Below are 72,089 nucleotides of genomic sequence, written 5' to 3'. Positions count from 1 at the left end.
TCGGAAACAGAAGCGGAAAGCCGAGCCAGCCGCTCCTGGGGAGCCCTGGCCGTAACCCAGGGAAAATTTAAGGGAAAACCCAAAGGACCTTGGAACCCCAAGAAAGTTAAAGACCAAGATGGAAATGATGTTTTGGATCTACCGTGTCACATCCACACCAAGAAAGATGAAGAGGGTAAACTCATTTACCCAAAGCATACCACTCGACAGTGTCGGCTTCTGATCCAGCAGTTTCAGGGCAAGCAGTCCAAAGATAAGGAAAAGGAGTCGGACAAAGTTGAGGACAAGGAAGATAGTGACGATGGGCACCCCCAGGTCAATTCCACCCTGATGATTTTTGCTGATGTTGAGAGCAAAAGTCGACTGAAGGTTATTAACCGTGAGGTAAATATGGTTGCTCCGGCAACACCCAATTATCTGAAGTGGTCCCAGACTGCCATCACATTCGACCAGTCTGATCACCCTACGCACATTGCCACCCCTGGGAGGCAAGCTCTGGTGGTCGACCCAGTTGTCGAAGGCACTCGACTGACCAAAGTCCTGATGGATGGAGGCGGCGGTTTGAACATACTGTATGCAGAAACATTAAAAGGGATGGACATTCCGATGTCCAGGCTCAGCACCAGTAACATGAGTTTCCATGGAGTCATTCCTAGGAAGAAAGCCAAGTCACTCGGCCAAATTGCTCTTGGTGTGGTTTTCGGTGATTCCAAGAATTACCGCAAGGAAAAGTTGACATTCGAAGTTGTGGATTTCCAAAGTGCTTATCACGCTATTTTGGGCAGGCCAGCTTATGCACGCTTCATGGCTCGACCATGTTATGTGTATCTCAAATTGAAGATGCCTGGTCTCAAAGGTGTGATCACTGTTACAGGCAATCGGAAGAAAGCAGAAGAGTGTTTTCAGAAAGGCTCAAATATTGCTGACGCTCAGATGGCGGTGGTCAAGCTGCAAGAGTATCAGAAGACTGCAGATCCGAGTGAGTTGCTACGAGCTAAGAAGCCTGCTTCAGAATCAGCTTTTCAGTCGTCCGGTGAAACGAAGGCAATTCACATTCACCCGACCGATCCAAACGCTGCTCCGACTCACATCTCAACGACGGTCGACTCCAAATAGGAAGAAGCGCTCATCCAGTTTCTCCGTGAGAACTGGGACATCTTTGCATGGAAGCCTGCTGACATGCCTGGAGTTCCCAGGGGGCTGGCTGAGCACCGTCTACGAGTCGACCCAAAATTTAAACCTGTGAAAGAACATCTTCGACGGTCCGTCGTCCAGAAGAGGAAGGCCATTGGCGAGGAGGTGGCTCGGCTCTTAGCAGCGAAGTTCATCCGAGAAATTTACCACTCCGAGTGGCTCGCCAATGTTGTCATGGTCCCCAAGAAGGACAAGTCACTTCGCATGTGCATTGATTTCAAGCATATCAATCGGGCCTGCCCGAAAGATCATTTTCCTCTCCCCCGCATCGACCAGATAGTGGACTCGACTGCGGGATGTGAGCGTTTGTCTTTCCTAGACTCCTATTCCGGGTACCATCAGATCCGTCTGTACAGGCCCGACGAGATCAAAACAGCTTTCATCACTCCATTCGGGTGCTTCTGTTATGTCACCATGCCGTTCGGCCTCAAGAATGCCGGAGCCACGTTCATGAGGATGATTCAGAAGTGTTTGCTCACTCAAATCAGTCGGAATGTGGAGGCATACATGGATGATATTGTGGTCAAGTCACGGAAGGGTTCTGACATGCTGACTGACCTTGCTGAAACCTTTGCCAACCTTAGGAGGTATGATATCAAGCTCAATCCGTCAAAGTGCACGTTCGGAGTTCCAGGTGGGAAGTTACTCGGTTTTCTCGTTTCTGAACGGGGAATCGACGCCAATCCTGAAAAAATTGGTACTATACTCCGGATGAAACGTCCTGTGCATGTGCATGATGTCCAGAAGCTTACAGGATGCTTGGCCGCTTTAAGTCGATTCATCTCTCGCCTCGGTGAAAAGGCATTGCCTCTTTACCGACTGATGATGAAGTCCGACAAGTTCGAGTGGACTCCAGAAGCTGATGCAGTTTCACACATGTGCTTGTGGCAGTCGACAAGTTTACCAAATGGATTGAAGCTAAGCCTATCAAGAATCTTGATGCTTGCACTGCTATCAGTTTCGTCAGAGAGTTAACATTCAGATATGGAGTCCCACATAGCATCATCACCGACAATGGGTCAAACTTTGATTCAGACAAGTTCAGAGCTTTTTGCGCCTCTCAAGGCACACGAGTCGACTACGCATCGGTCGCCCACCCCGAGTCGAATGGACAAGCAGAAAGGGCAAATGGTCTGATTCTCAAAGGACTAAAGCCTCGGCTGATGCGTGATCTCAAGCACGCAGCAGGCGCTTGGGTCGACGAGCTTCCGTCAGTTCTGTGGGGATTGAGGACCACCCTGAATCGGTCGAATGGAAGAACTCCATTCTTTCTGGTTTACGGAGCGGAAGCAGTCCTGCCGAGTGGTCTACTTCACAATGCACCCCGAGTCGAGCTTTATACCGAAGATGAAGCAGAACAAGCCCGGCAAGATGCAGTCGACCTCCTGGAAGAACAAAGAGAAATGGCTATGATCCGATCGACCATTTATCAGCAAGACTTGCGTCGATTCCATGCCAGAAATGTGAAGAGTCGAGCCTTCCAAGAAGGAGATTTGGTCCTCCGAGTGGATCAACAGAAACCACACAAGCTTGCTCCTACTTGGGAAGGTCCCTTCATCGTCACCAGAGTCCTCCACAATGGAGCGTATCACCTTTACAATGTCGATCGCCAGATCGATGAGCCATGAGCTTGGAATGCAGAACTGCTCCGCCCCTTTCACACGTGAATTCTCACTCGGATGAGATGTAATAAGAAAAACTTCTGTAGTCTATTTATCAAAGATAAGAGTGCTACAAATTTTCCTATAATTGTTGTTGCTTTTGTTTGTGTGTGAAATCCCCCAGTGGGTGGCTTAGCTGCGAATCCGTTTCGCCTAAGTTTGTAAAAAAAATCCTACCGAGTGGTGAGCCAGACTCCCACTCGGAGGCTTAGCTGCAGCTCAGTGCTCGCCTAAGTGTTTAAAAATCCTACCGAGTGGCGAGCCAGACTCCCACTCGGAGGCTTAGCTGCAGCCCAGTGCTCGCCTAAGTGTTTAAAAATCCTATCGAGCGGTGAGCCAGACTCCCACTCGGAGGCTTAGCTGCAGCCCAGTGCTCGCCTAAGTGTTTAAAAATCCTACCGAGTGGAGAGCAAACCTCCCACTCGGAGGCTTAGCTGCAGCCTAGTGCTCGCCTAAGTGTTTAAAAATCCTACCGAGTGGAGAGCAAACCTCCCACTCGGAGGCTTAGCTGCAGCCCAGTGCTCGCCTAAGTGTTTAAAAATCCTACCGAGTGGTGAGCCAGACTCCCACTCGGAGGCTTAGCTGCAGCCCAGTGCTCCCCTAAGTGTTCAAAAATCCTACCGAGTGGTGAGCCAGACTCCCACTCGAAGGCTTAGCTGCAGCCCAGTGCTCGCCTAAGTGTTTAAAAATCCTACCGAGTGGTGAGCCAGACTCCCACTCGGAGGCTTAGCTGCAGCCCAGTGCTCGCCTAAGTATTTAAAAATCCTACCGAGTGGTGAGAAGACCTCCCACTTGGGGGGCTTAGCTGCAGTCCAGTACTCACCTAAGTTTGAAAAAATCCTACCGAGTGAAGAGCAGACCTCCCACTCGGGGGCTTAGCTGCAGTCCAGTACTCGCCTAAGTTTGAAAAAATCCTACCGAGTGGAGAGCAGACCTCCCACTCGGGGGCTTAGCTGCAGTCCAGTGCTCGCCTAAGTATTTAAAAATCCTACCGAGTGGTGAGCAGACCTCCCACTCGGGGGGCTTAGCTGCAGTCCAGTACTCGCCTAAGTTTGAAAAAATCCTACCGAGTGGAGAGCAGACCTCCCACTCGGGGGCTTAGCTGCAGTCCAGTACTCGCCTAAGTTTGAAAAAATCCTACCGAGTGGAGAGCAGACCTCCCACTCGAGGGCTTAGCTGCAGTCCAGTACTCGCCTAAGTTTGAAAAAATCCTACCGAGTGGAGAGCATACCTCCCACTCGGGGGCTTAGCTGCAGTCCAGTACTCGCCTAAGTTTTTAAAATCCTACCGAGTGCAGAGCAGACCTTCCACTCGGAGGCTTAGCTGCAGCCCAGTGCTCGCCTAAGTATGGAACACATCCCAATCCGCAAGGACGACGAGGTGCAAATCGACTGCTACCTTCTCCTTCAGAGTTGCACCACAAATACAAAGTTATTTCGAGTGAAGAACAAGTTCCACTCGACAGATAATTCATGAAGATATTCAACAATAAATCAAGTTCAGATAAGATCCAAAGGTTCTAGACCGCGGATCAAAGTACTCGAGCCTCCAGCTCGACAAAGTTTAACGGTTACAAAATCCACTCGGCATTCCGAGGCAAATTTAAAGTGAAGCATAAAAGTTTTTATTCCTCATGTGGAGGACTGGAAGGGGCGACGAACTCGTCCAAGTCGATCCCGTCTGCAATGCGAGTGGCAGCAGCAATGAAAGTCTCCATGAAGTCTTGAAAGTTGTGCTTCCTGGTATTGGCAACTTGGATGGTGGCCAACTTTTCTTCTCGCGCCTCCTTGCAGTGGACGCGGACCAGAGACAGAGCGACGTCAGCGCCACATCTAGCAGAAGATTTCTTCCATTCCGCCACTCGACCTGGGACTTCATTCAGTCGAGTCATCAGGGACTCGAGGTCATTCTGAAGCCTCGTCCTAGGCCAGAGCGACGTGTCGATCCGTGACATCGCAACCTTCAACCGAGCAAGATAGTCAACAACGCCGGCAACACGAGATTCCAGTCGGAGCACGTTCATAGCAGCCTCGTCCTTCACTGGAGAATTGATGGGGTCCAAGTCTGTCTCCACTCGACTGGTCTCCTCTTCGAAGTTCTGACAGAATTCTGTAAACACAATTCAAGGATAAGTCAGTGGCTCTACGCAGATTTGGTAACTGCAAGTCAGTCGGGCCGGAGTAATTACCCTCGAGCATGACGAACAGCTTCTTGGCGAGTCCACCGAGATAAGCCTCTAGATCGTTCCTCTTCCCCGCCAGTTCACTTGCCTTGTCATTTAGAGCTATATTGCCATTCTTCAGACGGCTAACCTCTCGATTAGCCGCGTCGAGAGCAGTTTTCAGTCTGGAGTTTTCCTTTTCAAGAGTACCGACTGAAGCCAGTTTTTCTTCAGCAAGCTTCGTTTTGTTCAGGGCCTCCTTCTGCGCTTCGGCAAGGTCTTGATCCTTCTTCTTCAGAGCCTCCTCCATTTTGTCTGCGAAACAGCAAGTGAGATCAACATCAAGGATGGCCAGAAAGAAAGGACAGTCGACAAAAGCTCACCAGCCATACCTTTTGATTCGTCCCTCGCCTTCTGCAAGTTCTCCTGAGCAAGCTTCAAGTCAAGGTTCAGCTGGATCTGTTTGTTCTCCAACCTAGTGTAGCGACCCACAAGTTCGCAGGATTTCTGCAAAAAATCAGTCGACAGACATCCAAGATAAGTTGCTTCCGAGTAACCAAGAGACAATGATGGCGTTTCTAAGACTACAGCCGAATCAAAAACATTCGACAGTAGTCTCGGGGACTACACCCAGTGGGTGCACTCAGCGTGCCCCCACTGGTTCGACCCAAAAAAAAATCAAGGCCTGACCAGACCGAGTGAAGAAGTTCAGCTAAAGCAACACAATATAAAGACTACAGTCGACTGCCAGCAGTCCACCGTAGTCTCGGGGACTACACCCAGTGGGTGCACTTAGCGTGCCCCCACTCATCAAAAAGATTAATAGACACACCCAGTGGGCGTACAGATATAAAGATCTTCGGAAAAGAGATTCTTCAGATAGCATATCCTAACAGAACAAGCGGTGAATCGACTGACCTGGACGTTGCTCTGAAGAGCTGAGTTCGCGTCATAAGCTGCTTGGCTGGCTTCCCGAACCACCTTCACTTGCTCCATCATGATCCCCGCCTGGCGTATAGCCTCTTTAGCGGCACCCACTTGGTCCTCAGGGATGTGGTGTGTGGCAAAAAGCGAAGGCGGATTTGCAGTCGATGTCGAAGGCCGGACACTCGTCAGAGGTTCAGCGAAGGTCACAGAAACCCGAGTGGTATCACCACCCTCCCGGACTACGGCCTCAGGCGCCAGAGTAGTTTGTGGGGTCTTGCCAGCCGGCACCCTCCTATTCCTTCCCGCCCTCAGCGGCACTTCGTCGTCATCATCAGGGAGGTCAATGACATGAGGAGGAGCTACAAGAAAAATCCAATCGACCGGAATTATAAGAAATCGTCAGTCGACTAAAAGCAGAGCATCAGTAATCGTACCGGGGTTGGAGGTAACAGCGTCTTCCATCTCTTGATCATCGTCCTTGGCGGAGATCTCCGAGGTGGCAGCACTGCAAATTTCGAAAGTCAGTCAGCTTATTCAATGAGTCGACCAAGAGTCCGTCATGTTCGACAAAGGAAAACAAATTCTACTATTACCCAGAAATGGTGGGGACAGTCATCTTCATCTTGGGCAGAGCCTTGGGCGGCTTGGACGGCGTCGCGCGTGGGTGCTTGGGAGCTTTTTCTGTCGGCGCTGGAGATGAGGTCCGAGGGCGCTTCGACGACTGCCCAACAGGGACAGTCGCCTTACCACGTTCCCGCGCAGGGTCGTGTGTAAGCTTGGATCGCCGTTCCGAGCGGGGAGGTTCGACTTCTTCCTCCTCCTCTTCACTGGAGTCGTCGTCGTCATCCCCCTCTCCTTCGCCGTCAGATTCCCACTCTTCTCCCTCGTCTCCACTTTCGCCTCCGCTCGCCTCTCCTTCCTCGGCCTGCTCCTGTGCTCCATTGGGTGTCGAGTACATCTCAGTAGTGGCCTAGAGGACAACAAACGAGACAAAAGTCAATCGACTGATCCAAAAAGAACAAATAAAGAAAGCAAGATCACAGTCGGAAACGCAAGGTCAGACCTTGTCCACTTCGTATGTTTGGTCGAGTGGAGGAATCCTCCTGGCTCCTCGGGGGTTGTCCTTGTTCCCTGTGATACTCGACAGCCACCCTTCCAACATCTCGTCAGTGACCTCCTCTGGGTGAATCCGAGTGGTGTCTTCGAGACCCGAGTACAGCCACATCGGGTGGTCACGAGCCTGAAGCGGTTGGATGCGCCTCCGAAGGAAGACTTCCAACAAGTCCATGCCAGTCACACCCTCGCGGACAAGCTGAACCACTCGACCGACCAGCACCTTGACTTGCGCCTTTTCCTCCGGCGTCACTTTCAGAGAGGCAGGTTTTTGTGCTCGATTCAGAGAAAAAGGGGGAAGCCCAGTCGACTGTCCTGGGGTCACCTGGTCTTTACAGTAAAACCAAGTCGACTGCCACCCACGGACTGACTCGGGAAAAGTGATAGACGGAAAGGAACTTTTTCCCCTCATCTGGATCGCCAGCCCCCCGCACAGCTGGATCACCTGCGTCCGTTCGTCACTCAACTTGGCCTTCTTGACCGACTGAGAGCGGCAAGTGAAGATGTGCTTGAAGGGTCCCCAATGGGGGCGGCAACCCAAGAAGTTTTCACACAAGGAAACGAAAGCAGCAAGATACACAATAGAATTGGGAGTAAAGTGATGGAGCTACGCTCCGAAGAAGTTCAAGAAGCCCCGGAAAAAAGGATGAGGAGGCAGAGAGAATCCACGATCGATATGGGTGGCGAGGAGGACGCACTCACCATTAAGAGGCTGGGGTTCGACTTCTTTCCCCGGGAGGTGTGCAGATTCGTGGGGAATGAATCCCCCCTCGACCAGATCATCGAGATCATCCTACCGAATCACCGACGGCGTCCAGTCGCCCTGGATCCAATCCTTGGGCAGAGCAGTCCTCGAGGAAGATCCGCCCCGAGCGGACTTCTTCCCCTTCCCCTGCACCGCCGCCTTCTTTGCGCGCTCCAGAGCCGACGTCTTCTCCTTCACCATCGTCGTCGGGAAGCTCGAACAGACCTACAGCGCCAAGGTGGGAGCGGAGGTGGCGGAGGATCTTGTGAAGGAAGGGGGGAAAGTGAAGGCGCACTGTTCGGGGGTCCCGAGCCGGCAGCTTATAAGAGGTCGCTTCCGAGTGGTTGACTGGTAGGCCCAGGCGATCCCGTCAAATCCCGCAATAGGCGCACGCGAGGTACGTGGTGAAAAAGGTGGCACAGGGATCTAGGAGCTTCTGTCCTATCCCATCCGATTACTGCGGCCGCCCCCGTCCCGCGCGCTTCCCGAAATTCAAATCCCGTAAAATCCGCGGGCCGCAGAACAACTCGTCAAACAGAAGATCCCTTTCACACCGTCACTCGGAACTTCACAAGTAAAGAAATTCACTCGACAAGAGGCCAAGAATAGATCAAGGCGACTGAAAGAAGTTGACGACGTCATCCGTGACAATTGATCCAAAACAAGACGTTCATATAACATGAAGAACCAGTCGGAAAGATCCCCAACTCCTTCCCCACTCGAACCTCTATCCATTCGGGGGCTAATGATGAAGCTATGTACCTAGGATAGGGGCATGTACCTGTCCTAAGTACCCTACCCAAGGACATCCCTAGAAGAAGTCACCTTTCAATCGACTTGGAGGTATCCCACTCGACAGATTCAAGACACTCGACCATGAAGCAATCACTCGACCAAATTCCAACCACTCGACTGCCAGGAGATCTAAAGTCACCCTGCACGCAAACGGTCGGTCATTAAGTAGATTTTATGGTCATCATAGCACTTTATTAGGGGCGTTACCAGTAACCCCCAATCTTAATGTATTTTAAACCTTGCATTACGGAGGGCTGGAGGGGCCTGGCGAACTCTATATAAGCCACCCCCCTCCTCAGTATCAAGGGTTGGCACCCCTGTTATTCATACACACATAATTCAGTCGACCGCCTCTGGGCACCGAGACGTAAGGCTGTTACTTCCTCCGAGAAGGGCCTGAACTCGTAATCCTCGTGTGCTTACAACTCCTCCATAGCTAAGATCTAGCCTCTCCATACATACCCCCCTACATCACTGTCAGAGTTAGAACCACGACAGGTGGCAAGAGCTTACAATAAGAAAGTCAAGTTGAAGAATTTTCAAGTTGGTGATCTCGTCTGGAAAGTGATTCTACCGATTGGTTCAAGAGATAGAAAATTCGGGAAGTGGTCTCCAAGTTGGGAAGGTCCTTTTAGGATTGCAAGAGTTGTTCCTGGAAATTCATATTTGGTGGAATCAATACAAGGGGCATTGTTACCTCGAGCTCTTAATGGCAAATATTTGAAGAAATACCACCCGAGTGTGTGGCAAGAAGCCTAAGTAGGCAATGGCCGATATACGATTATCGCCCTTAGCACAAACATGGCCGATACGTAATTATCGCCCTGAGAAAAATAAATGGCCGATGGAGTATTGACATCGTCCTTAGAACGAACACCATGCATATTATTTTTCGGCGTGCAAGCTTTGCCGAAAAACAGGGGGCATGTGTTGACACCTGATTTTGGCAAGATACAGAGTGAAAGGGTTTTCAGCATGAGAAAGTTTCACGTCGTCAAGTGGAACAACTTTGATGTTGAGGCTATCGCCCTTCGACCTCATCTCAGTGGCCGAAGTTGTACTCGGAGTGACAAAATTTAGTGTTCTAAGTGCTTTTCGGCCGATTACGCCCTCAATATGACCTCAGATGAAGGAGTTCTCTAAAGGGATTGTCTTCGTCTCGTCGAGACGATCGATTTTCATATATAAATCAACTTAATCCGAGTTTATATGCAAAAGTTATAGTCAATACGGTCTGGACAGGCCAGAGACCAAAATATTACGCTTGACACCAGACACATGTTGATGAGTGTCTGATACAATGCGTGAGGAATTCGGCCCTCAAGATGGCCTTGAATTGAAAAACCTTCAACACGGAAAAGTTTCCTCTCGTCCAGTCGATCGATTTTCATATATAATTCGTCTCAATCCAAGGTCGTATGAGGCCTGGAGCGACAAATCAAGATCAGGCTATGTTTTCAGTCGGAAAATCCGAGTGAAAAGTTTACCATCTGAATGAAAGTTTATGGTCGAGTGAAAATTTACCGGTCGAGTGAAAGTTTGCTGACCGGATGAACTTATTATTATCCAAGTGTAAATATAGTCATCCGAGTGGAAATATGGTCATCCGAGTGAAATTGTCCTCCAGGTAAAAATATTCCGAGTGAAAAGATTGTCGGGACGAAAACTTGCCGGTCGAATAAAATAATGCCTTCCGAGTGGAAATATAGTCATCCGAGTGAAAATATTGCCTTCCGAGTGAAAATATGGTCATCCGAGTGAAAATTGTCCGAGTGAAAGATTCTAAACATCCGAGTGAAAAAGTCCAGTCGGACGATCCAAGTGAATGACTCTAATCCGAGTGGATGAGCTCGAATCCGAGTGAAACTGAACATATACCTGAAAGTTTATCAAGATGACCTCGGATGAAGAAGTGTTCAATACAGAAGTTGTGCGTATCATCAAGACAGTAAGCTTTGATTTTTGAGTCATCGTCATTAGAGATAGTATATAGCCTACAAATTCACTACGAGACTCGTATAATCCAGTCTACTGCAAGACTGAGTCCGACTGGAAGATAAAGATGACCTCGAAAAGTATTCAAGATGGCCTTATTTGAAAACGTGATCAACATGAGAGTTGTTCGTATCGTCGAGGCGCACAAGTTTGATATTTGGGCCGTCTTGATCGGAGATCCTATGCAAGCCCGGCGGCCCGCGCAAGAAGGAAGACAGAGTTTGGGCCAGATTCAGACTAAATCCGAGTTGGAATAGAATTAGGATTCTAGGACGTGAATTGATGTAATTTTTCTTGTAAGGAAAGCCTAGATGAATCCTTTACTTGTACGGGAAGTCCAGCCGCCTCTTATATATGTTGGGGGTGACGGCCGATTGAACAACACACAATCGAACAAATCAATATACTACTGTTTTCATCTACATTTTATCTCTCCATCGTTTTTCTCTCTCGTTCTTCGCTGTTCTTCGTGTTTGAGAGATGTGAATCCCGAGGCTCTAGGGGCGAGCGAATCGACCTAGAGCATCCCATAGCCGCCGCACTCCCTGGCGGGGTCCCTCCCGGGGGTGTGGGGTTTTCGGTCTGCAAAAGCGCCCGTCGACTGTCTTGCGTATCGCGCTGTCGGTCGGGTCTCCTTCGACGTGAGCTACAGTGCATCACCCCTGGCGTCGAGGGTACACGTGACGTGTTCGTGTGTCAACACCAATAGTTTCTTTTGGGTATCCTATGAAGACGCACTTCTCCAATTTGGGTTTGAGCTTATTAGGCTGAACTTTTTCACATAAGCATCGCAACCCCAAACTTTAAGAAATGACAGCTTATGTTCCTTGCTAAACCACAGTTCATACGGTGTCATCTCAACGGATTTTTAGACGGTGCCCTATTTAATGTGAATGCATCTGTCTCTAATGCATAACCCCAAAACCATAGTGCTAAATCGGTAAGAGACATCATAGATTGCACCACATCTAATAAAGTACGGTTATGACGTTCGGACACACCATTATGCTGTGGTGTTCCAGGTGGCATGAGTTTGTGAAACTATTCCACATTGTTTTAATTGAAGGCCAAACTCGTAACTCAAATATTCGCCTCTATGATTAGACCATAGAAACTTTATTTTCTTGTTACGATGATTCTCCACTTCACTCTGAATTTCTTTGAACTTTTCATTTGTTTCAGACTTGTGGTTCATTAAGTAGATATACCCATATATGCTCAAATCATTTGTGAATGTCAGAAAACAATGATACCCACCGTGAGCCTCAACACTCATCGGACCGTATACATCGGTATGTATTATTTCCAATAAGTCAGTGGCTCGCTCCATTGTTCCAGAGAATGGAGTCTTAGTCATCTTGCCCATGAGGCATGGTTCGCAAGCATCAAATGATTCATAATCAAGTGATTCCAAAAGTCCATCCACATGGAGTTTCTTCATGCGCTTTACACCAATATGACCTAAACGGCAGTGCCACAAGTATGTTGCACTATCATTATCAACTTTGCATCTTTTGGCATCAATATTATGTGTATCACTAGGATCAAGATTCAATAAACCATTTATTAAGTGTATGACCATAGAAGGTTTTATTCATGTAAACAAAACAACAATTATTCTTTGACTTAAATGAATAACCGTATTGCAATAAACATGATCTAATCATATCCATGCTCAACACAAACACCAAATAACATTTATTTTAGGTTCAACACTAATCCCGAAGGTAAAAGGAGTGTGCGATGGTGATCTTATCAACCTTGGAATTATTTCCAACACACATCGTCACCTTGTCCTTAACTAGTCTTTATTTATTTTGCAACTCCTGTTTCGAGTTACTGATCATGGCAACCGAACCAGTATCAAATACCCAGGGGCTACTATGAACACTAGTAAAGTACACATCAATAACATGTATATCATATATACTTTTGTTCACTTTGCCATCCTTCTTATCCGCCAAGTATTTGGGGCAGTTCCGCTTCCTAAAGACCATTTCCTTTGCAGTAGAAGCACTCAGTTTCAGGCTTGGGTCTAGCTTTGGGCTTCTTCATGGGAGTGGCAACTTGCTTGCCATTCTTCTTGAAGTTCCCTTTCTTTCCCTTGCCCCTTTACTTGAAACTAGTGGTCTTGTCAACCATCAACATTTGATGTTTTTTCTTGATTTCTACCTTCGTCGATTTTAGCATCACGAAGAGCTCGGGAATCGTTTTCGTCATCCCTTGCATATTATAGTTCATTACGAACTTCCAGTAACTTTGTGATAGTGACTAGAGAACTCTATCAATCACTTTCTTATCTAGAACATTAACTCCCACTTGATTCAAGCAATTGTAGTACTCAGACATTCTGAGCACATGCTCACTGGTTGAGCTATTCTCCTCCATCTTGTATGCAAAGTACTTGTCTGAGGTCTCATACCTCTCGACTCGGGCATGAGTCTGAAATACCAATTTTAGCTCTTGGAACATCTTATATGCTCCGTGGTGTTCAAAATATTTTGAAGACTCGGTTCTAAGCCGTAAAGCATGGAGCACTAAACTATCAAGTAGTCATCATACCGAGCTTGCCAAAGGTTCATAACGTCTGCATCTGCTCCTGCAATAGGTCTGTCACCTAGCGGTGCATCAAGGACATAATTATTTGGTGCAGCAATGAGGATAATCCTCAGATCACGGACCTAGTCCGCATCATTGCTACTATCATCTTTCAACTTAGTTTTCTCTAGGAACATATCATAAATAAAACGGGGAAGCTATACGCGAGCTATTGATCTACAACATAGATATGAAAAATACTATCCGGACTAAGTTCATGATAAATTAAAGTTTAGTTAATCATATTACTTAAGAACTCCCGGTTAGATAGACATCACTCTAATCATCTAAGTGATCGCGTGATCCATATCAACTAAACCATGTCCGATCATCACGTGAGATGGAGTAGTTTTCAATGGTGAACATCACTATGTTGATCATATCTACTATATGATTCACGCTCGACCTTTCGGTCTCAGTGTTCCGAGGCCATATCTGCATATGCTAGGCTCGTCAAGTTAAACCTGAGTATTCTGCTTGTGCAAAACTGGCTTGCACCCATTGTATGTGAACGTAGAGCTTATCACACCCAATCATCACGTGGTGTCTCGACACGATGAACTGTAGCAACGGTGCATACTCAGGGAGGAATCCCCATTGTAGGGTGTTGCAATATGTTCATAATTCGCTTATAGTGGGTGTTGCGAGTGACAGAATACACAGTCCCGAGTAAGGGGGCTATTGCGTGTAGGAGTAAAGAGGACTTGATACTTAATGCTATGGTTGATTTTTACCTTAATGATCTTTGGTAGTTGTGGATGCTTGCTAGAGTTCCAATCATAAGTGCATATGATCCAATTAGAGAAAGTATGTTAGCTCATGCCTCTCCCTCATATAAAATTGCAAGAATTATTACCAGTCTAGTTATCGATTGTCTAGGGACAAATGACTTTCTTGTTGACAAAATCTATCTACTTTTATTACCTTGCAATTTATTCATTGTTTTATTCTCGCAAAGTACTCGTAGTTTTATTCTTGCAAAATAGTTTCATACTTGTTCTAGGTAAAGCAAATGTTAAGTGTGCGTAGAGTTGTATCGGTGGTCAATAGAACTTGAGGGATTATTTGTTCTACCTTTAGCTCCTCGTTAGGTTCGACACTCTTATTTATCAAGAAGGCTACAAACGATCCCCTATACTTGTGGGTTATCAGAGGGGTACATTGGGGAACGTAGTATTTCAAAAAAAATTCCTACGATCATGCAAGATCTATCTAGGAGATGCATAGCAACGAGAGGGGAGAGTGTGTCTACGTACCCTCGTAGACCGAAAGCGGAAGCGTGTAGTCACGCGGTTGATGTAGTCGAACGTCTTCGCGATCCAACCGATCAAGTACCGAACACTCGGCACCTCTGTGATCTGCACACGTTCAGCTCGGTGACGTCCCTCATACTCTTAATCCAGCTGAGGCCGAGGTTGAGTACCGTCAGCACGACGGCATGGTGATGGTGATGATGAAGTTACCGATGCAGGGCTTCGCCTAAGCACTACGACAAATATGACCGAGGTGGAAAACTATGGAGGGGGCACCGCACACGGCTAAAGATCAACTTGTGTGTCTATGGGGTGCCCCCTCCCCCGTATATAAAGGAGGGGAGGAGTAGGTCGGCCGGCCACAAGGGGGGCAATCCTGCTCCTAGTAGGAGTAGGTTTCCCCCTTTCCTAGTCCAAGTAGGAGAAGAAGGAAGGAGAGGGAGAGGGAGAGGGAAAGAGGGGACGCCCCCCCCTATCCTAGTCCTATTTGGACTCCCCTTGGGGGGGCATGCCACCTCTTGGCTGCGGCCCTCTCTCTCCCCTAAGGCCCACTAAGGCCCATAATTTCCCAAGGGGGGGGGGGGTCCGGTAACCCTCCGGCACTCCGGTTTTATCCGAAACTATCTAGAACACTTCCGGTGTCCGAATAACATGTTCCAATATATCAATCTTTATGTCTCAACCATTTCGAGACTCCTCGTCATGTCCGTGATCACATCCGGGACTCCGAACAACCTTCAGTACATCAAATCACATAACTCATAATACATATCGTCATCGAGCGTTAAGCGTGCGGACCCTACAGGTTCGAGAACTATGTAGACATGACCGAGACACATCTCCGGTCAATAACCAATAGCGGAACCTGGATGCTCATATTGGTTCCTACATATTCTATGAAGATCCTGATCGGTCAAACCGCATAACAACATACATTGTTCCCTCTGTCATCGGTATGTTAGTTGCCCGAGATTCGATCGTCGGTATCATCATACCTAGTTCAATCTCGTTACCGGCAAGTCTCTTTACTCGTTCCATAATGCATCATCCCGTGACTAACTCATTAGTCACATTGCTTGCAAGGCTCATAGTGATGTGCATTACCGAGAGGGCCCAGAGATACCTCTTCGATACATGGAGTGACAAATCCTAATCTCGATCTATGCCAACTCAACAAACACCATCGGAGACACCTGTAGAGCATCTTTATAATCACCCAGTTACGTTGTGACGTTAGATATCACACAAGGTGTTCCTCCGGTATTCGGGAGTTGCATAATCTCATAGTCATAGGAACATGTATAAGTCATGAAGAAAGCAATAGCTATAAACTAAACGATCATAGTGCTAAGCTAACGGATGGGTCTAGTCCATCACATCATTCTCTAATGATGTGATCCCGTTCATCAAATGACAACACATGTCCATGGCTAGGAAACTTAACCATCTTTGATTAACGAGCTAGTCAAGTAGAGGCATACTAGGGACACTCTGTTTGTCTATGTATTCGCACATGTACTAAGTTTCCGGTTAATACAATTCTAGATTGAATAATAAACATTTATCATTATATAAGGAAATATAAATAACAACTTTATTATTGCCTCTAGGGCATATTTACTTCAGGGTATATATAGCCTCCACACGAAATCCAACCGTTATACACATTTGACTCAACTCGGTGGCACCGATCTATGTAAAATATGTGAACGTTGGAGGTCTTAGCGGGACCGAATGGAAACATCTCGGAGTGACCGATGTGCAATGGTAGGGCAAAACCTTGCTTCGGTGGCACCAATTGCATCATCTCGGTAAGCTCGAAATAAAGCAATAAGACAACAAAAGGTTGGCAAGCCATCTCGGTGGCACCAATTACAAAACTTGGTAAGACCGAAATAATTGCAACAGATAACAGAGAGTTGGCAAGACCATCTCGGTGGGACCGAGATCCATATCGGTGGATCTCGTTTGTTAAGGTTTGGCTGTGGCAGTGTCTAGATGAACTGGGTGGGTCCGAATAGGTAAGATTCGGTGGGACCGAGTTGGCTTTTAGGGGTTTGGACATATTTGGATAGAGAAAGTGGTTGAGGGTTTTGGAGCATATCACTAAGCACTTAAGCAACAAGATCATCATCAAAACCTCATCCCCTTTTAATAGTATTGGCTTTCCTATGGAATCATTTTGATCTTGGATCACTTAACCAAAAAAGTAGAGTCTTGAGCTTTTGCCAATCCATGTCCTTAGCATTTTGAGGGGTCCACAATCACTAGTCCTTGCCATGCCAATCATTGAACTTCCTAAAATCTTTGACTTGAATGGATATTAGTTCAATGAGATATATGTTGTTTAATTACCAAAACCACCTGGGGATTAGCTGCACTTTCAATATCTGAGTCCTGGTAGTTTGGTATGTCGTCTTTAACAAATGCGAACATGTCCCAAAATTGCTTGGTCGATTCGTCAGGCCGTTGCCTTACCTAGGTGAGATCCCAGACATCGGGGGGGGGGGGGGGGCGAATTATTGGGGCAATACTCGATGTGGGAGGTGGGTGGGAGAGGAATTTCAATCTCTATGGACCGTGGGGTTGATGCCATGATGTTTTCAGCCCGCAAAGGGCGCGCGACCGCCGGACTGACTGAGCCGACTTGAAGAACAGACTCGTCAGTGGTTTCTGGCCCGCCGTTGTCGGAATCACGTTCCAGGAAGTACCTCGAACCTTCGCCCTTTACGGGGAGTTCAGTTGGGGGGAGAAAGGTCGTGGATCGTTTCTTGCTCGTGAATGAGAAAGTGTGTCTCCGCGATGGGAGTATTAGGCATGGAAACAGTCCCTTGGAGATTGGATTCATTGATCGACGAACCCATCGATCCTTTCTTGATTTTCACAGTGGAACTCTTAATGAAAGTACCATTGTCAGTGTGAAATCCGGTAGACCTCGGGGTAGGGGGTCCCGAGCTGTGGATCTCAGATCGATGGTAATAGGAACATGGGAGGCAATGTTTACCCAGGTTCGGCCCCTCTTGATGGAGGTGTATCAAGTACAGAGTTGATCTACCTCATGAGCGTAAGTTGTGTTCGAACTATAGGGCTAGGTGAATGTAATTGTGATCCGGTCCCCTCTACAGGCTAAACCCCTTGGCTTACATACATGCCAGGTAGGGTATCTAGGGTTACATGGTCGGTATCCAAGAGATCATATGGAGGCGGCATGATATGTCTTGAAGTATACGTCAAGTCTCCGGGAGGTGCAGTCTTGATCCATCGTGCATCTAACAGAGTCCACCTCGAAGAGAATGGGGCCCCACCGGCCCATCCGAAGACTACGGGCCGTCTGAGTTAGTATCCCCACTTCTGGGACATCATCACCGTGATCATATCATGATGTGCCTGGACAGACGATGATGGATACCGTATAATGAATGGGCCCAAAGAGTATCTCCCCATTGTCGGAGGAGCAAATCTCAGTCTTGAATTATCAAGTCGCTTGACATATTTTTAAATGTACCTAAAAGTTACCATTATGATAACCCTTTTACAAGTAACGCTGGGAAACCCAAAGTAACCATCTAGTATGAAGGTCCACAATATTCTCATGGTCCAAGGGCGTGGGTATATTTTAACATATAACATGAAAATATCGACAACAATGTTGACGATTTGATCTTGCAGTTATTTCATAAGTTGGGTCTGTCCAACACCACTATTCTGCTAACAATGTGTTATCATTATTGCCAAGATCCTTGTTTTGTTTAAAAATGCCCACGATCAGGAAAACAGGATCATCTGCAGTACATGAACTAGTCTTAGAGGCGAGACAAGGGATCTACTTGATGTTTATCTTTCCATGTATGCAACTGAGTTTTCCTCCGAATATCATATTCTAGAACCATTGAAATTATAACATAGAAACATAAACTTAATTATAAACCTGAAAAGAAATAATAATTTTTTATTTTTTCTTGTAGGGCATATTTCCAATAGGAACAAGGTGGGTCTGATGCCAACTGTTGGCCTGAGCTATGGACTCCGGCGAAGCCAAACACACACATAAAGATCTCGTCGAGGAGATTTTGCGTTGTGTAATTGTGTGCAACCTTTTGTTTTCTTCTTCCATTTATTCAGAAATAAAAATGATCGTGTTGATTGTGTTGATGCATCTCCAACATATCTACTTCTCTAAAAACTTTTGGTATTGTTTTTGCCTCTAATTTTCATAATTTGAATGAAACTAACACGGGTTGATGTTGTTTTCAACATAACTGCCCTGATGTTATTTTTATGGAGAAATAAAAGTGGTCAGAATCGAACGAGGATTTTTGGAGAATTATTTCAAAATATTTAATAATTTATGGAGAGGAAATGGACTGGAGGGGAGTCACCTGGCCTTGGCACGACTAGGTGGAGCCCCCTAGGGCGCGCCATGGGGGGCGTGTGTTGGGGAACGTAGCAGAAATTCAAAATTTTCTACGCATCACCAAGATCAATCTATGGAGTAATCTAGCAACGAGGGGAAGGAGAGTGCATCTACATACCCTTGTAGATCGCTAAGAGGAAGCGTTCAAGTGAACGGGGTTGATGGAGTCGTACTCGTCGTGATCCAAATCACCGATGATCCTAGTGCCGAACGGACGGCACCTCCGTGTTCAACACACGTACAGCCCGATGACGTCTCCTACGCCTTGATCCAGCAAGGGGAGAAGGAGAGGTTGGGGCAGACTCCATCCAGCAGCAGCACGACAACGTGGTGGTGGTGGAGGAGCGTGGGACTCCAGCAGGGCTTCGCCAAGCACTACGAGAGACGAGGAGGAAGAGAGATAGGGCTGCACCAAGAGGGAGAGGATCTCGTGTGTCTTGCAGCCTCCAATACCTCAAGTATATATAGGGGAAGGGGAGGGGCTGCACCCCCACCTAGGGTTCCCTCCCTAGGGATGGAGGCAGCCCCCAGATCCCATCTGGGTGGCGGCCACAAGGGGGAGAGGGGGAGGCGCACCTGGGGTGGGCCTTAGGGCCCATCTGCCCTAGGGTTTGCCCCCTCCCCTCTTGGAGGCACCTTGGGCCTTGGTGGGAGGCGCCCCAGCCCACCTAGGGGCTGGTCCCTTCCCACTATTGGCCCATGTAGGCCTCCGGGGCTGGTGGCCCCACCTGGTGGACCCCCGGACCCATCCGGTGGTCCCGGTACACTATCGGTGATGCCCGAAACACTTTTGGTGGCCAAAACCATACTTCCTATATATTAATCTTTACCTCAGGACCATTCCGGAACTCCTCGTGATGTCCGGGATCTCATCCGAGACTCCGAACAACATTCGGTAACCACGTACATACTTTCCCTATAACCCTAGCGTCATCGAACCTTAAGTGTGTAGACCCTACGGGTTCGGGAACCATGCAGACATGACCGAGACAACTCTCTGGCCAATAACCAACAACGGGATCTGGATACCCATGTTGTCTCCCACATGCTCCACGATGATCTCATCGAATGAACCACGATGTCAAGGATTCAATCAATCCCGTATACAATTCCCTTTGTCTATCGGTACGGTACTTGCCCGAGATTCGATCGTCGGTATCCCGATACCTTGTTCAATCTCGTTACCGGCAAGTCTCTTTACTCGTTCCGTAACACATCATCCCGTGATCAACTCCTTGGTCACATTGTGCACATTATGATGATGTCCTACCGAGTGGGCCCAGAGATACCTCTCCGTTACACGGAGCGACAAATCCCAGTCTCGATTCATGCCAACCCAACAGATACTTTCGGAGATACATGTAGTGTAACTTTATAGCCACCCAGTTACATTGTGATGTTTGGCACACCCAAAGCACTCCTACGGTATCCGGGAGTTGCACAATCTCATGGTCTAAGGAAACGATACTTGACATTAGAAAAGCTTTAGCATACGAACTACACGATCTTTGTGCTAGGCTTAGGATTGGGTCTTGTCCATCACATCATTCTCCTAATGATGTGATCCCGTTATCAACGACATCCAATGTCCATGGTCAGAAAACCGTAACCATCTATTGATCAACGAGCTAGTCAACTAGAGGCTTACTAGGGACATGGTGTTGTCTATGTATCCACACATGTATCTGAGTTTCCTATCAATACAATTCTAGCATGGATAATAAACGATTATCATGAACAAGGAAATATAATAATAACCAATTTATTATTGCCTCTAGGGCATATTTCCAACAGCGTGTGGCCCCCCTAGTTACCGCCTTACAACAATTCCACCGCCATAAATTCACATATACACAAGAAAAATCACGGAAGCTTTCCATGATACGGAAACGCCCCAACCTCTTGTTCTTCCTTTGGAGATCTGATATGGAGTCTGTTTCTGACTCCGGAGAGGGAGATTCGTCGCCATCGTCATCGTCACCCTTCTCCAACAACAATTCTATGATGCTTCCACCCTTGTGTGAGTATTCCCATGTAGGCACATTGAGGTAGATAACAATTGGATGAGAATTCTTATGTGATCGATGTCTGATTTGTTAGGGTTTGATGCCTAGTATCCACTATGTTATGAGATTATTATTGCTATGACTTTGATATGTTTAATGCTTGTCACTAGGATCCGAGTGCCATGATTCAGATCCGAACTCTCTATGTTTTCATGAATATATTTGTGTTTTAATCTTACATGCAAGTTGTATGCACATGCTATCGTTCTGAACCTTAGACTCCAAAGTGACAATAATTGGGATATCGATGGAAATGACTTTACCTTGAGGATTACGTGTATTCACCGCATGTTAGTGCTTTGTTTCGGTTCTCTATTAAAAGAAGCATCTTAATTACTATTTTCACTAGGATCCCGATACCACGGGAGGGTAGAAGAATAGATGTTATGCAAGTTCTTACCGCAAGCACGTACAACTATTTATGAAATGCATGTCTACAAATGATTGATGAATTGAAGCTAATTTGTTGTTGCTCTATGTTATGACCATTCCATATTGAATCTCATATGAACAAAACCCACAATCTACTTCCATACCTACGCTTTATTTACTGTTGCTCCCGTTACAATTACTACTACTGTCGCACTTTGTTACTACTCTGTAATCTACTGCCACTGTATCATTACTGCTACCATATTAGAGCATCTTCAATAGCTTGTCTATATGGATGTCTATACTCGTTTTTCACGACATGAGCCCAAAACAAGCGTCCAACAACTTGTCTATATGGTCGTTCAAATATATACATCCTCTAAATCGACCTCGACAATGTTCACGCCTGGACAATGTGAAGGCGCCGTCTAAACTCAGCTGCGGCCACGATGTTTTGCTCTCCCCAGCGATGGACCACCTGTCACGGTCCCTGTATATAGACGTTCTGATGCAAAACTGAACATGTATACGAGGAATCCTTTTAGACCATTGTCTATATGAATATATAGACATCCAAATATACACATGCTATCGGAGATGCTCTTACTTTTCTAGTAATAAATTATTGGAAGCAAGTTATCTATTCAGATGCAAGTTATCCACCATTTCTTTAAAAAAATTGCATTTTCCCTACGAGAGGACTAGGAAAAAAAATCTGGGCCTTTAAATGCAAAGTCGACGAAATATTTGACCAGAGCGGTGATAGAAATTGCAGCTCCCTTGCCCGGCTGCCCCCACCACACCAGAGCGCGGAGGCCACGCAAAGTAAACTTGACCACTTCCTCTCCTAACCCTTCTCTCGCTCTCCCCAGCGCCGCCCCATTTCCGGGAAGCTCGCCCGCCTGCCATGGAAGACGCCGAAGAAAATTCCATGTAAGTTCCTCCGATTTTCTTCCATAACTTTTCTCTCTTCTCAGCACATATATAACTACTTCCCGGCGCACTCGACGCACAAAGGCTTGGCCGCTTTCGCTTCTCCCGATCCCGCCCTGATTTGGTGGTAGAAAAGGAGAGGAATTTGGGAGAGAGATGTATAGAGGAGCTGAAAATGCGTGTGCGCTTTGAAGGTTCGAGACCAGCCATGTCCTCGGCGCGCTGCTGGCCTCGTCGCCGCTGCTGGCGCGCGCCTGGGACCGGTGCGCGGCCGCCGCCGCGATGGGCGCCGCCTCCTCCGGGTTCGCGCACGGCGACGGCGGCGGGGACGGGGGGACGGTGTACGTGGCCTTCTCCGGCCTGCAGGCCGCGCTGTCGGTTGCGCGCCCGGCGGTGGCGAGCGGCGCCGACGTCTTCGCGCCGGTCGGCCTCGCCGGCGACGCTACCGGCGCGCGGGCCTTCCCGCAGCTGGCGGCCGCCGAGCCGGACGCGGCCGCCGCCGGGGAGCGTGTCGCCGTGCAGGCGCTGGCTCTGCGGTGCTTCTTGAAATTGTGCGGCTCCCCTGAGTTCCAGGTAAATTAGTCAATCAATTAGCCGAGAATTTCTCATCAATCAGCATTTAATCGAGTGTTTATCTCCTGAATTTCCCAGATTAATCATTTTTTCTTGTGATGATTGTTAGCGTGATGATCTGATATTTTTTTGGTTCTGGTCCTTTGGGCCAAGTTATGGTGATGTTGATGCGCCTGTCTTTAGTTGGTTGGTATGTCCCTGTGTTCACACTTAAAAGACTTCAGACTGCAGACATCAGTAGATGAGATAATGTACTACTACTTGATTATATTATGACAGTGTCAATTATTTGAGATTTCACTCGATAATAACTTAACAGCTTAACTGGGACAATAAATTTAATAACATTGTGGCTTGTGGAGTAATGAAACAAAAACTAAATCATTTGTTAGAAAGAAAACCAAATCTAAAGGTTGCATGTGAGATTGCCGTTGACTTAACCTTCTTTGTTTATTGTAGTGCCGTCTGAAATTGATTTTGTGTTGCGGTAGGCTAGTTCAGTGCATATCTTCTCCTTTCTGTGTGATTTTTTTACGATCAGTTTGGTGCCTTTGGCATAGAGTTTGTAAGTTCATCGAAAAGATCCAATCTCTATCAAACTTGGCGGCCAGCTTGAGATGCTGTGCGCCTGTCCACTTTATGTCACTGCAAACATAAAGTACGGCACAGATGGCGCATTACGCATCACCCAACCAAGACTGTATGCTATTGCTATTTTGTTGTCACTTGCATGCAAGGAATTTTGGTGTGACCCACGGGCAACAGATGAGGATGATTGAGAGCAGCATGGAAGTATATATACCATACGGCTTTATTTGGAACGCATGAATTTGCTGGGAATTTTATGCAGTAATTTCACATGAAGTGGATGCAACAACTGCATTCCCATTAGAGTCGGGGGAAATTTCCGTGTTCTGGATGAGGGCTGCATCTAGAGCATTTATGAAATTCAGTGGTCCATGAAGAATAATAGTGCGTAGTTTACTGTCATCCAGAGTACATGCTGATTTTGATGAGATATACTCTTCATGGGCTGTCCAGATGTGAACAACTTTTTTTGAATTTGGTTATAATTACGTAGTATCATTTTACTCGGTCAGCAGGCATACGACCTTAATGTTTCTTGACAAGTTCAGTAATGCTTCAAAGATCTTCACCTGTCTTCATCTGGTGCTATAATTCTCGTATCTTTCTTGCTATTCTAAATAAAATTTGTGGCCTGTTCCTTACTTATGAATCAATCTGGATGTTTATATTCTCCTTGATCTTTCTCCTGAAAATAGTATTTGCTATTTGCAGTTATGCATCAGAAGATTTTTTTTTTCTTTTCTAGCTCAGTATTGTAGTGGTTTGATGCTTTTTCATTGCTGAAAATTGTTTCTTACTCATTGCATTCGGTTAATGACAATACAGATGCTGCTAAATCAGATCCAGGGCAAGGCAGTGGTGTTCACCGGCCACTCACTTGGTGGAGCCATCGCCGCTCTTGTGGCGCTGCACTACCTCTGCATCTCATCGTTAAGCTCGCCATGCAGTCCATCTCCTCCTGTGCTGTGTGTCACATTCGGGAGCCCACTGATCGGCAACGGGGCCCTGTCCAGGGCCATCCTGCGCGAGCGGTGGGGCGGCAACTTCTGTAATGTCGTCTCACAGCACGACGTCGTCCCGAGGCTCCTCTTCTGCCCCCTAGACGCTATCCCTGTGCGCGTCATCATCGGTATGCAGCTGCAGCAATGGCCAGGACACACTCACAACACGGGCGTAATGACCACTCGTGTTGTGGACGCCGAGCAGGATGGGCTGCGTCAACTGATACAGGCGCATGTCCGCACGGTTGCCATGGAGCAGAAGCTCGTGGACCCAGAGTCGCGAGGCGGGAGCCCTTATCGTCCGTTCGGGGCCTACGTGCTGTGCTCGCCGGAAGGTGCAGTGTGCGTTGACAACTCAACAGCGGCAGTCCAGATGCTCTATGCCACATTTGCCGCTTGCTACGCGCGGGGCAACACGACATCCCTGGAGGCCGCACACTCTTGCTACGGCGATCTTGTGCTGAAAATGCCACAGAACTTGCTCCTCAAGCGGCGCCCGCATGCCATGGACGTGTTGGCGTCCATGTCCAACTCCAACTACGACGCTGGCATCTCCCTGGCTATGGAGGCCTCCGGCATTGGCAGCGAGGCAATGGAGGCCACGACAACGCGATACTGGCTGAAGGCGTCTAAGCGAGCGGGTCGCAGCCCAAGCTTGAACTGCGCGGGACTCTCAACACGGCTGGGGCGGATCACTCCATGCCGGGCACAGGTCGAGTGGTACAAGGCATCATTCGACGGCGACATGGGGTACTATGACGCATTCAAGCAACGGAGGTCACCTAAGAAGTTCAACATGGCCGACATGTGTCGCATCAAGCTGGGCCAGTTTTGGGATGGTGTGCTCGCAATGCTCGACAACAGCCAGCTGCCGCACGACTTCCATCGCCGGGCCAAGTGGGTGAATGCCGCCCGGTTCTACCAGCTCCTCGTCGAGCCACTGGACATCGCAGACTATCACCGCAAGAACTTCCACAAGACCAGAGGCGGCTACATCACCCATGGCCGGGACAGCAGGTACTCCCTCCGATCCATAATAAGTGTCGCAGTTTTGAACTAAGATTGAGGGGGAGTATGTTGGAGCTGCATACACCATTTGTTCATGCTTGGTCAGTGAGCTCACAGAGATCTACACTTCACAGGTATGAGCTGTTCGACAAGTGGTGGAAGGAGAAGGGAGCCTTCACTGGTACGAGCACCGGCGACACGGCTGCCACAGCGAGGAGCAAGTACGCCGGGCTGACTCAGGATCCATGCTTCTGGGCGAGGGTGGAAGAGGCATGGGATCAGACTGAAAGCGCCCAGGCTGAGCAAGACGTGGCGATGTTGGCGATGAAGCTCGGGAGGCTGCGGGAGTTCGAGCGGTACGCCAGGGAGCTGGTGGAGAGCAAGGAGGTGTCGATCGACGTCCTTGCGCCGCAGTCCAGCTACACCCGCTGGGTGGAGGAGTGGAAGAAGCTCTTGCTCAGAGACGAAGCCAGAACAGCGTCCTTGTTTTAGTTCTGATGATGAATTAGCTGGAGCAGCTCAAGAATTCTATTTTTTTTTTTGCCACTAGTTTTAGGTAACTTAGTATAGCCCTCGTATAGGCGGTTGTAAATACGCGTAGGCTTGCAGACCGCAGTGGCACTGCATTATGTTGTTGTATCAGTTCTTGCATCTTGATGCTGATTTATTCAGTTGTTTCTTCTTCAAGGCCATCGTTGATCTGCATTATTGAGCATCTGGGTGGTATAGTGTCCCTGTATGATCAGCGTCTGATATCAAACTTTGCATGACACCGTGATACCGCATCGCAAATTCAAATCTGCAAGTTTTAAAAAAATTCCAACATGTGTCTACAATCCCTAAATTTCAAATCTAAATTAAAACTACACATCGTGAAACAAAAAAAGCAAAGGGATTGTAACACATGTATCTTGTGAATATTCAAATTTTCAGATTTTTTTTGAGAACTTCTAAATTAATATTTGGAGACATGTATTCTAAATGAAGCAAACTGTGAGATGAGTCTTTCGAATCGAAAGGCGACATTTTTGCCATGATGCTTACAGTATTCTAGATCATCGAAATCTTCAACGCCACTCACTGCACTGATGGAATCTCTCTGTCGCAACTGAACAGCTTAAGAGAAATTACAGGGTTTTTACTCAGGAAGAACGAAGAATTTTTGGAAAACGCTGTCACAAACTTACAGACTACAGCATTCTGAATCAAAATGACATTTTGGAACACAGAACATATCTGATTGACAACGAAGCGATTCAGTGATCATCAGCCACAGTGTTGCTTGTATTCAGCGCTGATGTGCATATGTCAGGAACAGACTAATATCAGCACCTAGGAAAATGCCATGTCGCCGGCGCCTCCTCGCCCTTGCACGATCCTCTAGGAAGCGGCGAGCGGACCGACTCATCACTCATGTCGAATATCGCGTACGAGCTCGGCGCGCTCGGCGCATGCTTCCAGTACCACTGGCAACGGTCGTCATCCAGGAAGAAGATGCAGTTCCCCTTCAGATTGTACTGGGACGCACAGACAGACTTGGAGCATCTTGGCCCAAGAAACAGCACCTGGTCGTCCCCCACGCTCCTCTTCTCAACCCACTGAGACGACTGAAAGTCTGCCTCACACACCTCGAATTCAAACCGTACTGCTCTGATCTCGAACCTGGTGTGGCTGCCGGCAGGTGTGTTGCCATAGATGGTCCCGCGGACCAGCAGCAGAGCGCCGCGGGATTCAGCCAGGTATGTGTCAAATACGAGGAGGAAACCCGGGAACCGCCTGAAGGGCCAGGGAGGACCCTCGATGATGCGCTCGATCCGGGAAATGAGTAGGCTGCCATTGTCACTGTCCTCCTCGACATCGATAACGTAAAGGTTCCTCCATCCATCAACAATGAGCAACTTGCCTCCGTGGAGAATTATGTCAAGGGACCTGTCGTAGCCAAGCGCACTTACAAACCATAGGTCACCTCCCGGTCGGCACACCGCAAGGGTGCGGAGGTCCCCAACGTCAACGATGGCGGCAACAAGGAGCTCTGAGCACATGATTACCTTGTATATTGACATGGTTGCATTCAGGTCCAGACAAATGTAGCGTATGCTGTGACCGTTGATAACTTCGTCAGGCTCCTCGATGGGGTCGTACATGTCTAGGTCAGGGAGCTTCAAGGTGGCCTCAGAGAAGGTGTCTACGAGGTAGCAGATGTCGTCACATGCAAAGACAAGCCACTCACCGCAGGAACTGTGGAATTCGGCACCGTTGGGGATCTGGAAGGATTCACTGTGGGGTAAGGTGAAGAAGGTTCCACCGGGGAGTATGAACCGCGGCAATGGCGGAGGCAGCTGATGCTGCCTTGCGGAGGCGCACCAATGGCGGCATACAGCTGCGAAACGGATGCGGTCAGAGTGGGCAGGGAGGCGGAGGAGGACCAGGCCAGCAAGCTCTGGTGGTATGTCCGACCATGATCGCTGGTACCTTGCCATGCTGCTGCTTCCAGGAATCTGCTTCAGAACAAAAAATGGGGGACTCTTAACAGGGAGTCATATTGTATCATTGCAAAATGAATCACAGTAATCTGGATTAGGCAGTATGAAACATCAGGAATAGGCGATTAGATGTGCTCCAGTGCTATGTGGGTGAAATTGAATGACTAATTTAGTGCCTCTGTTTCGAAGTGTGAAGTCCATTTTCACTGTCCAACTTTCATCTTCAAGCTAAAATTTCCATTTATTGTTATTCAAGTGGTTATATAATCACAACCAAAAGAAAGTGTTCAATCCAATGGTGCCAATTTCCTGTAATACAACTCACATACTATCATACTCCATTTCTAAATCAGAGGGAATATTATTTCTACATCGAGCAGGCTTTATGTCCATTTTGTGCAGTTCTTATAATCGCTCTTCTCTGCTAATAACTGAATGAGATTCAATTTATTTTTCTCCTTCACCTCCTTTCCACACCAAGAAAGTGCACACATACAAACACGGTTGGCCGTCTAAGAGATAATGATCATTGATCAATATGATTCTCTTTTTCTGGCTAATACGAGCAGTCACAATCCATCAGTTCCACCCGTTAATCTGGGACCAAATCAAACCCTAGGTAGCAGCAAAACGAGCTGCAACATTTACCGGAGACGACGACGCTAAACCAACCAGCGAGGGCAAGCTATCTGGAATCTGCCGGATGAAAATATGCTGATTTGGCGTTACCTCTACGACTTACGTTCCTCGACGGCGACATGCATCCGCCACCGGCCCACCGCTGATCTAGCCGCCGCCGGTGCGCGCGTGAGGCCGTGTGCTCTGTACGACTGTGCCGGTGTACAGTTTTTTCTTCTGAGACAATCCGGTGTACAGGTACAAAGGCTTCAGAAAATGGGCTGTAAAACTGGAATTAGGCTGGGTGCGGTGTCTGCTGGGCTTGAGGCATCTTTGGGCCTACTCGCCGTCAGGTTTGGACTGGACCTTTGAGAAAAGAGTCTGCATCTGGGAAGGCCGAGAAAACGCTCGACGCGCCCTCTGGAAGGCCGAGAAAATGTATGGGTGAACCACTTCCTACAAAACTGGGACCTAATATAAACATGCATTTTGAAAGAACTATACTAAATTGACACTTCGGTAAAAGATGGGTAATTTCTGTTAGTTACCATGGCAATTTTAGTGTTTAGTCCATGCCATTTTTATTAAGTAGACAATGACATATTCAATTTAGGTAGCATGGTATTTTTATTCTTTCAGAGCATTACAATTTTAACAGTTAGACCATGGCAATTTTAATTTAGATAGCAATGGCATTTCTTACTCTTTAGAGCATGACCATTTTTTGTGTCCTAACTCATGCCATTTTATAAAAAATATTTATGTTCACATGCCAAATTCATTTTGGACCCTGAAAAGTGGTGTCAATTTTTTTTCTAATTCATGGCAAAGTTTTTTTGTAGTTTTTTGCACTGTCACATGGCATTTTTGTACTGATCCATGGAAAAAAATAAAGAAAAAATGTTTTAATAAACATGTCAAGTTTTTGCACAGTGACACGGCATGAAACATTTTTTTTGTTTTGTGAAAGAAAAAACAACACAGTTTGGCCCAGTTTTCTTGATTTTGTTTTCAGTTTCAGGCCTTTTTTGTTGCTTTAAAAAAACTTTTTATTGTTGCTATAAAGCTGTGCCTTTTTTTTCCTCAGTTTTTGGCACGTGATGTGTGGTTCGCTGTGGGGATTCTTTCCAGCGAACGTAAAACGTTCGATGGTTCCCTCCTTCTGAGGAAACGATTTGTTCGCGCGAGGGGCTTCCCGCGGGAACATTCCCGAGTTAAGGCTGTGTTCGCTTCACGGGATTTTGATACTTTTCCATAGGAATGTCCGTTCCACAGTTTTATCTCCCTTGGCAGCGTTCGGATCAAAGGAAACATCTACAATATCCCTGTGGAAAGATTCTCTCACAGTCGCCATTCCAAAGGATTTTGTAAATCTGGTCTAATCTCTTTTTTGGGCGGAGGCCCGAGGCAGCCACTATGCAAGCTGAATAAAAAATTACTTCACATGGCAGTGAGTGAAGATAAACCGGCATGCAATGAATAAAATAATATACGTTCTCGCATTGCTAGTCCGAACACCTCTGTAAGGTTTTCAATGAACCGAACACCTCTTCTTTTTCTCATTCGTCTGTTTTGGGTCATGCAGGATTGCACTGTACAACCAACTCCGTTCCTGTACTTTTTTATATTCCTTAGTTTTTCTGACCTGCATACCGAACGGGCCCTAATTATTCACGTCCATCGAAAAAGCTAGCGTGTAATCCTCATCAAAAAACAAAAACTAGCGTCGAAAATAATTAAGAAGGAAAGAGAGGTTGCCGTCATCGATCGATCACGAAATTGCGGCAATCCCGCGAGGGCTTGTATCTCGGTTCGCTTGCATGCGATCGTGGCTGCCCTACGACGACGAGTACGACGCCGCCAAGGCCGGCCGGCCGGTGCCGATCGAATTGGCGATGACCACCATGGACTCCCTCAAGGACGACAACGTGGAGGAGATCCTGCTCCGCCTCCCATCGTGGGCCTCCCTCGGACACGCCGTGCGCGCCTCCGCCGCGTCGCCTCCAGCCCCGGCTTCCTCCGCTGCTTCCGCGCACGCCACGCCTCGTCGTCGCCCCACAGCTTCCTCGGCGTCTTCTCCCGCTGGCAACCCTCCGGCCTCCCCCTCTTCCACCTCGCCGGCCCAGCCCGGTCCGACCCCGGCCTCGTCGCCATCGCGCACGCCGGCGACTTCCTGCTCGCCCGCCTCGAGGACGACCCGGGGTGGCCGCCTCCTCCTCTCCAGAGGCAGAGGCAGATCCCTCTCCGTCTACGACCCCGTCTCTCTCTGCCGCGTCGACATAGACCGCCCGCACCACGACCCCTTTCCGGACGGCTACATCGCCGACGCCAACTGCCTGGTCGACGACGACGGCGACGCTTCCTTCCGCGTGGTCTCCCTGCAGGTAGACGATCGCCGCAGGCTGCGGGCCGTCGAGTACGACTCCAAAGCACACGGGTGGCGCTTCCACCCTTGGGCGGCGGACACCGTCACGCCGCCCCCGGCGTACCAGACGATGTACGCGGCCGGGCTCATGTTCTGGAACCACGACGGGGACACCGCCGGGGCCTCGTCGCTCTTGCTCGACACCCGCACGAGGGACTTCTCCATGCTCCCTCTCCCGGCAACCATTTCGGAGGCGGGCTCGAATACCACAAGGTACTCCATCGGAGAGACCGACGACGGCAAGTGCTGCCTTGTGTGCGTCAAGGACCGCCGGCTGCAACTGTGGCTGCTCAAGGAGAACCGTGGTGGTCGCAACCGCAATATTTGGGTGTTCGAGAAGGAAAAGCCATGGATCAAGCTGCTTGGCGGATTTTGCCAGGTGCAGCACGTCGGGAAGGTGGTCGCCGGACTGGTCATCGTTTGGGCAGGCAATCCCTCTGATGGCGGCGGGGAGTCGTTTCATCAATCATCATTATGCCATTGACATAAAGAGCCTCAGCCTCAAGGCCAAGCTTTCCGTTGTTGGAGGTGGAACGGTGGTTCATCCTTTCATACTACCATATCCGCCTGCTGGGTTCTTGACGCCTGCCACGCCACACACGCCTCAGATGGATATTTGCAAAGGTATGTATATATGTGTGTGAATCTCATTTTTCTGGTGTCTACTTACTGTCTAGATCAGCTTGCTAGGAAATATATATGTGTGTGATCAGTAGTTGCAAAAATCAATCAAATCGGTGCTTGCCATAATATTTTCAATCAAACTGGATTACGATTAGTTCTGTTAGATGGACATCGTGCATCATGCATGCATGTATGCAGAATTCTGAGAATAAAATTCTTCATCATCTAAAAATGGTTGGGCTGGTAATTCCTAAACTGAATTGACAATATATAGTACTCCCTATGTAAACTAATATAAGATCTTAGTATTAGTTTACAAGGGAGCACCAGCTGCAATGACAGTATATATAATGAATATTCTTTGGATATTTTTGGAGTGGATCGAATTTTGAGCAGAAAACTAACATGTTTACTGCATGTGCTTCATTAACATTTGCAGATAATGAGACGCAACAAGAACCGTCTTCTTCCAGGAAACGTAGGAACGCCCTCCCGCCCACCCTTGAGCTCCTTCAGCCGCCCATCATCACCATCTCCGACGACGCTAGCACCGTGGCGGCCTCCGCTGCTCCCAGAGCCGCCGCGCCCTCTCCTTGCCGCAGCTCGCGCATCCAGAAGTTATACAACGGGGCATGTGTTGGCTCCATTGGGCGCTTCTCCAAGCGCAAAGCCGCTGTTAGCTCCTCTGACAGCGGGATGGTGAACCGCTCATGCTCCTCCTCCTCCAGGCGGAAGAAGACCAAGGTTCAGCACGCGGCTTCCAATGCTGCGACCTGAACATCGACGCCATCCTCACTGGTGCGTCTCAGAGCTCTTCGGCGGGCATCCGCGACTGCTCGGACTCTTCTGCATCCTCCAGGTCAACCCCATGGCTAGCCGTCACCACTGCGATCACTCATTTGAGGTTGTTGCATTATGCATGCATTTCAGGAGAATCAAGTCTTTTGGCTTCAGTCTCTTCCGTCAGGTCATGTTTAATCAGTGTCAGGTTTCATGTTTAAGTAGTGTCAGGTTTCAGTTAAGCTTTCTCTTAGAGAAACCCTCTGCATGTGCTGGCCAGCCGCACTTCACGCGCTTGTATCTGCATCCTTTGCATCGTATCCAAGTGTTATTCATCCGCGCTTCAATCGCTTGAATCTGCATCCATGCACGCTCTGCCAAGTTCAGTTTCGGATCAACGTGCAAATTTTGACATGAAAAGTCCAGGCGTCGTCGTATTAATTGGGCTATGATGGATGGAAAGCTTCAACAGCTGGATCAGACACCATGTGATGGATGATATTTGATATTGCTAACCGCAGCTTCACATGGTCGAATGAGAGACGTGAGCCAACACTAGTAAAGTTGCACACTGGACAGGGTTTTAGTTAACGCTAACCGAAAGCTGAGCTTTCTTCAGACTACAGCCACAGCAATTGCAGCAACAACTTCTGACCACACTCCCGTACGTCGCAGTAGATTTCAACAAGGAAACACCCAAGAGGAGAGTGGATGTCCTGCACGCAGCGCATCCACGGCTGCGCGTTCGCGTGGTGATGCGTGCAGGTTGATTTGCAAAACGGGTAAAGCGGAGATACATCGCTGATACAGATAAATACACTGCCTCTCGTCCGTGCAGTGGGCTCGGGCCGTTGTACCTTCTGACATGGGAGAGGGACGTGTTTTTCTGCTCCACGGGCCCGGTGGTTGTGCCAGCCGTAGATGCGCTGCGTGCAGCGATGGACTTCTCCACCCAAGAGCAAACTCTTGAGGTTTGAGAATCATTGGCTTGAGATTGAGGAGGTAAGACCGTAAGAGAGATTGTTTCAAATGGGTGATGGGCGTTCCTCCCTGATCGGTTTCAAAATGACAAGGATCAGGGCTGCTATTCGAAAGTGTCTGGAGAAATGTCAACTGCATCCAAGGGAAATCCAGGGCCGGGCACTTACATCAATGTAAGCTCCTTGCGATTCGGCACAATCAGTACTGATAATTGTTGCTGGCTTCGTTTTATGATGAAATGAGACCGGAGGAAACCCCTCTTTTCCAAAAAAATTTAAAATAAATACTAGAAGTAAAAATAATAATTCAGTTTGAGCAAAGAATTGCTTTCTAACAAAAGAAATACCTAAATGATAAGTGCCACACGTGTGGCATGAAGCACTCCGGCCCCGACGACGGTTTTTACAACTAAAGTTGTCATCCGAAAAGAGAACAAATCCAAAGAAAAAACAGAAACTTGCCATTCGAAAAGAAAGTTGTCATGCTTGACAACTAAAGTCGCCATCCTCGCGTCACTAAACTTGCCATAAAAAACGTTCGAAGTTGTCATGTGTTCGTGCCATAGGTGTGACACTTATCAGGGTCCAAGAAATATCATTTGGGGGAGATACGGGTACCATGTCATCAATAACCATACCTTGCTTTGCCAGTGTTTTCTGAACTTACTGAATCTTGCGCCGCAGAAAGTACCGACGAAAGCACCGCCTTGCCGATTACAAACACAGTGGAGTGGTGGCGTCACTGTTTTCATCAGGCGCGGCACCTTCTTGCCACAGATGGCAGTGAGAGAGATCATGGAAGCTTCGTGACGACAAGAGGCATGCCGAACCCAGGCTCGACGGTGAGCCGGAACAACGGCGCGTGCCGGTACCCGGGCGACGGTGCGAAGGCGAACTTGCTCAGCAGGCGCACGAGCACCACCTTCAGCTCCATCATCGCCAGGTTCTGCCCAGCACAAATTCTGGGCCCGTGCCCAAACGGCAGGTACATGTGTGACGGCTCGCACGCCGCAGCGGCGCCGTTCGCAAACCGATCAGGCCGGAACTCACCGGCGTCCTGGCCCCAAACATCCTTGTCGAGGTGCAGCATTGCTATGGCTATCTGGATGATCGTCCCCCGTGGGATGTCGAGCCCACCGAGCTTGAAGTCCTTCAGCGCTTCGCGCATAATCAATGACCCCGGAGGGTACAGCCGGAGAGTCTCCTGGATCACCATGGTGATCTGGAAAAGGAATGTAGTAATGGTTATGCCAGCTTCTCGAGACTGATTGATGCATGACGGGATGCTTTCTCACCGTTTTCAGCCGCCGGAGGACGTCGACGTCGAGCTCTGTGCCTCCACGGCACACCTCTAGAGCCTCGGCACGGGCACGGTCCTGCCACGCCGGGTGTGTGGCCAGCAACATCAGGCACCAGGTGACGGTGACGGCTGTAGTCTCGTGCCCAGCAAAGTAGATGCTCTTGCAGTTGTCGACGATGTAGTCCTCGGCGCTGCCACGGAAGCTGGCCGGACAATGGCGAGCACTATTGACAATCGAGCGGAGAAGGCCATTGTGTTTAGTCTTTATGCAATCGTCGTGTTCGCTGCTGCTGCCACGGCTGTGTTCCTTTGCGACATTCAGGATGAGTAACCGAACTTCTTGCTCCAGCTTTTGTATCTCTCGATTGGCCTTGGTCGGCAAACTCTTCCTGTAATCACGCACAAAACATTATGACTATAAGTTTCACTTTTTACCCCTTGAGACAGATTTTCCCCTATTTAACATATCTTGCCACATTTTAATCATTAGTACTGAACTTGTGACATTATGTCCCCGAACTGAAAAGCTAGATCCACTTGTTAGGAAGACATGGTATCTCACTACTCGTAGAAGATATATATATACCAAATTATGAAAAATCCCTCTGGTTCAGTCAAGTTCTATGAAAAATTGTGTTAGTTTTGCTGAATAGGTACTGCTAGCTGCACGGCTGCACCACACTGCTCATGCCCCATATCAGAATGAGAGTGGTTTTTGTTAGGAAATATGCAACTTGTATTCCCATGAGGCCATAGGCCGATATATATACATGTACAGGTGTGGAACATATGCAGGAAACCCCTTATACAACGGGATAAATACAAAGGGGTACATGACTTATATTATAACTCTAACACCCCCCCCTCAAACTCATGGTGGATGAACAACACTGAGTTTGGAGAGATAAAAGCCATGTTGTGCTCTAGTCTGGGCCTTCGTCAGGAAATCCGCCAACTGTAACTCAGAAGGCACATACTGAAGAGCAATAACCTGATCCTGCACACCAGCGCGCACATAGAAAGCATCAACACCAATATGCTTGGTGAGCTCATGCTTCACAGGATCGCGCGCAATGCTAATAGCACCTGTACTGTCAGATAAGAGCAGAGTCGGTGTAGTGACAGAAACACCAAAATCCTGAAGTAACCACCGTAACCAAGTCACCTCTGCCGTCAAAAGAGCCATTGCTCGCAACTCAGCCTCGGCACTCGAACGGGAAACTGCAATCTGTTTCTTCGTCTTCCAGGCAATGAGAGAACCACCAAGAAAAACACAGTAAGCAGAAAGTGAACAGCGATCTGAGGGATCACTAGCCCACGTAGCATCCGAATAGGCCTGAAGCTGTAAAGAACTGGAGCGAGGAAAGAATAGACGGTGAGAGATCGTGCCCCGAAGATATCGAAGAACACGACGGAGATGACTATAGTGAACCGATGTGGGAGCAGAGACGAACTGACTCAGAATATGAACCGGATAAGAGATGTCCGGACGAGTGACAGCTAGATAGACAAGACTGCCAACAAGATGACGATAACGCGTCGGGTCAGGGAGAGGATCACCATCAGTAGCACGGAGGTGAAGATTGAGCTCCATAGGAGTCTCAACAATGCGCTCGTCAGTAAGAGCAGCACGAGCAAGAATATCCTGGATATACTTTTCCTGGAATATAAAAAAGCCATCAGAGGTAGAAGAGACTTCAATCCCAAGAAAGTAGCGAAGAGGTCCAAGATCAGACATAAGAAACTGCTCACTAAGACGAGCCTTTACAAAGGCAATATACTCAGGGTCGTCGCCAGTGATGATCATGTCATCAACATAGAGAAGAAGAAGAGTCCGACCACGAGTGGAAATGTGGACAAACAACGCTGGATCATGATCACTCGCTGAAAAACCAGCGGCAGTCACCACAGAGGCAAAACGCTCAAACCAGGCGCGAGGGGCTTGCTTAAGGCCATAGAGAAAGCGACGAAGACGACAGACCATGCCATCAGGAACAGAATACCCAGGTGGGGGCTGCATGTATACCTCCTCACGCAGCTCACCATTAAGAAAGGCATTCTTAACATCAAGCTGAGAAACAGACCAATGACGAATAGAGGCCACAGCGAGAAGTGTGCGGATAGTGGTCATATGGGCCACAGGAGCAAATGTCTCATCGGAATCACGACCATGCTCCTGCTGAAAACCACGAGCCACAAGACGAGCTTTGTAACGCTCAAGAGAACCATCAGAGCGAGTCTTAACCTTGTAGACCCACTTACAAGTGATGGGACGAACACCGGGAGGAAGAGAAACAAGATCCCACGTGCCGGTGCGCTCAAGAGCAGCAAGCTCCTCTGCCATCGCAAACTGCCATTCAGGATGAACAAGAGCATCGCGATAAGACGTAGGCTCGAGTATAGCCGAAAGAGCATATCGACTAGGAGAATAGCGGTCAGGGGAGGGCGAGGCCGAGCCCGAAGACCATAAGGCGGCTGGGATGAGGAGGACGACGCACCAGAAGTAGATGGCACGTCAGTGGATTTATCTAGAACACGTGGACGACGAGTATAATGAAAAGGAAAGGAGGGAAGAGGTGGAATCACTGGAGGTGGAGACGGGGAATGTAGCGAGGACGAAGGTGGAGAAGGGGAAGGTATCGGTGATGAAGGTGGAGATGGGAAATGTGGCGGTGATGAAGGTGGAGAAGAATCTGTAGGAGAGGATGGCGTCGGATCTGCAACAGCAGGACGAGGAATAGGAATACTGGGCACAGAGGGAGGTGTGTCAGGAAAAGTGAGGAAAGAGATATCCTCCACTGAAAAGGTTGAGGAAGATGGACGCGGGTAGAAAGGACGAGACTCATCAAAAGTTACATCCCGAGAAATACGCATCCGACGACCGATAGGATCCCAACAACGATAGCCCTTATGCTCATCACTATAGCCTAAGAAGACACACTCAACAGACTGAGCGAACAGTTTGGTGCGTTCACGAGGGGCTAGAAGAACATAGCAAACACAACCAAACAAACGAAGCGCCGATTAATCAGGAGAACGATCAAAGAGACGCTCGAAAGGAACGCCACCCTGCAAAGCAGTGGAAGGCTGAAGGTTGATGAGATAGGTGGAAGTGGAAACAGCCTATGTTTTTAAAGCGTCCCTAAGGCGACGCCTAGGCGACGCCTAGGCGTCGAAGCGCTCCCCCTCCGCTTTGGAAAATCGACCGCTTTGGGCGCCTAGGCGTCCAAAGCGCCCGCCTAGGCGTCGCCTAGGCGCCAAAGCGCCCCCCCTCCCTAAGGCGGTAAGGCGTCGCCTTAAAAACATAGGAAACAGCCTCGGCCCAAAAATGAGGTGGAAGAGAGGCGGCGATCATCAACGCACGAGCCGTCTCAAGAAGGTGACGATGCTTGCGCTCACCCACGCCATTCTGAGCATGAGCACCAGGACAAGAGAACTGAGCAAGAGTACCTTGCTCGGCAAGAACTCCACGCAACATCTTGGAGATATACTCTCCAGCAGAGTCAGCACGGAACACACGAATAGGCGTAGAGAACTGAGTGTGGACCATGGCAGCAAAATGCTTATAGATAGATAAGACCTCACTACGAGAAGACATAAAATATATCCATGTGTGCCGAGAGAAATCATCTATGAAGATAATATAGTAGCGATGACCTCCCTTCGAGGCAAAGGGAGCTGGACCCCAGACATCAGAGTGAACAAGGTCAAAAGGACGCTGAGACACAGTGTCGCTGTGAGGATAAGGTAACTGGACCTGTTTACCAAGCCGACAGCCCTGACAGTCTAAAGACACACCGCCGGAGACGGATCCAAGAAGACCACGTCGAACTAAGGATGAGAGACGAGAGCCACATAGGTGACCAAGGCGATGATGCCACTGCTGAAAAGAGCTGGTAGACAAGGCAACAGAGGAGGAGAGACTGGCGGCAGCAGCAGCGGACGGAAGATGAAGCCAGTCAAGCTCCCAGAGACCCTGAGAGTCACGACGTCGAGGACCGGCACCAAGGAGAGTACCAGTATGGCGGTCCAGAACGGAACAAGAGTCAAAGTCGAGAATGACACGACAACCAGAGTCAACAATTTGTCCACCAGAAATGAGCTGCATGGTAAGTCGGGGAACATGAGCAACATCAGGAACATGAAAAGAAGAAGTGCTAAGAATGCCTCGGCCAATAACCGGGAGAGAGGTACCATCAGCAGTAAGAACATGAACAGGAGAATCGAGAGGTCGAGTAGAGGACAGAGTGGATGAATCATGAGTCATATGAAAAGATGCTCCAGTATCAAGAATCCACGGAGATGTACCTGCTTGTGTAGAAGGTGGTCTCACAATGCCAGAAGAGTCAGCAGTAGAACCAGCAGAACCTGTCGATGGAGAACCGGAGGATGGAGCTAGCAGGCATCGAACTCGCACAATCTCCTGCTCGGTCAGGGGCGCAACTGAAGAGGTCGACGTAGATGCGCCCGACAATAGAGTCTGAGGCAACCAGCAGGGCGCGAAGTCGCGCAATCTCCTCCTCAGTGAAGTACACAGCTGAAGTAGTCGACGCAGTAGCACCGGGAGCACCGGGAGAGAAGCGGCCACCACCACCTGTGGAAGCCGCTAGATGTGGCGGTGTAGCATGACCAGTAGTATCCACACAGGCTGGTGGAGGAGACGAGGCCGTATGTAGACAAGCGCCAAGCGTCAATGGAAGACGCCTGTGCGAGGCGGAGTCGACGGAACCATATGCACCAGCACTACCAGTGAAAGTCGCGAGAGGAGTCGACGTAGAGCGACGGTCACCATGTGCAGAGGTCGGGAGAAGAGTCGCGGAGGAGTGACCAACACAACAGGCGGAAGATGCCGTAGCGGACGACGTCACAGGCTGACGAGCACCAAGCATCGAGGAAAAGCGCATATGCGAGACAGGATCAGTGTAGGGTACGCCTTCCAAAATCAGCGGACAGTGTGGAGAGGAAATTGTACCCGACGACATGATGCTTCCTTTTTTTTCTTTTTTTTTCTTTTTTTTTATCGGAAGGCAACCAGTCAAACAGCCAACACAGCGGCCGAGCAAATCAGATCGGAATCAGTAGGCGGCGGCGGAGCAGAATCAAGTGGGGGAGGCTAGTGCACCACGTCACGGGCCTTCACGGGAGGAAGATGGTGCAGCAGCCGCATGTGAACAAGCACACATTGGGATGAGACTTGTACATGCACACGTCAGGTTCAGGCGGGCCGTCACGGGCCAACAGCGAGCGGCCGGATTAGTCTGCCCGACCTTGCAGACCACGTGGCGGCTGTGGCGTCCAGAAGAAGAAGCAGCGCCCCAACACGTGCTGAGGAGGCCGGCGGGCGTGGATGCTTCAGGCCGGGGCGGCGGATCAGGACCTGGCGTGGATGGATGGGTAAGATTCCACCGGAGCAGAATAGGAGAGGAAGCAGCAGCGGCCGTCCGGGGAGAAGGAAACGGAAACGTCCGTGCACGACGGGATCGAGCACGAGTTGCGGCGTGCGAAAAAAAAACCCTAGGGCTCTAATACCATGTTAGGAAATATGCAACTTGTATTCCCATGAGGCCATAGGCCGATATATATACATGTACAGGTGTGGAACATATGCAGGAAACCCCTTATACAACGGGATAAATACAAAGGGGTACATGACTTATATTATAACTCTAACAGTTTTTCTACACCCACCCTTGATGCACCCACGGTGCACCCACGCAAGAAAACATATGAAAACATTTTGAAAAAATCTGAAACTTTGTGGGAATGATCATCAACAAATGTTAGAGAGGCTTGCAAATTTTCATGGTCAAATGACATCCAGTGAGCTCTATACAAAACAGACAAAATTACTCAAATTTACTCAAAATGTAAGTGCACTGTTTGACCAATTTGTAATTTTGTTATTTTTGTACAGTTTTCCTCGGATGTCATTTGACCACCAAACTTGGCAAGCCTCTCTAACATTTGTTGATGATCATTTCCACAAAGTTTCAAAAAAATTCGAGATGTTTTGGTATGTTTTCTTGCGTGGGTGCACCGAGGTGGGGTTCAGCCACTACACCCCCGGCGATTACGAACCTGAGTTGTCCACCTAGTCAGCTGCATTGTCAGTCAAGGGAAATATAAATAGGATAAAAGCCATAACAAAGGTCACAACTGAGTAAAATGTGGCCAGGTATTTTAAAATAAAGTAACGTTGTCACAAGATTGCATCTACTGGGTAAAAAGTGGAAATCACTACTCCCTCCGTCCCATAATATAAGAACACTCTTGGGACGGAGGGAGTATTAATTTTATGACAGGACTGGACTAGACTTTGCCCTATGGAAAAGAGTTATCTTAGTTTGAGCAACCAGACTATTTTGGGGAAAAATATTTCGGATATTTACATCACAATTTCAGTGATTCCTGTCTGATGAATGAGAATGAACCTTATTTACCCTATGGAAAAGACTTATCTTATCCACTTCTTTTTTCATTTTCTTTTCACTATGTTAGATATGTATACTTACCACACTGCGGATAATCCAACAAGTGCATCTTGCTGAGAAATCGCCTTCTGAAGCTGCCTGAGCTTGTAGAATATTTCTTCCCCTGTTGCGAAATTGCTGCCAAAACATGCCCTGGCGATTACATCCGCCGAAAAACTCCGCAAATAACCATCCACATCTATCTCTCTACTCCCTCCCGTGCCGTCAAGCATACTATCCCATGCTTCTAGCAGTGGGGCAGAAGCCTCCACTATTAGTTCTATCATGACCTGCAAACATCATTCTTGCAATTATAATGACTTCTTACAGAAATTCCAACTATAATGCCGGATCATGTTCTTAGTATTTCAACTCATATTTAAGCATGAAGAAGCTGACGTCACCTTAATCTTCTCCATGAAGAACTCTTGTGCAATGATCTTTCTCTGATAGGCCCATATATTGCCATTTGCCACCAAGATGCCTTCACCGAAGAGTGGTTTGCGAGATTTCTGTATAAAAATAGGCTTTCCGAGCTCAGATGATGTGCAGTGGCTCATGTCCTTGACCATGCCAGGGTCAGAAACATACAGAATCTCCACAGCTCCTGTTGAGTAGAGGAATACCGACCCTATTCCAAATTCACAATCCAATAGCATCATCGCCATAAAAAGAATGGACTAATATAAGAAATACAGCACGAATAAGTACTGCAAATACCATTGAGATAAACCGAATAATTTTATATCAAATACTGTATATGTTCGCTAATTATATCTGGCAAAAAATTCAACTTTACTTTCCACTGGAGTGAAATTCCTTATTATAAAAATTAGTTACAAATGCACGGTCTTCATACAAAAAAGATTCCAGCATTTTCAGTCAACAAGCCAACTACTGATCACTTCACGCATTTTGTTTTAAGGCATAGTTGAACAATATTTCATAGAACAAGACAAAAAGATCTATAGACAGACATTTAGGTCTCGTAGGAGGCCAGGTTCCAAGAGAATTATTATATCATTAACCAAAATACTACTCCCTCCGATCCATATTAATTGTTGCTGCTTTAGTATAACTTTGTACTACAATTAATATGGATAGGAGGGAGTAGTATTTTATATCGTCAGTATTCCAATGTTCAAGAGTAAATTTCGACATCAAGAGAAAGCTGTCAGGGTTCGACTCGAACCTAAACCTGAGCTTCAGTCTGAAGATGGTGTCAACTAGAAGTCGACACTAGACGGTTCAGTTAACGGCTCAGATGCAACTGGACAAAAGAGTGACCAAAGTAAGAAAGGAGAACAAACTAGATCTTATGTAGCTTAGGGTTCGTCCTTCTTCCCCTATCGTGTCCCAATTTCAATCTTGCTCAAATCCACACACAATTCGTCCCCGATCGCAACAGCAGTCCTTCGGGGCATCACAAAAGCTTATGTAGCTTTCAATTATCCGAGTTGTTCCTGACTTTTGACTTTTGGGAGACCATTTATATACCCAGCTAAGGTTGGTAAGGATGTTCCTTTGTCACTAACTACGAGCAAGAAGACAGTGCGGAACATGTAAGTGAGTATAATGTGGCTTTATCTTTTGGATGATAGGGTTGCTAGGGTGGATGCCTTACATCAATGAAATGTACAAAGCATAAATAGCAACAGAGACGAGATGCACTGCCAACAAACTGTAAAATGTAAATTTTGTGATCTCACAGTCTTATGTCACAAGAATAGAAACATCCATGGGCCATCTAATCACTAACATACTAAAAATGACTTGTAAGCAAAGAACAAGTGTTACTGTTAAAATAGACCAAACCAGAGACTATGCGTGCATGAATTGAACTTTTGACTACATACCATATGTTTCCCTCCAGATCATGAACTGAGGAAAGAGGGTGGACATGTAGTTACTGGTGTCTTGCTTCTGCGCAGGCAATGCCTCTTGTCGGATCCTCTTTATCTCCTGGGTGTTGCCATAGAGCAAAGTAGGCCTGGGACCCCTCACACCTTGCTTCCTTAGTTTCTTTCTTATCCTCTCTGGCCTCAGCCATAGTATCTCACAGATGTACAACAGAGGTAACCCAAGAAGTACAGGAAGAAGCAGAGCTAGCAGATGAAGTTTCCCCATGGCAGAGTGAGGAAGAGGGAGGACTTCTTGTCACACTATGTAATCCACAAGATTCCCATCTGTTTTAGAACTCTAGGATATAAATGCTGTTTTTGTCTTCTACAGTTTCTGATTCTTTATTATCTTGCTTTCTGATCTTGGCATCTACTGACAATATTCTGCCAAGTTGAGATTTTTATATATTAATTGATAGGCTTTTGGCTTAGCTGCCAAAGTATACTTTTAAACAAAGGAGGCAAATTTATACCTGGTCACAAAATAATAGTACTAAAAGAAACATTATTACCTAAAGGAATGGACTCTTGCATAGTTCATTAATAGGTGCAGCTCATCCTCCGCTGAACTGTGCAAAGTGGTGGGGAGAAAAGGTGACTAAACCCAGTAACAAGAACAACCAGGTGGGTGAACTCAGAAAAGTTTGAAAACCTTTTATCAACATTTTTACAGAGACAACACCAGCACCAATCACGTTCTGTCCACGGATCAAATTAGCTTTTTTTTTCTAGAAAAAACGATCAAATTCCATTTTAGCTTGTATGTCAATAAACATTTTTTTTTCAACAATCCACCACGGAGAGGTATATCAATAGCATAGAAGAAGAGGGGACACGACGCCTTTTAGCATATAACGCTAAACCAAGAGGTTAGAAACCACACCCACCATAACTACAAGTCTACAACGGCACACAGCTCACCTTGTCCAAACTCAGGCCAAGGCCACTAATGGCGAAGAGGCAGGACACAAAGCACCAAGGCCGCATCACAACCGATGTCAGATACCTCAGAAGCACGACAAAGATTTCAGACCAGACTGGGTCAACGCACCCTATGATGTGCAGTTGGGAAGAATCTGATTTCTATGAAGCAGTTGACGCCAATCGCAGCATGCAGCCTCTGTACTCTGCAGTAATCACGCCGCATTCGCCAAAGTGTATAAGTGTATTGCCTGAGCAGGAATCTGAAGATGGTGTATCAACTAGGAGAATGTCTATGAAATCAGACTGCAAATGTGACTTGACTCGATACCTAAGATGGAATCATGGAAGAGCAAGAAACCAGGGCAATAAACTGGATATCTAAAAAAATCATCATCAGGCTGATGAGCAGAGCTGTTGTGGGAATGCGTCAGTCCTCTTATAATCCCTCACTGCAAATAGCTGAAGCTTCGAAGTTACCCACAGCAAAAGGTCCAGTACAAACTAGGGAATGAACATCTCGTTGACTGGCGGTGCCGGCCAGGAACGCGTCGTTGCTAAACTGCCGACTCCGTCGATTGCGAGCACCGCGCCGACGAGAAAGAAGCAATGGGGATTAATCCAGCTTGCGGCAGATACTACAAACACATAAAGCTGCGAGAATCGTGGAGAGTGAGAGATCAATCAGCTACGAAGTTTACCAAGATGACGGGAGCAACTAAGAACGGCGACGTCGATGAGGAATCGCAGAAGGAGGGGCGGCGCTGGCGGAGGAAGACGACGCCGGAGGGACGGAGTGAGGTGAGACTGGGTTTGGGGCTTGGAGAAAAGCATAGCGGAAGTGGGCCTGCTCGAGATATCACTCTCAATCAGCACATCCCCTCGGTGGGCCGGCCACCTTTTACGACCGTTTGTCGGCTTTATAATAAAGCAAACCATCACTGATTACATTCTCCCCTAAAAAAAAATCACTGATTACATTCGAGTAGACCAATACAAAGACAGGACAAAATTACTGTTATGACCTAAAGAGCTAACAAAATCATGATTTGACCTCGTTTTCAAAAAAATAAATCGATTCTGACCTCTTTGGGAGACGCCAGGAGACACCAACATCCCTGGCGTCTGGGTTGCGAAGCAGACGCCAGCCACCCTGGCGTCTGGCCCCTGGCCCGCACTGCCCGCCTGCCCGTTGACGTGCTGACGTGATAAAGGGGCCAGACGCCAGGAACCCTGGCGTCTGGCCCTGGTAACTGGATAACTCACGGGAGAGTGTGTGGGACCCACCCCAAACACTTTCCCCAATCCACAACCCGAGCTTGAAGAACACTTGGAGCTCTCACACTCTCTCCTACCCCTCAAGCTCCCTCTCAAATCCTCTCCAAAAGGTGCATCCCTTAGGTGGATCTTTCCATCACTTTATTGCTCTTGGTAATCTCCCCCAAATCATCCAATTATTTTTGGTTAAATCTTGTTATTTTGGTTGCATTTTATACATGTTGGTGGAACCCTAGTTCATGTTTTCTCTCTTATGTTAGTGTGAATGGCTTGGTTAACTTTGATAATATAGTGATATGCGTGGTGTGTAGTAGGAATATATGCTTGTTGAGTAGAAAGATTGGGGGTTAGGGTTAGTTAGTGATTAGGGTTAACTTTGCTTAGTATGTGTTAATTAGTGATACTTTTGTGGACATCACCAATAATTTAGTGTTGATATGATTTGGATATAATGAGATGTATTTGGATAAACACCAATTCTCATTGAAGTCTTAAATGCATTCATGTTATTTTTAGATGGAGAGACTTGTTAATGTTCATTACATGGACAAGGAGGCATTCTTGAGTAACAACGCCGACACGGGTGAGGAACCATTGATTTTTGATACAAGCCCTAGCTATGAGGATGTTGTTGCAACAGTGAGACAAGTCTTAAAGTGGATGGACACCAATGTTGATGTTAAGTTAATAGGAAGGTATGATGTTGGAGTTGGAGCCAAATCTCGCTTGAAAAGTATGCCTATCACCTCAGATTTGCATTGGGATGTATACAAGGAAAAAGTTTCCCAACCGGAAGACAAGTCACTTGAATTGTTTGTCACCAAGGTTGAATCTCATCGGTTTACCTTTGATTTGAACCGGCATGTCTCTTCCCCAATGGATGACATGAGCGAGAGGACAATGGTGCCACTTGTTGAGCATAGGGTTGTGGTTGATGCCCCCAATGCTTATCGCCAACCACGTCCCCGTGTACCATCTATTAAAGCAAATGAGGTTGAGTTGTATGCCCCCAATGCTTCTAGCCAACCACCAACTAGCCAAGCAAATGACGTTGAGGTGATTGGTAGTGACGAAGTAATTCAAGAGGATGAAAATGCTTATGATGACGACGAAGAGCAAGAGGAAGGGTTTCATGGTAATGATGTTGGTGACTTGGATGCGTACATAGCGCAAAAGGACATGGATCGTGACTTGCCTTTTAGGCGTCAATATGCGTATGACTCGGATGACGAGGGTCCAGTTGAAAAGTTGGACGAGGATGGATTCACAAAGGAGGAAAACCAAATCCACTTTGAGCTGATGGGCTTAGAAAAAAGAACTCACTTGTTTAAAGACCTCAGCCTTGCCCATAAAGTTGTTGTTGATGGTGGAATGAGAATGACGGCGATTGAGCCAACACCATGCCCGGATCCAGGAGAACCAAGGGTGGAGAATGAGGACGAGAATGCTTATTTGGAGAAAGGAGTGAAGTTTCTGAGCTTGCCTATGCTGAAGTTTTGGTTGGCTGACTATGCCATTCGGAACCATAGGCCAATTTATGTTGAGCACTCCGACATGAAGTTGCGTTACACCGTGAAGTGTGAGCAAGAAGGATGCCCATGGAAGGTTCATGCAAGAAAGCTTAAAGAAACCGAAGAATGGGTGTTAAGAAGTTGTGTTGCCACTCATAGCTGCAAACTGCCATCTAAACGACTTCGAACGACACACCGTCAACTCACATATGAGTATCTCGGATACAAATGGATGAAATACATAGGCTTTGATCCCACTGTGAAAGTGAGGTTTCTCATGCGGACGGTGAAAAAACAATTTGGTTATGAAGTCGAGTATGGGAAGGCATGGAAGGCAAACGCAAATGCTATTAGGATGTTGTATGGTGGTTATGAAGAAGCATACAACCAGCTCCCAAGGTTGTTGGCCGCGATTGCACATAAGAACCCGGGCATGTTTCATGTGGTCGAGGATCACGATGGAGTGTTCCACCGTGCCTTCTGGAGTTATGGACAATGTGTGGAGGCGTTTCAGCATTGTCGTCCGGTCTTGTCTATAGATGGCACGTTCTTGACCGGTAGATACAAGGGCACACTAAGACAACTGGGAGTGGTTCATGGATCATGTTAGGCACAATGTGATTGGGGCTAGGGAGGTATGCATCATATCGGACCGGCACCATGGCATACTCAAGGCAATGGACATTGTTATTCTAGGATTTCCAAAGCTTCACCACAGATGGTGCATGAGGCATTTCGTGGCCAACTTTTACCAGGCATGTAAGAGCAAGGATCTCAGCAAAGACCTTACCCATGTATGTGTGGCCTTCACCACCGAAGGTTTCGATGCTCAGTACAACAAACTCTTTGCAGTGGTGAACGAAGGGGGAAAAGAGTTCTTAACTAGGAATTGAGAAGCACAAGTGGGCACACGCTCATGACGATGGTGGTAGGCGATATGGCGACGTGACGAGCAATCTGGTAGAATGTTTCAACAATGTGCTGAAGGGTGCTCGTGCATTGCCGATGACTGCAATAGTGGAGTACACTTTCTTCAAGCTTAATGAGTACTTTCAGAGGCATTCTGAAGAGACTGCAAAATGGATAGGTGAAAAAAAGGATTATCCGGAAAAGGTAGATGAATGGTTGCAGCTACAAGCAAGCAAGTCTTCACGGCAACAAGTTATCATATTCGACAGAATTGAAATGATCTATCAAATTGATGAGCCAGGTGGCACAACACGAGACGGTTTTCAATATGGTGGTGCTGCATTTGAGGTGCGTCTGAAGACTCGGTGGTGCCAGTGCGAGAGGCCTAGTAAGTATCATTGGCCATGCTCGCATTTGATAACGGCGGCGAAGGCGAGAAACATACCTGTTTGTGATGGAAAAACCGTGCGGATGCAAGAGTTCCATGTGGAAGCTACTAGGTTGACATGGGCGCCAAGATTTCACCCTTTCTTGGACCAATCACAATGGTCTGAGTACCATGGCCCTCATATTAGGCCAGACTCTCTTCTGAAGGTGGAGACCAAGGGTAGAAGGAGAACTAAGAGGTTCAGGGGTGATATGGATGACCCGGCTGGATACACTGGCATGAAACAATTTGGTAGCGGTCATTTCATGGAGGCTCCTGACACTATCAAATGTGGAGTGTGCGGTCAAAGGGGACACAATGAGCGGACATGCAAGAAAAGGAAAACCAAAAAAATAAAAACAAGTCGTGGAGGTGGCACCGATGGTGAACGAGGTGGAAGAGGTGACGGTGGTGGCGGTCGAGGAAGCACAAGTGTCAGAGGTGGTAGTGGTGGTCGTAGAGGGAGCACAAAGTGCTAGAGGTGCTAGTGTTCGTAGAAGGAGTACAAGTGCTAGAGGTGGTGGTCGAGCTAGCACAAGTGCTAGAGGTGGTGGTCGAGCAGGCACAAGTGCTAGAGATGGTGGTCGAGCAAGCACAAGTGTTAGAGGTGGTGGTGGTCGGAGAGGAAGCACAAGTGCTAGAGGTGGTGGTGGTCGTAGAGGAATGGTTGATAATGGATCGGCCTTCGATTATTTGCTTAATCCGGATGGTTGATCTAATAATAATGGTATATTATTTGTTCATACAATTCCTAGCATTTATTGATTTACTGTATTTACACATGTACTCTCTTTGTGTCTTGTGCTAACAATTGTTCTTTTTGTAGGCATGGCTTCATCCGGTTTCAGGACGAGGCCGGCGTGCGCGGACCAAGAGGACATGCCGAAGACGTGGATGGAGGTCAGGTTGGACAAGGAGAAGGAGAAGGATGTGCCCACACCACCATGTTGGTGTGGTGATGTTTGCAAGCTGAAGGTGTCCACGGACCGCAAGAAGTCATGGACAGAAGGTAGAAGGTTTTTCGTGTGTCCCAACTATGCACATGATCGTCGAAGGCCAACTAACGCATATGACATACCACCGGTATGTTAGGTGTACATACAAAAAACCTCATCAAGTTTGAACTCATATTACTAACAAAAACATGATTTTTATGTAGTCGCCTCCTCCACTTTGCAAGTACTTCACTTGGATAGATCACGAGGTACCAAAGATGTCCAAGAGGACCAACATCGAGATTACTTACGGAGGCAGCGCCTGTTCGAGGAGTCCTTTGCACGGGGATTGAAGCATGAGCGTCGTGAGAAGGAGAAGAACGAGCGGAAGAAGCATGAGCAAGAGAGGGCACGCAAAGAGAAGGAGGCTCGTCAAGAAGAGAGGGCAAGAAAACTTGCAAGGGCTCGCGATGCACGAGAGGAGGACGAGGCACGTGACAAGAAGGGAAAGTGGCCCCGTACTACTCAGTAGACAAATGGAAAGGCACCAACGTTGATGATGGACTGTCGAGACTTTGTTTAATGTATGAACTTGTCATTCGAGACCTTGTGTGGTCATGAACTACTTATGTCATTTGAGACATCGTGTGTGAACTTGTTATTCAAGACCTTGTGTGGTCATGAACTACTTATGTGCAACCTATTTGAGATTATGTGCAAACTATGTTTTGTTCATATTTTTGTTTGATTTCCAATGTTTAAAAGTGTGTGCAACAAGTTGCCAAGCAAAAACATTAACAAAATAAAGAACTCTGGGCCAGACGCCACGGTCCCTAGCGTCTGGGTCCCTATCCAGAGAGCAAAAATCCAGTTTGCAAATATGCACACCCAGACGCCACAGTCCCTGGCATCTGGGTCCCTATCCACAGAGCAAAATTCCAGTTTGCAAATATGCACATGTAACATCCCAAAATTCTAAATTTTGGAATGTTATAATAAATAGATAGATGATTGTTTGTTTGATTGTTGTGTGATTGATTGAGTGAAATTCAAAACTTTTTGAAAGTTAAATGAGAGGGAATAAAAGGACTTTCCCAAACTTTCACCTTTTTGCATTTTGATCTCCTTGAATTCAAATTCTTTTCAAATACAAAACCCTCGAGAGAAGATGATATGACTTCTTTCATTTAATTAAATGAAAAGAGGTTTTTGAAAAGATTTGAATTTTATTTGGAAATATTTCAAATTCAAAAACTTTAAGCAACTCAATGATTATCATGAGAGAAGATAAAATGACTTCTTCAAAACATATGAAATATGAGTTGGGAGTTTCAAAGAAACTCAAATTTAAAATCCATTTGAAATTATTATTTTTCAATTTGGGTTATTTGAGTTTTATTCAAATTATTTTTCTCCAAAAACAAAATACATGGGAAATAGGGTAACATGATTCCCTACAATAGAAAATTGGAGAAAAATTAATTTGAAATCATTTTGATATTTTTAAAATGATTTTTAGTGGGTTTTATTGAATCAGTAGCATTGTTTGATTTATTCAAATTTTTGTAGCATTTATTTAAAGTTATAAAAATGTTCACGTTGTAGAACATCTTTTTGTAAAAAATTTGATATATTATATGCCTATATAATACTTTTATTTATTTCGTTTTTATTTTTTTGTCCGGAAAAATGTTTAGAAAAACTTCTTAGCCAGACCGGGCCAACTTGCCGAAGCCCAGCCAGCCGGCCCAGCCCAGTCCCGCGCGTCGTCTCTCTCCCGAGCGGGAGACCTGCCGCCGCACGCCATCATCGCCTCGATGTCCGTGCCACCTCCGGACTCCGCGCCCGCCGCCTTTGCCCTGCCCCTCCTCCACGCAACACCTCGCCCCCCTATATAAGCCTATCCCACCGCCGCCCTCTCTCTCTCGCGCCGCTGCTTCCGCCGCATCCCGCCGCCGCCGCATCTCGCGCGCACCGCACCGCCACCGCACCTCCCGTAGCTCGCCACCTACCCTTGCCGTTCACCTGCGCCACCGCGCCGCTCCTCGCGCTTGTAACGGCTCGATGCGGCTATATCTCCCACGTGTCGAAGCATGACTTAGAGGCATAACCGCATTGAAAGCAATGTCGCAAGTGAGGTAATCTTCACACAACCCATGTAATATATAAAGGACAGAGATACATAGTTGGCTTACAATCGCCACTTCACACAAATACATGAATAAAGCATTACATCATCCAGATACAATCAAGGTCCGACTACGGAACCAAAATAAAAGAAGAACCCCAAATGCGACAAAGGTCCCCGATCGACCCCAACTGGGCTCCACTACTGATCAACTAGAACGAAACAACACAAAGGACAAGATCTTCATCGAGCTCCTCCTAAGCTTGGTTGCGTCATCTGCACGGACTCATCGGCACCTACAAGCTGGTTTTGGAAGTATCTGTGAGCCACGGGGACTCAGCAATCTCGCACCCTCGTGATCAAGACTATTTAAGCTTATGGGTAAGGTAAAGGTATGAGGTGGAGCTGCAGCAAGCGACTAGCATATATGGTGGCTAACATACACGAAAGAGAGCGAGAAGAAGGGGCAAAGCGCGAGCGAGAAACTAGAGAGCAACCTGCGCAAACATTACTCCAACACCGTGTCCACTTCCCGGACTCCGCCGAGAAGAGGCCATCACGGTAACACACTCAGTTGATTCATTTTAATTAAGTTAAGGTTCAAGTTATCTACAACCAGACATTAACAAATTCCCATCTGCCCATATCCGCGGGCACGGCTTTCAAAAGTTCAAATCCCTGCAGGGGAGTCCCAACTTAGCCCATGACAAGCTCTCACGGTCAACGAAGGAATAGACCTCCTCTCGAGACATTCCGATCAGACTCGGTATCCCGGTTCTTCAAGACATCCTCGGCAATGGTAAAACAAGTCCAGCAAGACCACCCGATGCGCCGACATCCCGATAGGAGCTGCACATATCTCGTTCTCAGGGCAACATCGGATAAGAAATCCGTACAACTAAAACCAGCCCTCGAGTTTCCCCGAGGTGGCGCTGGAAGGGGCTCTAGTTTGGACCAACACTTAGACAAGCACTGGCCCGGAGGGGTTAAAATAAGATGACCCTCGGGATGCGCGACTCCCAAGGGAAAAAGGCTAGGTGGCAAATGGTAAAACCAAGGTTGGGCCTTGCTGGAGGAGTTTTATTCAAGGCAAACTGTCAAGGGGTTCCCATTATAACCCAACCGCGTAAGGGACGCAAAATCCGGGAACATAACACCGATATGACGGAAACTAGGGCGGCAAGAGTGGAACAAAACACCAGGCATAAGGCCGAGCCTTCCACCCTTTACCAAGTATATAGATGCATTAATTAAATAAGATATATTGTGATATCCCAACAAAATATCCATATTCCAACATGGAACAAACTCCAATCTTCACCTGCAGCTAACAACGCTATAAGAGGGGCTGAGCAAAGCGGTAACATAGCCAAACAACGGTTTGCTAGGACAAGGTGATTAGAGGCTTGGCTTCACAATATGGGAGGCATGATAAGCAAGTGGTAGGTATCGCAGCATAGGCATAGCAAAAGAGCGAGCAACTAGCAAGCAAAGATAGAAGTGATTTCGAGGGTATGGTCATCTTGCCTGAAATCCCGCAAGGAAGAAGAACAAGTCCATGAAGAAGACAAACGGACGTAGTCGAACGGGTCCTCACAACGCGACGTTATCGGAACCAACCCGAAAAAGCAAACACCGGAAAGAAGCACACAACATAGTAAACAACCAACACAAGAACATGGTATGGTATGCGGGATGCGGTATGCGATGCATATGCATGATTGGACAAGGAATGCATGAACCTGGCCTCAACTTGGAAATCCAAGTGTGCCACTGGAAAGATGAGATGAAATCGCTTGAAAGCGATATAAAGAACGCCAGAATCGGAGTCACGGTTTGGAAATGGCAAGCGATTCAAATATGACACCGGTCTGCGATTTACAGCAAGTAGCCATCTAGATGCAATGAGATGAACATGCTACATCACCCAAACATGACAACAAAATACATGGCAGGGATGCATTCATGATGCTTAACAAAAGTCTAGCACTGAGCTACGGCCAATTCATCCATTAATAGGTTCAAACAAGCATGGCAAAAAATGCATATGGCAAATAGATCTCAGACTTAGTGAAATTAACACTTGTCTGGAATTTCAGATCAGGTAGCACTCTTCGGAGCAATAAAACTACATGCTACAGGACCTAAACATGACGAAGTAAAGCATGGCATGGAGCTACTAAAAGAGCTTAACAAAAGTCCCTTAGTGACCTTGAGCCAAAAGGGATCAGAAAATACAATTGCAAGCATGTGAACATAGCAAAAACATAATCAGATCACAGACTTAGTGAAAACTGGAGCATGCTGAAAAAAGAAATCAAGTAGGCATGTTTACGAGCTCGATGCACTCACTACGGTGCAAGTCATGGCAATCTAAGCATACACCCATCAAGAACACACAAAATGCAAGCTAGACATGGCAAGAACAATAGCATAGCATGCACGGATCAACTACAACATCCTCGGCAAAATTGCAAACAAGTTGACAATCTGCTCAGATTCACAAAGTAGCAAAAATAGAGCTCGATTGACTCAAGCTAGGGTGCTCCATAATTGCAAACAAAGACATGAATGGATAGAGCACTAAAATATTAACAAAACATCCTTACTGATCATCCTCAAAAGAGGCACGGATCACTAGGAAACAACATGAACATATGGCCATATGAGATAAATAGCTCAAGGACTTAGTGGAATTGCTAAGTCCCTGAAACAGAATTAACAAGTGCACCACTTTGCAAGCTTGTGCTAGTCACCACACACATCACAAAAATACATGGGTTGCACCTCTGGAAAGATGAAAAAACCCTTAACAAAACATATGTAGAGCTCATGGGCATAGCATGCACACAATAATCATGGCAAAAATGACAAAAAGCTAAATGGAGCAGCAGATCTGACAATTATCTCAAGTAGCCCTCTTCTAACAGCATTTCGGGCATCAAAATGAACTCAAAAGAAAATGATGCAATGGAATGAAATGATGTACTCTCTGAGATGAACATTTTGATATGCTATATGCCCAAAACGGAGCTACGGATGCAAAGTTACAATGCTATGAACATGGGCACATGAATCTGGGAATTTCGGGGACTTAGTGGAATTTTACCCCGCGGGAAAAGTCAACGGGACGAGGATATCCGGGACGAGGAGATCCGGATCGAGGCGACGTGTTTGGTTGGGGGGAGTGGTGGATCTTGTCCATCCCCTCCGGATCTGGTGAGGAGGGGTTCTCCGGCGAGGCGGGCGGCGACTCCGGCAAGGCGGGGTGGAGATCCGGCGGCTCGGCGGCGGCCGGGAGCCGGAATGGACGGCGGCGAGGCGAGCTATCCGCGGCGGGGCGGCAGAGCCGCGCCAGCGTGAAGGACGGTGGCGACGAGGTGGCGGTGGCGGCAAGGTGGACCGTGGCGGCGCTGTCCGGCGAACGGGGCGGCGGAGCGCGGCGGAGAGGCGGCGGGGATGGAGCGGCCCGGTGGCGGCGCGGGCGCCCTCAGGCGGCGGGGCAGGCGCGCGCAGATCCGGGCCCGGGCGGGCTGACCTCGGGTCCGGCGGGCCGCGGGAGAGAGAGAGGCCGACAGGGTGAGGTGGCGGCGCCCGATTCGTCGGAGGCGGCGGTCGGACATGTCCGGGTGGTGGGGATCTTTGTCCGGTGCGCGAGGTAGGGGAAGGCTAGGGTTAGACCGTGAATTTCGGAGGGTTGCACCTATATATAGGTAGAGGGAGTTAGGAGAGTCCAAATGAGGCGCGGTTTTCGGCCACGCGATCGTGATCGAACGCTCTAGATGATGGAGAGGGTTTAGGTGGGTTTTGGGCCACTTTGGAGGGGTGTTGGGCTGCAACACACACGAGGCCTTTTCGGTCCCTCGGTTAACCGTTGGAGCATCAAACGAAGTCCAAATGGCACGAAACTTGACAGGCGGTCTACCGGTAGTAAACCAAGGCCGCATGGCAAGTCTCGGTCCAATCCGGAAATGTTTAATCCCCACACATGAAAGAAAGGTAGAAATGACCACCGGAGGAGAACGAAGCGCCGGAATGCAAAACGGACAACGGGGAAAATGCTCGGATGCATGAGACGAACACGTATGCAAATGAAATGTGCATGATGAAATGATATGCAATACATGACACGCAAGAAATGACAACGCAACACCAGCGAATAACTGGACGACACCTGGCACATCAGTCTCGGGGCGTTACAGCGCTGCCCTTGCCCCTCGCCACCATTCCGCGCCGGAGCCGCTGCCTTGCCTCGCCCCGCTCGCTGGAGCCGCGGCGCCCTCGCCGGAGCTCGATCGGATCCGCCGCCGCCGGTTTATTCTCGCTAACCGGTATAAACCGCCGCTCGACCCGGTTTTTATTTTCGGTTTTTTATTTTAATCGGTTTAGTTATTTAGGTTAGTTTAATTTGTGGACGTTCGTCCGTTAGGTTCGGTAGCAAATGATTTCGTTCGTTAGCATTCGGTAACGAACGCTCGCTATTTAGACTTTTTCTTTTTATTTTCAGTTTTTTGCCAGGAACCCGTTTGTGAATATTTTTTTACAGAATAGTCTCTGTTCTTCAAACGATCACAACTTACTCGTTAGTCCAAATCCAACGAAACCAACGCCCACTTCTTCGTTATGATCCCTCTATCCAATAAAACAACTTAAACATGTTTTTGAAGGTTTTAAAATTTGAATTAGAACATATTTGAATTCAAACTTCTTTTGATCATAACTTGAGTTTTATAACTCTGATTGAGTTGATTCTTTTTGCAAATCGAAGCTCTTGACCTAAACTTTCTGATAAGGCCAAATACACATAATTTTGGTATTGTTAGAAATTGTTTTATGTTGCAAAGAGTTACTTGCTTGGTTTTGAAGCTTTCCGAATTGTGTTCTTCGTTTTTCCCGATCTTTTGAGTGATTGCTTATGTGTGGTTACTATTGATTGCTTATGATAGATTGACCGGAGTGTGACGAGTAGACCTATCAAGAGTTATGAGTGCGAATCACCTTCATCAACAGTACAGACAAGTTCACACTTTGATCATATCCCTTTCATACCCAGTTTTTATGCATTAGTTTCACCCTCAAACATTGCACGGTTAGGAATTTATAACATGTGGGTATCGGAAAGTAGTTGATGAGGTAGGAACCTATTACCCTGGATTCAAACCCTGGGAGTTACTATTACGTTATGCTTATGCTGTCATGCTATGCTCGTAGACGTGGATTGGTTTGAGTGAATTCATGACAGATGTGAGAGTTATTATTTAATGGTTAACTTAAGGTGGCTACTTTAATACACATCTGGGTGGATTGGTTGGGGCACCCTGGAGCACCCAGTGGTTTGCCCGGGCACCTGGAGAACCCAGTGTTTGCCCAAGGGGATCCCGGAGGACCCGTGTGATCACCCTATGGAATTTCACCCAGGCTCAAAGGGATCATAAGATTATTCATGCTAGAAACTTCCGGGTGCAGCCACAAGCTATTATGGGCTCTAGCATAGTTGGGTAAGTTGCGTGAAGCTCTTGAAGAGATAGACTAGCAGATAGTGGGTTGTAGGTGGTATAGTCTATCCGGAGTAGAGAGTTAATGCTTCTGAAATACTGTGTCTCGGTTATCCGTTTCTCAAACATCATGTAGTGCGAGAAATCCAATGGAGGAGATCGATTCTTGTGGGGGAAAGTGCGCAAACCTCTGCAGAGTGTACAAACTGATGTAGACCGAACCCTGTGGCGAGATCCGATCCGTTGTTAAGGCCCGACCTTTCACGACACTCTACCTTCAGCAGTAGCAACCTCTCGCCCGCGCACGCGATGTACACAAAGTAGAGGGTTTGAACCTTGCGGCCCAGCACGAGAAAACCAATCTCGACGATGGTACTCACGCACAAAACAATTTCCACGAAGAGAAATTGCAACAAAGAGGTTTTCTAAAGCTTCCTCTAAAACTTAGGGATTTTTCGACAGCTTCCCCCAATACTCGATATGGGTATTTACCCTAAAAACACATCGTGTTTATTCATAAAAATATAGCTTGTCTTACATGTGACACGCCTTGGCTTTATATATCAGCCGACTCCTAACAAAGTTGGAAACCAAATATATTTCTATCCTAGACTTGCACGGCCAAACAATAAAGGGAAACTTTAAACTGACTTGGACTCTACTGAACGGATGACTTGATGCATCTCTATCCGCAGGTGGGCCCCATCCGACTTATTTTAAGGTAAGCTGATCACGTATGAACAATCCAATCCAGACACGCTCCTTCCATGGTAAGAAGAGGAATACAAAATAATATATATATATATATATATATATATATATATATATATATTTGATCCTCACGTGGCAACCAATCTTTGCTAGCAAACACACAAGATCCATGGTGGACTCCTTAAGCTTGATGCCTCCTTGTAAACGTGGCTCACCAGAATAACTGGAATATTCTTTTTCTTGTTTTCCTTCTAATGTGTCTAACGCACAAGAAATTATTATCTCAACCTGAACATGCTTCTCATCTTTCCAAATCCACATGGCCTGCAACGATTGAGCGTGCGTGCAAGTATATTTTATGGGTGGTTGCTCATCTTCGTAACTCAGCAGCGGGCACTTTGATATATACCCAGTGTACTTTTGCGCCATATTGTCTTCAGTCAAAACCGTAATGACCTCTGTATTTAAATTACCCGGGGTTACATCACAAACTAATCATGGTTAGCCGTGTCCCCGGTTATGGACGTCTTGAGTATCTGGTTCTTGGATTATCATATTGATCTCATCACGTTACTTAAATAATTTGTTGGGTTATTAGTGTTAATTTGGGATTGAGTTGGAGGGACCTTCTCAATATTTTCAACCAACTTTGTAGTTAAATAAAATATATTCCTTTGTAGTACGGAAAAATTAGCTTTTCGCAAAAACATTATAACCATAGAGCTTTTCCACCAGCCAAATATGCATGTAGTGATAGCCTTTATTCATCATTATCCTATGGTGTGAATTTGCCAGTACATTTAGTGTACTGACCCTTTGTGGCTGCAACGTCTCATGTTGCAGGATTCTTACGATGAGTAAGTGATACGTTAGGGTTGCGATTTCTACACTCAACTTTGCCGTTGGTGTTGATGGGAATCCACAACCTTGTTGTTACTTCCGCTATTTGGATTGAGGTAATAGTATTTATGTTATTTTATACATGTGTTTTACCTCTATTATAAATCCTCGAGTACTGTGTGTGTCGCCATACCGATCTAGGGATGACACTTAAGCACAGAGACTTGACCGCCTGAGGTCGGGTCGCTACAAAATGGTATCAGAGCACATGTTGACTATAGGATGTGACCCCTAGAAATTGGCAAGCCCATAGGAAAGATTTTCTCTAAAACTTTCTTTTCAAACAGATCTTTTACCTCTCTTCTCTTCTGAGCTTATTCAAAAAAAAATCTTTTAGTGGGACTATACCCCTTTCCCCTTTTGACCACGAGGATTCGACTGATGATACCACTCCAAGAAGTACAAGATATCGGACAACTAAGACCACTTCGAAATGAAGAAGTGCATTATAATAATGGAAACTGCAACGGTTGAAGACTCCGAAGACTCGGAGAATTTGAAGACTCTGAAGAATTTCCAGAGTGGTATGACCTAGGAAAGTTACCCTTATGGAACTTGGCAGACTATGGAAGTTGTCAATACCCGAGATCGAGGTGTATCGGAGAAAGACTGGAACATGGAGCGTAAAACTCAAAGTTTTGCCAAGATACCTAAGGCAGGAGATATCAACTATGGAATGATAGCTCATGGCAATGACAAGGGAAGAAACACGGTTATCCGTGATGTCATCACCACTGATACTATGGTCACCGAGCTGAGCTAAGCATGCATTTCTTCAGAAGGATTGGATGGTAGAAGGCTGATGGAGCATCTATCAGCAAAAAAATGAAGTTTTAACCTTAGCCGGTGTATCACCAGGATTTGGAGTAGTACATTAAGAATTTTAAGATGGAGCTCCAGGAAGCCGTATTAGACAAGGAAGCATTTCGTGAAGAACTCAGGAACCATAAGCTGAAAGTAGCCAAGTTGGAGGAGCTACAACCTCGAGATACCGGAGATTTGTCAGAAACTGAAGGACAGTAGGACCATGGTTCATGCCAAGGATATTGAAATCCAGAAGTTTGGAACGCAACCCCAGAATATTGAAGGACGTCATGAGAGACTTCGCGTCGACAGAGATGATCTGGCAAAAGAACTTGAGAAGGACAAGCACGATTGGAAGTAGCCATCAGAGACATGAACAAGATGTGAAGAGTTTGATGACTTTGAAGATTCATTGACCTTTAGAAGACCAAACCCCTGATATACCTACGTTAGATGCGACGATTGTGAGCTGTCATTTGTTTGATGTTTTCCCGACAGCCACAAATAAAATATGTCTCTTCAAAACTATTGTTTGCATTGTGTGTATCCCTCTCTATCTCTCTTATCTCACCCAAAACCCATGGACCCAATAGAGGATGAATGGAGATGAGATTGTATTTTCTGGACCGATGAGTCAGTTGGAGATAGACTGATGGATTGAGAACATGGAGGATCACATGAAGAATAACACTATAGCCGGAAAGGATATGGCCCAGCATGCTCTTTGGTGGACGATGTACCAAACCATGAATGGATGGCAAGGAGTAACCACTTGGAATGAATTTAAGTTGACTTTGCCAAAGTCTCGGTTTGTGTCCCAGAAGTTGAAGCCTTATGGAAATGATATGAAGAAGCATTGTGCATGCAAGCTCTGTGGAGAAATAGGACACACCCATAAAGAACACAAGGATGAATGCCCTAATTGTGAAGGAAGTCACCCAGGTGAAGAATGCCCCACTAGGCAGATCACTTGTTTCTTGTGTGAAGGGACTACCCACTACCCTTCTCAGTGTCACATTTACCCCATGGTACGAAGAACCGTACAACAGAAGCAAGAAGTAAAGAAAGGAGCCCTTATGGAAATTTTAGAAGAACCCGTGATGAAGGAAGATGTCGGGGACACACCCAAAGAAGAACCAATTAAACCCCGCACCAAGTCATGCTATTCATGTGGAGAAGAAGGACACATCTCCCAGAATTGTATGAATGGGGATCTAGTAGAATTCTCGACGGAGGAAGTAGAGTATGACCCACAAGAAATAGAAGCCATGATTGGCATGGAAAAGTCTAGGAAGAGAAACCGATTGGAGTCCAGGAAGGATCTGAGTCATATCACCTGCTACAGGTGCAATGAGTCAGGGCACTACCTCAGCAGTTGCCCAAAAAGGAAGCCAAGGACCCAAGGAGGCTTTGTAATCACAAGGAAACCTCAAGACTTGTCAGAAGTAATATGTTTTCGTTGTAATGAAGCAGGGCACTTTGCCAGGGATTGTCCCAAGGAGAAGGAGACTTGTGATAATCAGTTGTGTCTGTGAGATCTAATGTAGTAGTAGTGCAAGTAGTGGGAACAACTCTTTTATATCAAGGTGTTGAGTTGAGGCATTAATGGAAGTGCATGAGATTGTAATACTTTGAGAATCAATAAAGTTAGTATCATGGGTACTATTTGGATTTTATGAGTTGTTACTCTATGAAGAAAGCTTTTGACCATTTTCGAGGATATGAGAAATATGGTGTATGGAAGATTGGAGCATTTTAAGGGTGGTAGTACCCTGTGAGGGCCCTTGACCCCTGGAAAAAGATAATGATATTCCACGGAGTGGATTTCGGACAAAATAAGAATGAGTTTTGTCTTGATAAGTGGGATATCCCAAGAGTATGAACGGATGAAGTATTATTGGCTATAAAGGAGGTATGATGTTGGAAATATAGAGCAATTGTAACTCCATGATGAGTCTGAGTAATCACGTCTTGGTTTGGTGCCAATAGAAGGAAGAGATACAATACAATTGGAAGGATTTAAGAATGCCAGGAAGCTGGGTGTTTGGAAAATAATTAGTTGCCCCTAGGATGAGCTCAAGGATTACAAGTAATGAGATGGGCCATAACCCACAGGCCCCAGGACCTGCCAAGGAGCAAGCACACTCTTGCTGAAGGAAAAACCCTGGAAGAAGTTACGTTTATCGGCAGACGATCTTATAGAGTAACACAAAACCTGAGAGTTGTGAAGAACGATAGATGTTTGTTTGGCTTGCAGAATCAATGGATTTATCCGAACTTAGTTCGTTGACAAGAGAAATTCGGCAATGCTTGTGAGGATGACTGAGAGTTAGAACGTGAGATTCGCTAAACTGTATACATGGTAATGATTTGGGTGCGGGATGGATTGATCACCGTACCGACTTACTCTTATTATTCGCCTTGCTATATGGGATGGTAAATCTGTGTGACTTACCTATAGTAGAGAGACGACAATATTAAACCTTGTTTAAACCTTAGAATGGTATAAGAATTTTTCCCTTGTACACGACAGCTTTTGCCAACCGTAGGTTATACGGTGAGGACCAACCCAGACCCATTTCCTGCAGGAGAAACCATAATTGGATGGCCGCCATGAGATATCGATAGTTGATTAGTATTGGCGCCAGACCCGTCAGCTAAGAAGACCCAATCTCAGAATAACCTCACCAAGATGAAAGGACATAAGTATTGTGGTAAAAGTTATGCCGCTACCGGAAGAGCCCAGAGAAGGAATTTTCCCAAGAATCTGAGAAGACCGACACTTTTAACAATATGGATGAAGTATATGAGTTTCGATGGAACCATAACCATGCTTCTAAGGGTGGTAGCACCCCAGACCCCCTCCTGCGGCAATTGATGGATTTTGAGGAGACCCCCAAACCCTAACATTTTTCTTGCTAGCCTCTCCGAACCTCGAGGACGAGATTCATTTTAAGGGTGGTAGGTTTGTAACATCCCAAAATTCTAAATTTTGGAATGTTATAATAAATAGATAGATTGATTGTTTGTTTGATTGTTGTGTGATTTATTGAGTGAAATTCGAAACTTTTTGAAAGTTAAATGAGAGGGAATAAAAGGACTTTCCCAAACTTTCACCTTTTGCATTTTGATCTCCATGAATTCAAATTCTTTTCAACTACAAAACCCTCGAGAGAAGATGATATGACTTCTTCCATTTAATTAAATGAAAAGGGTTTTTTGAAAAGATTTGAATTTTATTTGGAAATATTTCAAATTCAAAAACTTTAAGCAACTCAATGATTTTCATGAGAGAAGATAAAATGACTTATTCAAAACATATGAAATATGAGTTGGGAGTTTCAAAGAAACTCAAATTTAAAATCCATTTGAAATTATTATTTTTCAATTTGGGTTATTTGAGTTTTATTCAAATTATTTTTCTCCAAAAAGAAAATACATGGAAAATAGGGTAACATGATTCCCTACAATAGAAAATTGGAGAAAAATTAATTTTAAATCATTTTGATATTTTTAAAATGATTTTTAGTGGGTTTTATTGAATCAGTAGCATTGTTTGATTTATTCGATTTTTTGTAGATTTTATTTAAAGTTATAAAAATGTTCACATTGTAGAAAATCTTTTTCTGAAAATTTTGATATATTATATGCCTATATAATACTTTTATTTATTTCGTTTTTATTTTTCTTTGTCTGGAAAAATGTAAAAAAAACTTCAGACCGGGCCAACTGGGCCGAAGCCCAGCCAGCCGGCCCAGCCCAATCCTGCGCGCCGTCTCTCTCCCGAGCGGGAGACCTGCCGCCGCACGCCATCGTCGCCTCGGCGTCCGTGCCACCTCCGGACTCCGCGCCCGCCGCCTTTGCCCTGCCCCTCCTCCATGCAACACCTCGCCCCCCTATATAAGCCTGCGCCGCCGCCGCCCTCTCTCTCTCTCGCGCGCCGCTGCTTCCGCTGCATCCCGCCGCCGCCGCATCTCGCGCGCACCGCGCCGCCGCCGCACCTCCCGCAGCTCGCCGCCTACCCTCGCCGTTCGCCTGCGCCACCGCGCCGCTCCCCGCGCTGCCCTTGCCCCTCGCCGCCGTTCCGCGCCAGAGCCGCCGCCTTGCCTCGCCCCGCTCGCCGGAGCCGCGCCGCCCTCGCCGGAGCTCGATCAGATCCACCGCCGCCGGTTTATTCTCGCTAACCGGTATAAATCGCCGCTCGACCTGGTTTTTATTTTCGGTTTTTTTTTATTTTAATCGATTTAGTTATTTAGGTTAGTTTAATTTGTGGACGTTCGTCCGTTAGGTTCGGTAGCAAACGATTTCGTTCGTTACCGAACGCTCGCTAATTAGACTTTTTCTTTTTATTTTTAGTTTTCTGCCAGGGACCCGTTTGTGAATATATTTTTACAGAATAGTCCCTATTCTTCAAACGATCACAACTTTTTTCTCGTTAGTCCAAATCCAACGAAACCAACGCCCACTTCTTTGTTATGATCCCCTCTATCCAGGAAAACAACTTAAACATGTTTTTGAAGGTTTTAAAATTTGAATTAGAACATATTTGAATTCAAACTTCTTTTGATCAAAACTTGAGTTTTATAACTCCGATTGAGTTGATTCTTTTTGCAAATCGAAGCTCTTGACCTAAACTTTCTGATAAGGCCAAATACACATAATTTTGGTACTGTTAGAAATTGTTTTATGTTGCAAAGAGTTATTTGCTTGGTTTTGAAGCTTTCCGGATTGTCTTCTTCGTTCTTCCCGAACTTTTGAGTGATTGCTTATGTGTGGTTACTATTGATTGCTTATGATAGATTGACCGGAGTGTGACGAGTAGACCTATCAAGAGTTATGAGTGCCCAGTTTTTATCCCTTTCATACCCAGTTTTTATGCATTAGTTTCACCCTCAAACATTGCATGGTTAGGAATTTATAACATGTGGGTATCAGGATGTAGTTGATGAGGTAGGAACCTATTACCCTGCGTTCAAACCCTGGGAGTTACTATTACGTTATGCTTATGCTGCTATGCTATGCTCGTAGACGTGGATTGGTTTGAGAGAATTCATGACAGATGTGAGAGTTATTATTTAATGGTTGACTTAAGGTGGCTACTTTAATACACATCTGGGTGGATTGGTTGGGGCACCCTGGAGCACCCAGTGGTTTGCCCGGGCACCTGGAGAACCCAGTGTTTGCCCAAGGGGATCCCGGAGGACCCGTGTGATCACCCTATGGAATGCCACCCAGGCTCAAAGGGATCATAAGATTAGTCATGCTAGAAACTTCCGTGTGCAGCCACAAGCTATTACGGGCTCTAGCATAGTTGAGTAAGTTGCGTGAAGCTCTTGAAGAGATAGACTAGCAGGTAGTGGGTTGTAGGTGGTATAGTCTATCCGGAGTAGAGAGTTAATGCTTCTAAAAGACTGTGTCTCGGTCATCCGTTTCTCAAACATCATGTAGTGCGAGAAATCCAACGAAGGAGATCGAGTCTTGTGGGGAAAAGTGCGCAAACCTCTGCAGAGTGTACAAACTAATCATGGTTAGCCGTGTCCCCGGCTATGGACGTCTTGAGTATCTGGTTCTTGGATTATCATATTGATCTCATCACGTTACTTAAATAATTTGCTGGGTTATTGATGTTAATTTGGGATTGAGTTGGAGGAACATTCTCAATATTTTCAACCAACTTTGTAGTTAAATAAAATATATTCCTTTGCAGTAGGGAAAAAATAGCTTTTCGCAAAAACATTATAACCATAAAGCTTTTCCACCAGCCAAATATGCATGTAGTGATAGCCTTTATTCATCATTATCCTATGGTGTGAATTTGCCAGTACATTCAATGTACTGACCCTTTGTGGCTGCAACATCTCATGTTACAGGATTCTTACGACGAGTAAGTGATAGATTAGGGTTACGATTTCTACACTGAACTTTGCCGTTGATGTTGATGGGAATCCACAACCTTGTTGTTACTTTCACTATTTGGATTAGGTAATAGTATTTACGTTATTTTATACATGTGTTTTACCTCTGTTATAAATCCTCGAGTACTGTGTGTGTCAGCATACCGATCCAGGGATGACACTTAAGCATAGAGACTTGACCGTCTGAGGTCGGGTCGCTACAACACACCCAGACGCCATAGTCCCTGGCGTCTGGGTCCCTATCCAGAGAGCAAAATTCCAGTTTGCAAATGTGCACACCCATACGCCACGATCCATGGCGTCTGGCTCGTTTTGGTCACGCAGGAGACCAGACACCTATCTGATGTGTCTGATGCCTCGCGGCGACCCAGACGCCATAGACCATGGCGTCTAGCTCGTTTTGGTCACGCAGGAGACCGGACACCTGTCTGATGTGTCTGATGCCTCGCGGCGACCCAGACACCACATACCATGGCGTCTGGCTCGTTTTGTTCATGCAGGAGACCAGACACCTGTCTGATCTGTCTGATGCCTCGCGGCGACCTAGACGCCACATACCATGGCGTCTGGCTCGTTTTGGTCACGCAGGAGACCAGACACCTGTCTGATGTGTCTGATGCCTCTGGGTCCCTATCTAGAGAGCATTTTTGGTGTTTGCAACTGTGGTCACCCAGACGCCAAGGTCCCTAGCGTCTGGGTCCCTGTCTAGAGAGCTTTTTTGATGTTTGCAGTTGTGCACACCCAGACGCCAAGGTCCCTGGCGTCTGGGTCCCTATCCAGAGAGCAAATTTCGAGTGGATAAGATTCTTTGGGCCCACCTCTAGCCCTCATCCATTCATCTCCACCTCTACCCCTCTCATTCCATTCATCTCCACTCACTCTCACCTCTAGCCCTGCCAATGTCACTCCCTCTCAACCACCCTAACCCCCCTCAAATCTCTCACGAATCGGTCCGGTTTCACCGTTGGATCTTCAGGATTTCCAAACAAGAAGGTAAACCAACTCCACCCCGATTTTTGGTTGGTTTAATGTATCATAGTTTTGTGCAAACCGTAGTTTGTTTTCCTCATGGTTTTATGTATCATAGGTTAGGTACTAAGAGATTTGTGTGTTGTAGATGACTAATAGTACTCAGTGGGTGCTTAGCCCTGTTGTTCATGTCCAAGGCTTGTCTCCATGTGTTGTGCAAGTTAGTGAAGTGGACCTCACTTTCGATTGGTTGAAGACTAAATTCATGTTGAAGCAAGGGTTGAAGGAAGAGGATTTTGTGTACTACGTCAACAAGAAGCAGTCAGATGGCCCTGGGGAAAGAAAATTGATTGACATAACTGATGATGGCAAGATTCAAGAAATGTTGCAAGAATGGGAATGGAAAAGGGTTGTTGACTTGTGATGACCCACAAGTATAGGGAATCTATCATAGTCCTTTCGATAAGTAAGAGTGTCGAACCCAACGAGGAGCAGAAGGAAATGATAAGCGGTTTCCAGCAAGGTATTCTGTGCAAGTACTGAAATAAGTGGTAACAGATAGTTTTGTGATAGGATAATTTGTAACGAGCAACAAGTAACAAAAGTAAATAAAGTGCAGCAAGGTGGCCCAATCCTTTTGTAGCAAAGGACAAGCCTGGACAAACTCTTATGTGATGTAAAGCGCTCCCGAGGACACATGGGAATATCGTCAAGCTAGTTTTCATCACATTCATATGATTCGCGTTCGGTACTTTGATAATTTGGTATGTGGGTGGACTGGTGCTTGGGTGCTGCCCTTACTTAGATAAGCATCCCACTTATGATTAACCTCTATTGCAAGCATCCGCAAATACAACAAAAGTATTAAGGTAAACCTAACCATAGCATGAAACATATGGATCCGAATCAGCCCCTTACGAAGCAACGCATAAACTAGGGTTTAAACTTCTGTCACTCTAGCAACCCATCATCTACTTATTACTTCACAATGCCTTCCTCTAGGCCCAAACAATGGTGAGGTGTCATGTAGTCGACGTTCACATAACACCATTAGAGGAGAGACAACATACATCTCATCAAAATATCGAACGAATACCAAATTCACATGACTACTAATAGCAAGACTTCTCCCATGTCCTTAGGAACAAAAATAACTACTCACAAAGCATAAACATGTTCATAATCACAGGGGTATTAATATGCATATAGGATCTGAACATATAATCTTCCACCAATTAAACCAACTAGCATCAACTAAAAGGAGTAATTAACACTACCTGCAACCTACTAGCACCAATCCCGGACTTGGAGACAAGAATTGGATACAAGAGATGAACTAGGGTTTTGAGATGAGATGGTGCTGATGAAGATGTTGATGGAGATTGCCCTCTCCCGATGAGAGGAGCATTGGTGATGACGATGGCAATGATTTCCCCCTCCGGGAGGGAAGTTTCCCCGGCAGAACAGCCCCGCCAGAACCCTAGATTGGCTCCGCCAAGGTTCCGCCTAGTGGCGGCGAAGTTTCGTACGAGAAGATGGCTTATGATTTTTTTCCCATCGAAAGAGTCCATATAGCAAAAGATGGTCACCGGAGGGCCACCAGGGGGCCCACGAGGTAGGGGGGCGCGCCCAGGGGGGTAGGGCGCGCCCCCACCCTCATGGGTAGGGTGTGGCCCCCCTGGTGAAGTTCTTGCGCTCAATGTTTTTTATATATTTGGAAAACATCATTCGTGAAGTTTCAGGACATTTGGAGTTGTGCAGAATAGGTCTCTAATATTTGCTCCTTTTCCAGCCAGAATTCCAACTGCCGGCATTCTCCCTCTTTATGTAAACCTTGTAAAATAAGAGATAATAAGCATGAGTATTGTGACATAATGTGTAATAACAGCCCATAATGCAATAAATATTGATATAAAAGCATGATGCAAAATGGACGTATCAACTCCCCCAAGCTTAGACCTCGCTTGTACTCAAGCGAAAAGCCAAAATCGAAAAATATGTCCACCTGTTTAGAGATGAAGGTGTCGATAAAAATAAAATGCGGACATGTGGGCATCATGATCATTCTTAGAGCAGCAACTTATATAATTCTTGTCATATGATATCTTATGCTAGAGTAATAATTCAATCACAATATCAAGTATGAATCGTAAGCTTCATTGAAAACTAACAAACTATAATCTCAGTCATTGAAGCAATTACAATTTATCATAACATAGGAAAGAGTCAATGTATAAGAGCTTTTCAACAAGTCCACATGCTCAACTATCATATAGTCTTTCACAATTGCTGACACTCACGCAATACTTATGGGTATGGAGTTTTAATCGGACACAGAGAAAGATAGGGGCTTATAGTTTTGACTCCCAACGTCTTACCTCAACGGTAATGTCAACAGCAATAGTTCATGAAAACTCACATCCAATTAGCCATATATACCAGGATCTTTCCAACATATTGTGCTTGCCAAAGGAATAAAATGTAAAAAGGAAAGGTGAAGATCACCATGACTCTTATGCAGGGTAGGAGATAAAAGTAAAAGATAGGCCCTTCGCAGAGGGAAGCACAGATTGTGATGCGCTTTTATGGTTGGATGCACAAAATCTTAATGCAAAAGAACGTCACTTTATATTGCCACTTGTAATATGGACCTTTATTATGCAGTCTATCGCCTTTATTTCTTCCATATCACACGATCGTATAAATCTTATTTCTCCCACACTAATAAGTCATACATATTTAGAGAGCAATTTTTATTGCTTGCACCAATGACAACTTACTTAGAGGATCTTACTCAATCCATAGGTAGGTATAGTGGACTCTAATGGCAAAACTGGTTTAAGGGTATTTGGAAGCACAAGTGGTATCTCTACTTGGTGCGATGAATTTGGCTAGCACCAGGGGGAAAGGCAAGCTCAACCATGTTGGATGATCCATGACAATATAATTTATCTCAAATTTAAGAAAACATAACCCATTACGTTGTCTTCCTTGTCCAACGTCAACTCTTTAGCATGTCATATTTTAATGAGTGCTCACAATCATAAAAGATGTCCAAGATAGTATATCTATATGTGGAGACCTCTCTTTCTTTATTACTTCCTATTAATTGCAATGATGACCAAAACTATGCTTGTCAACTCTCAACAACTTTTATTCATCATACTTTTTCTATGTGAGCTCATTACTCACCATGAGATCCGTATGATCTCTTTGTTTCTTTTTATTTCTTTCTCTTTTTTTCACTTAAGATCATGGCAAAAGAATCAAGCCCTTGACTCAACAATAATCTTTATTATATAGCTCACGGACTCGATTACATAGAGGAATTATAAAGCAAAACTCACAACTAGATCATACTAAGAACTTTTATTCTACTAGATCAAGATATTACCAAAAGGATCGAACTAAGAAAAACAGTAAAGATAAAAGTGATGGCGATACGATACCGGGGCACTCCCCCAAGCTTGGTAGTTGCCAAGTGGAGTGCCAATGCCCATGTAGTTATGTCTCTCTTTTCGGGGATGGTGATGTGATGTTCTTGGTGATGATGCCCCTCAGGATACGATTCTCCTCCTCAAGCTTGTTGACTTGCTGCTTGAGGTCCATTATTTCCTTCCAGAGTTTTCTGTAACAGCCAAAGCTCCCTGCACCCAAGGGTGCTGCATAGCTGCGGGAGAACCAGTGACACTCTTTTTCATATTCTCATAAGAAAGAAATCTGACATTGGAAGGGATAACCGAGTTTGGAATAGCTGAGCTCTGCAGTTCTCCCATTGTGAATCCAGCTTGGAGGTGGGAAGTGACTTCTTGATCCTCCATGGCATCTATCCTCATCAAATCAGCCTCCATCTCTTCCTCCATTGCTGGCCCAAAGTGGTCAGCATTGTTGTTTGCCCTTGGTTCCGATGCCGGATGAGACACCCGGCTCTCCCCAACTGACTCTTGAGAAGACATCTTGCTCTAATCTACACCAACAACAGCTTGAAACAAAAACAAGAGATTTTTGCGTGATACGGGAGTCAAAACCCTCGGGAGATTATATAATGAATTTTTACCGACCAAAATACGTGTCCTGTAAGAAAACGGAGTCCGGAGAGCACACGAGGTGCCCACGAGGTAGGGGGCGCGCCCAAGGGGTAGGGCGCGCCCTCCACCCTCGTGGAGCCCTCGTGTCCTTTCCGGACTGCTGCTTATTTTTCTATTTTTCTAAATATTCCAAAATGGAGAAATATTGCCTTAAAAACTGTTTTGGAGTCGGTTTACTTACCGTACCACATACCTATTCCTTTTCGGAGTCTGAAACGTTTCAGAAAGTGTCCTTTATGTATTCCTCCGGGGTCACGGTTTCAATAACATTGGTTTCAACATTTATGGGATTACCTGAGATATAGTGTTTGATTCTTTGACCATTCACCACCTTCAGATTTGTGCCTTCGAAGTTGTTGATTTTATGGCACCGGAACGGTAGACCTCCTCGATAACGTAAGGACCTTCCCATTTAGAGAGAAGTTTTCCTGCAAAAATCTTAAACGAGAGTTGTATAGCAATACATAATCACCTACATTAAACTCACGCTTTTGTATTCTTTTATCATGCCACCTTTTAACTTTTTCTTTAAACGACTTGGCATTTTCGTAGGCTTGGGTTCTCCATTCATCAAGTGAGCTAATATCAAATAACCTCTTCTCACCGGGAAGTTTAAAATCATAATTAAGTTCTTTAATATACCAATAAGCCTTGTGTTCTAGTTCGAGAGGTAAGTGACATGCTTTTCCATAGACCATTTTATACGGAGACATACCCATATGATTTTTATATGCAGTTCTATAGGCCCATAATGCATCATCAAGTTTCTTGGACCAATTCTTTCTAGACCTATTGACAGTCTTTTGCAAAATTAATTTGAGTTCTCTATTACTCAATTCTACTTGACCACTAGACTGAGGGTGATAAGGAGATGCAATTCTATGATTAACATCATATTTAGCAAGCATTTTACAGAAAGCACTATGAATAAAATGTGAACCACCATCAGTCATTAAATATCTAGGGACTCTGAACCTTGAAAAGATAACTTCTTTAAGCATTTTAATAGAAGTGTTATGATCAGCACTACTAGTTGGAATAGCTTCTACCCACTTAGTAACGTAATCAACAGCAACTAAAATATGTGTATAACCATTAGATGAAGGAAAAGGTCCCATATAGTCAAAGCCCCAGACATCAAATGGTTCAATAACAAGTGAATAATTCATAGGCATTTCTTGACGTCTACTAATATTACCAATTCTTTGGCATTCATCACAAGATAAGACAAACTTACGGGCATCCTTGAAGAGAGTAGGCCAATAAAAACCAGATTGCAGTACCTTATGTGCAGTTCTATCTCCAGCATGGTGTCCTCCATAAGCTTCAGAGTGACACTTGCGTAGGATCTGTTCCTGTTCATGCTCAGGTACACAACGTCTAATAACATAGATGTGGGTCATCCCAAAAGATGTGGGTCAAATAGAATGTGGGTCATCCCAAAGATGTGGGTCATCCAAAAAGTAATGCCTCAAATCATAGAATAACTTTTTCTTTTGCTGGTATGTGAAACTAGGTGGTATGAACTTAGCAACAATGTAATTAGCATAATCAGCATACCATGGAGCAGTATGAGAAGTATTTATGACATTTAATTGCTCATCAGGAAAGCTATCATCAATAGGTAGTGGGTCATCACGCACATTTTCTAACCTAGACAAGTTGTCTGCAACGGGGTTCTCAGCTCCTTTTCTATCAACAATATGTAAATCAAATTCTTGTAGCAAGAGAACCCATCTAATAAGTCTAGGTTTAGCATCTTTCTTTTCCATAAGATATTTAATAGCAGCATGATCAGTGTGAATAGTTACTTTAGAATCAACAATATAAGGTCTAAACTTATCACAAGCAAATACGACTGCTAAGAATTCTTTTTCAGTAGTAGCATAATTTCTTTGAGCATTGTCTAGAGTTCTACTAGCATATTGAATAACATTTAGTTTCTTATCAACTCTTTGTCCTAGAACAACACCTACATCATAATCACTAGCATCACACATAATTTCAAAGGGTAAATTCCAATCAGGTGGCAGAACAATAGGTGCAGAGATCAATGCTTTCTTAAGTATTTCAAATGCTTCTACACATCATCATCAAATACAAATGGTATATCTTTTTGT

The 72,089-nt window shown here is 46.2% G+C and overlaps 3 protein-coding genes across 6 annotated transcripts; 1 reads left to right on the top strand and 2 right to left on the bottom strand.

The window, feature by feature from the left end:
* The first annotated feature begins 22,057 nt into the window (after positions 1-22,057).
* Positions 22,058-26,084, top strand: LOC123086651 (lipase-like PAD4). Its single transcript, XM_044508430.1, has 4 exons — positions 22,058-22,227; positions 22,422-22,800; positions 24,214-25,406; positions 25,532-26,084. Exons 1-4 carry the CDS (start codon positions 22,202-22,204, stop codon positions 25,887-25,889), a joined length of 1,956 nt encoding a protein of 651 aa, XP_044364365.1. The 5' UTR covers positions 22,058-22,201; the 3' UTR covers positions 25,890-26,084.
* Positions 26,085-26,482: 398 nt separating this feature from the next.
* Positions 26,483-28,719, bottom strand: LOC123082176 (uncharacterized). The gene is made up of 2 exons (XM_044504564.1): positions 28,610-28,719; positions 26,483-27,895 (listed from the first exon to the last, which is right to left on the bottom strand). The coding sequence occupies exon 2, from the start codon at positions 27,875-27,877 to the stop codon at positions 26,723-26,725; it is 1,155 nt and encodes a 384-aa protein (XP_044360499.1). The 5' UTR covers positions 27,878-27,895; positions 28,610-28,719; the 3' UTR covers positions 26,483-26,722.
* A 4,920-nt stretch (positions 28,720-33,639) lies between these two features.
* Positions 33,640-44,749, bottom strand: LOC123086650 (cytochrome P450 714C3). Of its 4 annotated transcripts, none has more exons than XM_044508428.1 (7): positions 44,601-44,708; positions 43,900-44,105; positions 42,934-43,362; positions 41,482-41,708; positions 41,120-41,367; positions 34,603-34,996; positions 33,640-34,529 (listed from the first exon to the last, which is right to left on the bottom strand). In XM_044508428.1, the coding sequence occupies exons 3-7, from the start codon at positions 43,202-43,204 to the stop codon at positions 34,101-34,103; spliced, it is 1,569 nt and encodes a 522-aa protein (XP_044364363.1). In that variant the 5' UTR covers positions 43,205-43,362; positions 43,900-44,105; positions 44,601-44,708; the 3' UTR covers positions 33,640-34,100. The 4 variants fall into 4 exon arrangements, with proteins under 4 accessions (XP_044364363.1, XP_044364362.1, XP_044364361.1 ...); XM_044508427.1 differs by lacking the exon at positions 43,900-44,105 and adding an exon at positions 43,491-43,547 and having other exon boundaries at positions 44,601-44,707; XM_044508426.1 differs by lacking the exon at positions 43,900-44,105 and having other exon boundaries at positions 44,601-44,743.
* Between the last annotated feature and the right edge of the window lie 27,340 nt (positions 44,750-72,089).

Source organism: Triticum aestivum, chromosome 4A (genome assembly GCF_018294505.1).
Source record: "Triticum aestivum cultivar Chinese Spring chromosome 4A, IWGSC CS RefSeq v2.1, whole genome shotgun sequence".
Taxonomy (NCBI): Eukaryota; Viridiplantae; Streptophyta; class Magnoliopsida; order Poales; family Poaceae; genus Triticum; species Triticum aestivum.
The sequence above is the reverse complement of the archived record's forward strand: the minus strand, read 5'-3'. Positions and strand labels throughout refer to the sequence as shown.

Excerpts from the sequence above, each read along its gene's own strand:
- LOC123086651 (XM_044508430.1), top strand. The coding sequence starts at position 22,202 with ATGGAAGACGCCGAAGAAAATTCCAT. Across the intron at positions 22,228-22,421 it reads GACGCCGAAGAAAATTCCAT|GTTCGAGACCAGCCATGTCC; the intron begins GTAAGTTCCTCC and ends TGCGCTTTGAAG. Across the intron at positions 25,407-25,531 it reads ACCCATGGCCGGGACAGCAG|GTATGAGCTGTTCGACAAGT; the intron begins GTACTCCCTCCG and ends TACACTTCACAG.
- LOC123082176 (XM_044504564.1), bottom strand. The coding sequence starts at position 27,877 with ATGGCAAGGTACCAGCGATCATGGTCGGACATACCACCAGAGCTTGCT.
- LOC123086650 (XM_044508426.1), bottom strand. The coding sequence starts at position 43,204 with ATGGGGAAACTTCATCTGCTAGCTCTGCTTCTTCCTGTACTTCTTGGG. Across the intron at positions 41,368-41,481 it reads TCTTCATGGAGAAGATTAAG|GTCATGATAGAACTAATAGT; the intron begins GTGACGTCAGCT and ends TGATGTTTGCAG. Across the intron at positions 34,530-34,602 it reads TCCTCCGGCGGCTGAAAACG|ATCACCATGGTGATCCAGGA; the intron begins GTGAGAAAGCAT and ends TTCCTTTTCCAG.